This window comes from Tasmannia lanceolata, unplaced genomic scaffold (assembly GCF_043159265.1).
Source record: "Tasmannia lanceolata isolate RefF3 unplaced genomic scaffold, GAP_Taslan_0.1 ptg000025l, whole genome shotgun sequence".
Classification (NCBI taxonomy): domain Eukaryota; kingdom Viridiplantae; phylum Streptophyta; class Magnoliopsida; order Canellales; family Winteraceae; genus Tasmannia; species Tasmannia lanceolata.
In genome coordinates, this window is record NW_027518702.1 from 13,620,392 (window position 1) to 13,680,468 (window position 60,077).

Here is a 60,077-nt window from a genome sequence, read left to right on the forward strand (position 1 = left end):
TTCAATTTTACAATTTATAATGATATCCCTAAAATGGCCGATGATTTTTTCGGCCCCCCCACCCCCCACCCCCGCGGATTATGCGCCCCCCTTTTAACGTGATTTGACGTCAAAAAACGTTAAAGTCTGCCCACAATTCATGTTAAAAGGGGGGCGCATAATCCTACAGGGGGCAAAAAAATCATCTTCCCTCTAAAATTTATCATTTCCCTCTAAATTGTGGAAACAAAAAAGATTTCCTAGGCTCCGTTTCTTTCAGTATAAAATGGGCTCAAAACAAATTTTAACTTCAAAGTCAATTCTGCCCCTTGGTTCGTTTCATTTTTTGAACCAAACACTAGAATTGGGCAGAATTGGAAATCTGATCCCTATTGCATAGGGGTGCAAGTGTGCAACTCGGGTCGGGTTCAACCCGAAAGAAAGTAAGATCGGGTTCGGGTTGAGCTTTCCCAAACCGGGTTGAGTTCGGGTCGGGTTCAGGTTGAGGGTTTGGACAACCCGACCCGAGTGAAACTCGACATTTTTATCAATTTTTTTAAAGCTTAAAAACCCGGGTTGGGTTGGGTTGGGTTGAACTCGGGCCGGGTCAAGTTGACCCTCATCGGGATGGAAATCAAGTCGGGTCGGGTTCGGGTTCGAAAAAAGGGTTCCTCAGGTCGGATACGGTTGAGCGGTTGAGCCAACCCGACCTGAGTTGCACCCCTAGTATGGCAGCACCTGATTCCAAGAATCCAAAGCACCCTAAGTCTGAATTAGGATTTTCACTATTCCCCCCTGTTGCTCCTCGACTCTGACAGTATCATAACCTTTTTATGTTGAGCACTGCTTTATACAACATTATTAGAATAGAGTAACACAAAATCAAAACACTTGAAAGTAATTCATCCTTCTACACAAAATGTTTCCATTTGATCAAAGAGGGAAAGCAAAATATACAAAGGTTACAAGAGTAGCAGCTAAACAAAGAAACACCACAAGGTGGGTAAAAGGCACACATGAAGTTGAAGTCTTGAATCGGATTGGAGTCTTAGTTTCCTCCCCCCCTGCATGAAAAGAGAAGCACAACAACAATAGCAAAAGTTCACTCATTATATGTAAGCTAGATTTCTACTACAGTCACCCAAATGGGTCCAAAATGATGTATGTTGATCACAGTCGTTGATTTTCTAATCCAACGCCAATCCATACATTTGCACTCCTCTATGGGAGTGGTCATCCCTCCCTAATCTGCTTCTTGGGCGGCCTCATAAACAAGACAAGTGGGGCCCAATAAGTGTCTTTTAGGAATGAGCAAGAAAGTGACTTCCAAAAAATAATATAATCAAAATAATTGTTCAGGTATGGCCCACCCATGTGGTGCACTGGATCAAATCAACTTACACATGTGGTGAAAGAACAAAACTCCATGATTGTGTGCAAAAAGGAAAAATGGTGCAACAGAGGATTGCAAGTAAAACATTTTGAAAGAATTTTTTTTTTCTTGGAATAGTTTTTCTTTCTACAATTTAGAGGGATATTATTATAAATTGAAGGTTCCACTAAGTAAAAATTGAATTGGTTGGTTCAACTTATCTTTTTCGTGTTTAAAAAAAGTAATATTTTTTAGAAATATTTTTCTTTTGCATACTTTTCCAAAAAAATTCTTTCAATCCAAAGAGGGAAATGATATCTTCACTCTCTTACTCCTGTACCTTTTTAGTTACAACCTTACAACTCCCACGAAGTTTCCAAGTAAGGGTGTCAATTTTGGCTCGGGCTCGGAAGCTCGCTAGAGCTCGGCTCGAATCCTTAACGAGCCGAGCAACGAGCCGAGCCGAGCCGGCTGGCCAGGCTCGTTAAGCTTAACGAGCTGAGCCCGAGTTAGGCCAGGCTCGGCTCGGCTCGTTAAGGCTCGTTAAGAATTTAATATATTTAAATATATATATACTAAAAGGGTTGTCCGGGGAGTGAAAGGGGGAGGCAAAATATGTCACTTCTTTTTTGGAACCCCATTTGTTACTTGGACCACCACCCGTAGTGTAAAAAGAGTAGTAAAAAAACACTAGATAGGGCTGTCCAGGGAAGATGAGGGGTGTGAAATTAATATAATTCGAGCTCGATAAGGCTCGCAAGCCTGGCTGAGCCTGACCGAGCCTGGTTCGAGCCCGAGCCGAGCCGAGACTGGCCAAGCTCTGCTCGGCTCGGCTCTTTTACACCCCTATTTCCAAGCCCACATAAATTGACCAAAAATATGGAAATATTTTTTTGTAAAAGACCAAAAATACCCTCTAACATCTCTAACATCCCCTATAAACAAAATACAAAAAATTCAAATATATCACTTCCTTTGATAAATTTTCTTTCTAGTTTATACTAAACCCTGCTATAATAAGGCACTAAAATACCCTTGTAATTTATACTAAATTATAAAAAAAAAAAATGGAAATATTTTTTTGTAATTCGTCGGACCCTAATTGTCTTCAGACATTTATCACGGACCCTAAATATAAATCGGTCCATATAATTTGTGTACTCTATTTTCATGATATGTTGCATTAAAATTAGTGACAGAATCCATTTTTATCGAATCATCGGGACCGTCCCTTGGAAAAGAGAAGTGATCAAGGAACAGACCTTAGCATTGGCTTGGTGGGGTGAGCTTGCATTTGTAAGGGAGTTGCATGCAAAGGTCAGGGTCTATACCCAAGGCTGGCAAAAGCATGGAGTTCTTGTAGGAGCAAAGGCAAGGCAAATCCGCAGTCGAAAGAGCAGTGCAACAATCGGCCGAGGGATCGACCGGATTCGGACCGGTCACAGATGGCTTGCAAGACATAAGACCATCTTGGCTTATGTTACAAAAGGACTGTCCAATGCATTCCTCAAACTGAGTGCCCAAGATCAAAATTAGAGCCATGGCTACCGTTACAAGCCTTTGGTTCATCTCCATGGTCTACTTTTTTAGTTGTTTGGGAGTATTGAAGGTGAGGCTTTAAATAGGGGATGTATGAAGGGCTTCTTTTCCACAAGTTTAGTGCCCGTGAGTGTACATTATTGTAGGGTGTCACGGGCTTGCATTTGCACATAGGAATAAAGGGGTTGTGAGGCATGTTCTTTGGTAGGGCTTGGGTCAGCATATTGTCTTTTTTAACTTTAGGGAAACAATTATTTGAGCCCTTTTCTTCCTATGGCCAATTCTTTTGGTTAGCACTCACTAAAGTGTCTTTGGTACTCGCATTCTCGGCCCACGCTAAGCATGTGGGGGTAAAATGGTGGGCCCCCAAAAAAATGATGTAAAATGGTAGGCCCTACCATTGGGTGGAGATAGTGGGAACCACCCCATCAAAACATGCAAGTTTAATTGGTGGCCCTCATCCGATGCATGAGTTTGGTGGGACTCACCCCGTCAAAACATCATGTAAAATGGCAGGCCCCACCCAATGTATGGATTTCGAGTAATAGCATAAATATTGGAAGATGATATTTTCACTCCCCCTGAAAGGGGGGCGCATACGTAATGCAGGGGGAGTGAAAATATCATCACCCTAAATATTGTATGTGAGATCTCCTTGAAGGCTAATTTTTAGCTTGGTTATCAAGAGAATCATGGAAGCACCAACATAGGAGGACTCTATCTTCGTTCTGATAACATCGTAAGGTTGTAGGGGTCTCTTTCCCACCCGTTTTTTTAAGAATCACCGTGTTTAATAATTATTTTTAGTGGCACCTGTGATCCGTAATTTTTCATAATTAATGCCCATATTCCGTACTTTTTTTCGGGATTTTCTCTAAAAAGAAAATACTAAAATAATGAAAAGGAGAATCATGTAAGCACCAACATAAGATGACTCTATCTTCGCTATGATAATGTAAAAAGGGTATTGGGGTCTCTTTCCCTTCCGTTTTTGAAGAATCACCCGTGTTTAATAATAACTTTAATTGGCACCCGTGATCCGTAATTTCTCGTAATTAATGCCCTAATTCCATGCTTTTCTCGGATTCTCTACTACGAAAATACTAAAATAATAAAAATGAGAATAATGTAAGCACCAACATACAAGGACTCTATCTTCGTTCTGGAAATGTTATAAGGCTATTGGGGTCACTTTCGCACCCGTTTTTGAAAAATCACCCGTGTTTAATAATTACTTTAATGGGCACTTTGACCCGTGATCTCTTTACCCGAGAAAGTATTAAACCATAATTTTGAGATAATCTAGGGAGTTATTTAATAAAACATCAACAACTCTCTCATTTTAAGTGCAAAAGTGGAGAAATTTCTACCATTCGGATATCATCAAATTCTTTCCACATAAAAAACCACATCAAAAATTTCAATGGGTTGAGAGAGTTATGTCTCTTTACCCTAAACAGTATTAAACCACAATTTTGAGATAATATAGGGAGTTAATTAATAAAATATTAATAACTCTCTCATTTTAAGTGCCAAAGTGTTGAAATTTCTACCATTCGGAGGCCGTCAAATTCTCTTTCCACAGGAAAAAGCCTCATCAAAAAAATTCAATGGGTTGCGAGAATTATGGTCTCATTACCCTAAATAGTTTTAAACCGTAATTTGGAGATAATATAAGGAGTTATTTAATAAAATATCAATAACTCTCTCATTTTAAGGGCAAAAGTGTTGAAATTTCTACCATTCGGAGGACGTCAAATTCTGTTTCCAAAGAAAAAAACCTCATTAAAAAATTCAATGGGTTGAGAGAGTTATGATCTCTTTACCCTAGAAAGTATTAAATCGTAATTTTGAGATAATATAGGGAGTTATTTAATAAAACATCAATAACTCTCTCATTTTAAGTGACGAAGTGGTGAAATTTCTACAATTCGAAGGTCGTCAAATTCTCTTTCCACAGAAAAAAACCTCAACAAAAAATTCAAAAGGTTGAGAGAGTTATGAACATGTTACCCTAGAAAGTATTAAACCGTAATTTTGAGATAGTATAAGGAGTTATTTAATAAAACATCAATAACTCTCTCATTTTAAGTGCCAATGTGGTGAAATTTCTAACATTCGGAGGTCGTCAAATTCTCTTTCAAAAGAAAAAAACCTCATTAAAAAATTCAATGGGTTGAGAGAATTATGGTCTCATTACCCTAAACACAATTTAACCGCAATTTTGAGATAATATAGGGAGTTATTTAATAAAATATTAATAACTCTCATTTTAAATGCCAAGGTGGTGAAATTTCGACCTTTCGGAGGTCATCGAATTCTCTTTCCACAGGAAAAACCTCATTAAAAAATTTAGTGTTGAGAGAGTTATGATCTCTTTAACCTAAAGAGTATTAAACAATAATTTTGAGATAATAAAAAGAGTTATTTAATAAAAAATCAATATTTCTCCCATTTTGAGTGACAAAGTGGTGAAATTTCTACAATTCGGAGGTCGTCAAATTTTCTTTCCAAAGAAAAAAACCTCATCAAAAAATTCAATGGGTTGAAAGAGTTATTGTCTCTTAACCCTAGGAAGTATTAAACCTTAATTTTGAAATGATAAATATAGGCTACTGATATTTTCAATATCATGCTTTGTTAATTGCACTGACTCATCTTGTCTTTTATTATTTAAAAAGCTATCTATGGTTATTACAGTTCCCAAAATGCTCTCAGAAACCAATTAAAAAAGAAAAGACATGACGAGGTTGTACAACTATTAAAGGGAGATGATATCAGCACAACCATATTTTGATATTTCCGCTAACTCATCTTGTCTGTCGGTAAATAAAGTGGGGTCAAAAGGTTATAAAATTTCCCAAAAAGCTGGGTTTGTGCAAATATCAAATTGTGGTTGTGCTAATATCATCTCCCCTTATTATTAAAACATGATGGTGCCAATATCAGTAGCCTAAATATATCCTCATAATAGCTACTTCTGTTTTAGCGTGATATTATTGATAAATTTTAATTTAGAAAAATGCTAATAAGTGCTGTAATTAAATGAGTCGGGCCTAGAGATCACAAGTGAAAATCACTAAGTACTTATGAGGTGAACTAACCTCCTTTGCAGAGAAAGAAAATGCATTAGAACAAGTGATTACCACTTCTAAATCACCATCGATTGTTTATCAGATGGCTGTAAGCTCATGAGTAGATAAGAAATGATATTAGTCTAAATACATAGTTTGAAAAATTAATTCTGGTGGTGACAAAATGAGTAACATGTCACAATAGGATAATAAATTAGTCAGACATATGCATTGAACCAAAATCACCTCCTTGCGTAGTCGGCCGAAAAAACAAACATCCATCTGTACATAATGAGCTCAAGAGGGTAGACCTCAAAATGGCATTTTCACCTGCATTCCCACACCAATAGTCCAATCAATTTATGAAATCAACAACAAAATGCATGTCTGACAAACTAGTTCTTTGGGCCCATGCTATTCATGTCTGTAAAATGATGGGCCCCGCACCATCAAAACATGAGGTGTAAAATGGTGGGGACAGCCCTAATGCATACATTTCGATAGAGATGGCGGACCCCACATCACCAATAAGATTAGGGGTAAAATGGTGGCCCCCACCCATGCTATGCTTGGGGTATAAAGTGCAATGCTCACTCTATCAAAACAAAACATGAGGTATAAAGAAAGAGTTTTCCGGTAAAAAAATTCTTGGAAAGAAACATGCTTAGTATAGATAGATAGATAAATAGATGGATTATAGATATAGATGTGGCAAATGTTCTACGAACCCACATCTGCATTCACCTTAAATATACATGAGATCCGCATCCAGCCTGTTTTCTTACATTAGGAACAAGAACCGTAAGTCCTCTACCGTTAATTTTACCAGAGCCTGTGCAGAACCACCTACAGTCCTATAAATTCACAGGACAGCAATATCAGATTTTTACACAGTAGGTGCAGTGAAAATCTTATAAACTTGTATCAATTCAAAAGCACGCCAGTGACTAACGGATCAACGTACCCTTCAAAAACCAGTTGCTTCTTATCTTGCAACCTCAGGATCCTTTCCTCGATCGTATTTTCGATTACAAATCTCACAATTCTAAGAACCAAGGAGCAAGATAGGATTATTTTGATGGAAAAAGTTATGATAGATACATGGTGGACCAGAACAGTATTGCAAGTGCACCTGATGGGTTTGAACTGTCCGATTCGGTGAATTCGATCCTGAGCTTGTTGCTCCACAGCTGGATTCCACCAAGGATCCATCAAGAATACCTATGCTCAGCACACATACCCAAACAATTAAATAAGAACCAAGTGAGCAAAAATACCAAGAAATAGAGTGACACCAACGTGTCTATCTGAACATGGATATAATAGATTAATAGGGATCATCGAACATGTATAACAAACTGGTTAAAAGATGAAAATGGAGGGAAGTCCAGATAATGTTGGAAGATCTTGGTCTTCCAGTGTTGACAGGACTGGCTATTCATGAACAATAACCAAAATGCAACCTAAAAATCTGGGGTGCAACTTGGGTCGGGCTCAACCCAAACCCGATGGGTTCAACCCGATTTAATTTTGGGTTGTTGAGGCCTTGGGCAACCCAAACTCGACCTCTGTCCTCTAATTTTATTGTGATTTCTTAGGGTTATGCTTCTTTTTTTGGTATTTTTCTATTCGGTCTTAGTTTAACTCAAACCCAACCCGACTCAACCCGAGCCGATTTGGAAAAAACAGGTTAGGCAGGTTGCGTTAGGGTTGAGAGATTTAGAGGTGGGTTGGGTTAGGATTGACTATCCTCAACCCAAGGCTTGGGTTGGGGTCGGGTTAGGGTTGAGGGAATGTTATCTCGGGTTGGGTCAGGGTAGGCCTCAACCCGACCCGAGTTGCACCCGTACTAAAAACATGTCATTGATCGGCGAGTTGTCTTCAGAAAGAATACTGTAAAATCCGTGGAGAAGATGGAAGTTAAGTTTAGAAAGTTAAGGGTGTTTACAACAAACCAAGATCCTGCTATTATTTCATAAAAAATTGACACAAAAAATTGCTTATCATAAAAAATTGGAGTATTTCGGTAAAATCTAAGTATTTCGGTAAAATCTCAACCAAAACATTGGAAACTAACTAAAGACGGTGACTCACATGTGATGCCACTGTGAGATTGAGTGCCACGCCCCCAGCTTTCAAGCTCATCAGAAAAATCTTGCAATCTGGATCATCAATGAATGTCTTTATTGCACGATCTCTTCCAGTGATACTCATACTCCCATCCAACTGAACACATTTTACGCCTGACTGCAAAAGGTTCCACACATGAATTCAGAATACTATTTCAATGTGCCTACAAAAAAGTTCAACACTTATTTTACCTTCTGGAGGGAGTAGTTTATCAATTCCAAGAATGATGTGAATTGGCTGAATACAATTCCCTTCGCAGAACCATCATTTTCAACCATGAATCTGATTTCTTCCCTCTTTAAAGACATACAAACTCAGCTATTAGTTTGGTAAAAAGTAAAATTCAACAAATAAAGAAATGTCAGCTAATTTTGGAACAGAATCTACAAAGCGATATTTATGGAAAGGCTTGCTTTCAAATCATAAATACAAATATAGTTATATGGTACAAATAAACTGTGGTAAGGACATTATTGAAAAGCTGCAAATGGCATAGCTGTATACTTGCTAACTAGCACCCTATGCATTTCACAACACCAACCTGTACGCATTGACTGCAAATATATGAACAAACAGATATACATGTCATGCATGAATGTTACCGGAACTGCTACATGCAAAATTTCAGTCAGTGGATTACAGATTTTCAGAATGCAAGGATATAAGTTTGAAGCATTGAACCCATTTCCGATGTAAATGCACATTACAAGGGTAAAGAGAGTTAAATCATTATCTTTTGAATAAAACTAATAAAAAAAGAGTTAAAAATGCCTCGGGGGGCATTAAAGGTTTTAAATGTCAGTTTCGATTGAAATTTTTCGGTTTCGGCTGAAATCATGTAAAATTTCGGAAAACAATTTTGGTATTTTACAAGATTTCGGTGGAAATTTCAGTAATTTCAGTGGAAATCATAAAATTTCGGGGGAAATCTTGTAAATTTCAGTGAAATTTCGGATTCATGTACTTTCAGTGTCGGTTCCGGCCGAAATTTCGGATTTCGGCTGAAATTTCAAACCATACAAACAGATATGCATGTCATGCATGAATACTACAGGAACTGCTACTTGCAGAATTGCAGTCAGTGGACTACAGATTTTCAGATGCAAAGGGTGGAAGTTTGAAGGATTGAACCCATTTCTGGTGAAATGGTACATTACAAGGGTAATGAGTTAGAATTGTTCTAAGTGGCCATTACATTATTTTTTTGAGTATTTCTTAAGTTCTTATTATTTATTTGTATGGGGCTTATTATCATGGATGGACCTAGTGGCAACTTCATAAATAAGTCAATAAGTTGTTTATATAGAGGCATGTGGGCTCCTAGGGTTGGAACACAACCTCAATGAACCCCAATTTCTCTCTCTCCTCCCTTCTCTTCTTCCCTAAGAATTGGCTGATACTCCAAGTTTTGTTTCTTTTCCTCTTTCTTCAACACAGAATCATAGCCAAGATCAATCCTTGTCTTGGTCCAATTTCTTCTTTTTCTTTCTCCACCTTGAAACCCAAGATTCGCAATCCCTTCTTTTTTTGCTTTTATTCTTTATTGAATTCCTTGTGCTGAGCAAACTCTAGGGTCTTTTCTCTTTCTCGTGATAGAAAACCCATGGGGTTCTCTGTGTTCATTGTGCCCTAGTGTATTCGGTGATTGATTAAAAGTGAAGATGTGCAATAAAGCTGTTTTCATGGACTGCTGTTTTGCTTGACCTCAGCTGTTGTACCTTCATATGGAAGACTGTCATACCTTAGATTATGGTGCTGTTTTGCTTGAAGCGTTGACTGATAAGCCTTTGTAAGAAGACTGGCATGCCTTCTTATAGCAGCCCCCACCTTTCTGTGAAGGTTGTTCTACCTTCATGTGGCTTATGTCCTTTTCCATGGACTGGTGCGCATCCGTGCAACTATTGTGTCCTTTTCTGTGGATTGATGTGCATCCGTGTGGATATATGGGCGCAATTTGCAATGGGATAATACAAGTCAACAACAAGACGATGGGACCATTCATCATCTTAAAGAAGTTTGTTTTTTAATGGGCAATGTTTAAGACGGGTGGGGTGGCGGCGCATGGTCTACCTAAGGGCCCATGTGATCTTTAAGTAATCATAGGAAGTCATTTTTTATTTAAGTTCAGTTGTTCTCTTATTTAAAGGTTATTCTAGTTTGACATAAACAGGTATTGGTTTATGTTGAGGCCTTAAGGGGGCTTATGTGAGGGGTAATTGTGTATTTTTACCAAACATTCTGTAGAGGGGGTCAAGACCAAAGAATTTTAGTTCTCCCTCCCTCCCTAGGAAGACACCTTTTATTTAATAATTGTTCTCTTTTCAAACGTTATTCTAGTTTGACATAAACAGGTAGTGGTTTATGTTGAGGCCTTAAGGGGCTTATGTGAGGGATAATTGTGTATTTTTACCTAACATCATGTAAGGTTTTATAAGAGGGGGTCAAGACCAAAGAATTTTAGCTGCTCTCTCTCTCTCTAGTTTGACATAAACAGGTATTGGTTTATGTTGAGGCCTTAAGGGGCTTATGTGAGGGATAATTGTGTATTTTTACTTAACATCATGTAAGGTCTCTCTCTCAGGGGTAATTGTGTATTTTTACCTAACATAATGTAACTCTCTCTCAGGGGTAATTGTGTATTATTATTATCTTACATACTGCAAAGGCGTCAAGACCAAAGAATTTTAGCCTCCCTCCCTCCTCAGGGCTGCATTCCAAGTATTTCCCTTCAAGTAAGTAATCATCTATTCCCTCTCATCATTTTCTGACTAGGCTTTCTCCTAAATCTTGATTATTCCTCCTAGTTTCTTCCCTAGATCTGGTCACTGGGTAGTTTTGGGATTGGTTCATGTTATATTAGTCATGCAACTAGACTTTCACATCCGTAACTTCTTGGATATTGTTCCAACAGTCATCTTGGATGGATTTTAGTGTGTAAAACACTAAAACCCTTCGCAAGACTACAGCTAACACACAAACACTTCCACCCAAAAAAAAAGATTTGATTTTAAAAAAAAATGCAAAAACTACAGCTAACACACAAACATTTGCACCCAAAAAAAATATTTGATTAAAAAAAAAATGCAAAATACTGCATTCAAATAGAGTTCAAATTGTTCGATTGAATTGATTACAGTCCAAAACACATAATCTTTAGGGGTTAGTTTATAGATCTTCACTGAAATACATATCGTCCATGTATCATTAGCATCCAGTTAGATATGTTGATGTGTCCCTCTCTAGGTACTAAGTAAATAAGAAATAAAAAGTCATCAGGAGAACAGTAGTGTATAGAGACAAGTACTAATTCTTGAAGAGGTGATATACATTCGGAGAGAGAAACCGATTTAAAGATAAAAAAGATACAATTAAGTTAAGGATAGCAAAGAGGTAAAATAGTCTGTATACTAACCAAAGCTTCAATTTTTGTACTTGTCTGAAAATCTTCAAGACGAATTTGGTTTAAAATCGAACGCTTAGTAGTTCTCTGTTGCCCTTGATTCTCTGTTGGTCTTAAGTCAACAGTTAGCGGTTTTAAACAAGTTGGGCATGAAGCATGCTCAGCGCATTTAGTGTAATCCATCAAACAAGCCTTGCAGAAAACATGTGTACAAGTGGTGACCTGAAATAAGAAGAGAAGAAAGGCAATAAATAAGAATTTGGAACAAAATAGATCAGATGACTTGATAGAAGACTATTAACATATGGCCCGTCATCGAAAATTGGTAAAGACGACAATTTTCACTTCACATCCAGACAATATTCAATAATTGTTCACCTGGGGATCCTCTGCTGGATCGTGACAAATGCCACAGTCTTGTTCAACATTAACTGTTTCATTTCCTCTTGCTAGAGCGGCAGTTTTAGAATATATCACAAGGTATGGATGATCGACTGCCTGAAGTCATAAGAAATGGATTAATCAGAAGAATTTGTAGCAAACTACATAATAAAATAACAGCAACACTAATAAAATCAAGTTACCACGCATTCCTACATTTTAATCCTAGCAGAAATGCACATAACAAAGAGGAAAATCGATCTGTACTAGAAACTGTAGAAGCAAAGGCACTGCTAAATAGCTCTGTTGTAAAAAGATACCACCACGCTGTTCCTTCATTATCTTGATGTTCTATGTTCTCATTTTAGCAATGAAAATTAATTTATTAAAGGAACACGAGGTTAAGAAACAAAGCACCCTTTGCCTTTCAAAGAAAAATAGAAATAAAGCTCCCTTAAAATGGCATTGGCGGTCAGCTGAGGAGAAGGCTAGTAGTCAAATTGGAAAATATGGGGAAGGGTTATGAAGGTGATTTTTGAAATTGGCTACACAATCCATTATTTGTAGAGTGTAGTGTAATGGGTTCTTGTTTTGCTTTGTAGTTATATATATATATATATATATATATATATATATATATATATATATATATATATATATATAGTTCATCTACGATTGTAATATGTGCGAGATGAAAGAGACCACTTGAGGCCCTTTTGGAGGAGGTATTCATGATGGTAACATCTTACAGATAACTACTGTCAAATTAAACAGATCAAATTACAAGAAATGGGCTCAATCGGCTCGGAATTATATTGGGGGAAGAGAAAGTGGAGTTATATTGATGGTACTACTATGCCGCTCGAACCAATTAATCCAACGTATGGTAAATGGATGTGAATGAAATAATAAAGGAGGTGTTGAAGTCATTTTCCAACATGGTTTGAAATTTTGGCCGAAATCTGTTGGCCTAAATCCAACATAGGGTAAATGGATTTCGGCTGGGACCGACACCGAAAGTACCCTGTTTTGGTGTTGGTCCAGGATTTCGACCGAAATTCCGAAAGTTCGGATGAAATTTCGGCCAAATTATTTTTTTTCCCAGAATTTTATATATTGGCCAAAAATTTAAGCCAAAAAAATTATTTTTCTGAATTTAGGGATTTCGGCCAAGGCTGAAACCAATACCGATGAAACCAAAATTTCAAACCTTGTTTTCCAATCCAAGTGAGATCAAGGACATAAACAAAGTCGAAGGCCAATTTCTCCCCAACAGTCTTCTTATCTTTCAAAATGAACTGGTTGTAGGATTTGTGTAGAATGTGACCTGTCAAATGCAATTGCTTGGGCTTTGCGTGGCACGTGAGAGACATGCTCATATTATTTAAGATAACCTTGGTTTATGTAAGGGAATTGATATCACTTTTCCAAATGTTGTTAAAGAAACTAAAAACGTCGCTAATTTCTTTTTCTTTTTTCTTGTTTGTCGTTCGGTGATGAAGTTGCTGATTTGCTAACTAGAGAATGTATAGATAGGTCCAGTTTTAGTGTGAGGCAATCTTTGCCCCTTGTGTTAAATTATAAAAGATTAAATAACGCCTTCTCTAACAATTAAACTTTTGGAGTAATTGGTTGTTTCACATGGTATCAGAGCAAAGGTCATGGGTTCAAAACTCCTTGATATTAAAAATCCACATCTAATGGCCAACCCAAAAGAGGGGCCACATGTGCCACGTGTGGGCCAACTCTGAAAAAGTGGGGTCGCACGTGAGGGGGAGTGTTGAAGTATAAAAGATTAAATAACGCCTTCTTACAGCTTAAGCTTTTGGCGTGACTGGTTGTTTCACATTATGTAACATCTATACATTTCTTTAGCTTCAAAATCCTCATACTTGGTAAAGAGCAACTTTAAAGAGGCAAAAACGTCAGGTCACACAATGTTCATGCATCCTAAATAAGAAAAAAAAGTAGGAAAATTACAAGACTTGTCATTTGCAAGAAACCCTAGCATAATTCAACATGTCATAATAAATCAATGTTGCCTGAATTTAAAAGAAATCGGTCATGCACCTGCCGCAACCGTGTGAGGAGGTCAAAAATATGAGCATAATTGTTCATCACAGTGCCTGTATCAATGTACCTGCAAATCACAGACGACATTTTATACACCCATGTCCGGGACGTGCTTGGAAATACCTTAACCAATCTCAACTCAACTCAACTAAGCCTTTGTCCCAAACTAGTTGGGGTCGGCTAATGAATCCTTTAAATAATACCTGCTGTTTACTCTGGCTTCTAAATAATACCTCAACCAATGCTTCACTAAAATCTAAAGATACAAAAACTAATGCAGCATATGAACCATAGTAATACAAAGAGCTGGAACAAGAACAAATTTAGAAGCCAGAGTTAAAAGAAGTTCTTAAAAAAGAAAGCCAATAAGCAAGAACAAAAAGGATGGGCGTATATGAAATAATATTGCAAATCTTATATATGCTTTTAGAAAAAGTAACTTATATATCAATATGTTAACAAAAACATTCACTCTCAACAATATTTCTTGTCCAATAACAAGACATAATCAGTGGCATTGCCAGGTGATTTGATATGTTGCAGAAGAAATATTAAGTGTAAGCATGGACACAAGGATTAGGAGAGGGGGCAGATGCCAAAAGTTGGGCATGTCTCGATACTAAATTCATACTACTAAGATATGAACAATCCAGTAAGAAAGAATAAAATGAAACACACAGTTGACTTGCTTCAAGGCTCAAAGTAAAAGATAAGAAGGCCAAAGTCAATATATTACCGAGATAATCATTTTCAACAAGAATGATTGACAAAAGTACACTATATGGACACCAATCATGCAAAGACCTAAAAACCTCATTAAAAAGGTACATCTCAAATTTCTATCTATTCTCTCTATTCTCTTATTTTATCTATTCAAACCCCTATTGCCTTTTAGTGCTCACTTATACTATTGAATCTGAGGCCTTGGACTTAGTCTTCTCCGTTATTGGAGACGACAAATCCTTTACACCTTTCCACTCCAGGAGCCGTCAGATCTTTAGATCATGTGTTCATATCTTCTTACGTTGTGTTTAATATGTGAAATTATGAGTGTGAAAAAGCACAATTTCAAAGAAATTTGTCAATTCCTACATTTTATAGACTAAACAGTATATGGTGGAAATGAAACTAGGAAATCCCTGTGGAAGTGAACTAAATTTGGAGCTTTCCTTTGTTTCAAATCCATTGGAGAGGGTTCTTGTTTTTATCCCTAGGAAATCCCTGTGGAAGTGAACCCCTATTGCCTGATTTTTAGGGTTTTTCCTAGTTTTTTTTCCTTATTTTTATTCTTCCCCAAACCAGGGATTTTTTTCATTTTTTTGACATTCTTCTTCCCTATTTTTAGGGGTTTTCTATTTTATTTTATTTTTGCCATTCTTTTTACATTTGGATAGAGGCTTTTTGAACTACTACTCACATTATTAACATGCTGCCCTCATCAAAAGATGATAACAAAATTTCAGAGTACTTCCCCAGATCATGTGGTTATTTGTGATATGTACCATAGCTAGCACAAGCATAAAGAAGTTCTCTCCGATCCCAGGTTTCATGGTCTATTGGTTAGGACATTGGACTTTGAATCCAGTAACCCGAGTTAAAATCTGGGGGGAATCTTTGTGGTTGGGCCTGTAGCTCAATGGTTGAGGCTTCGAATCTCAACCTAGAGGTCGCAGGTTCAATTCCAGCTTACCTACAAAAAAAAGAGTTATCTACAAAGGCCATCATGTAAACTCTGTATGTTGGTTAGTATTTTATTTTAAAAAAAGAAAAACAAAGGCCAGCATGTGCATCTTTGTCGGTTATAACAGTGAGCACAAGAGACATCAATGTTATTCATTATCTTCTCGTAAGGTTCTCATCCATGTTAATTTTGATGAGCTTTATTTTAATGATCCTCCCTTTATAGATCGTGAAATGGGAAGTCAGATGCCACTTATATGTCTCCTTCACCTGCAATGTCTAACAGCACAGGTCTTATGCAATCCTATGACAAGCTCTATACTTTTCAGCACAACCCTTGAAGTGAATATGCAACTTAGCTCATAACCAACAGAGCCTTCTTCCCTCGTAAAATCCATGAGAGATGGAAAGTGGATCCATGTCATGCAAGAAGACATAATTGATTGACACAAAAACGTCACTTGGGAAGTGGTGGCTCTCCAAAAGATAAGAACGGTGTCGGATGCAAATGGGTGTATAAGATAAATCAAATATCTGATGGAAGAGTAGATAAGCATAAAGCTAGACTATTACAGGAATAACCAACAGGTTGGCCTGGACTATGAGGAAACGTTAAGTCCTGTAATCAAAGCTACTATAGTGAAATTAGTTTTGTCATTAGCTAACATCCTTGGATGGAAACTTGATCACATGGATGTGAAAAATGGATTCCTACATGGATATCTCAAGTAGAAATGGATAAGCTGAAAAGTGCCCCTAAAGAAATTTCAACAAGAAAAACTTTGAAGATCTTCTCTACCTTCTCGATATTAAAGTGTAAAGAACAAAGAAAGAAATGATTTTGACCCAAAAAAAGTACGCTAAGGATCTTAGCAGATCAAATGTCTAATTGCAAGACCATCGCAACACCAGCAGTCCATAATAAGAATGCCTGCTTGACCTTTACATGACTAGATATCACTTATGCAATGATCAAGTGTGTCAGTTAATGCATGATCTTAGGCAAGAACAATTATAAGCTACAAAAATAATTATGAGGCATCTAAAAGAGAAATTTGACTCATGGTTTGTTATCTAGTGGTGATTGTTGAAGTATAAATGATTAAATAAGACCGTCTTTAACCGGTTAAGCTTTTGGAGTTATTGGTTGATTCACATTTGTCAAAAAAAAAAAAATCAAATTAGCTGAATTTTCATATGCTAATTGGGCAAGTGATCCTGACCAACGTTTTAAATTTCGTTTTCGGAGGTAATTTCGGTCCTATCCGAAACCGAAATTTTAGTCAAAATCCTGAAATTTCGGCCGAAATTCGGTAAGGGGTGTTTGAAATGTCGTTTTTTGGGCCAAAATTTCGGTAATTTCGGCTGAAATTCTGTAAAGGAATAAAAAATTAATATTTTATCTTAAATTTCGCCGAAATTTCAAAATTTCGGTTTCGGACAGTTTCGGTTTTGGTGTTGACCAAAATCCGAAATTTCGGTCCGAAATTTAAAACCTTGATCCTGACAATAGAAGATCAATTATAGGTACGGTATCCTAATAAATGAATGTCTAATTTCATGTATCATGAAGCAACGCATGATTGCAAGGTCTAGTGCACAAGCGGAGTATAGAGTTATGGCTTCAGCTACCGCAAAGATGATTATTTAGGAAATGTGGATGCTTTCAAAGGAACAACCAAAGCTATACTTAGATAATAAAGGTGCAATCAAATTATCATAAATCCAGTGTTTCATTCTAGAGCCAAACGATCATCATTTGCATAAATCAAACACGTTGTACATGTTCAGAGACAAAACTCAATTTGGAAACAGCCAATTAGTCACTTGTTTTTAGCATGGCGCATACATATAATATGGAGTATTTCATTATTGGTGGCATTCCTATAAATGCTTAATTTATGAGAATTGTTGGTTTCTCTCTCTTCGCTTCTCTTCATCTATCATTCACTCTCTTTATTTACACATTAGATTGTATCATTGTAATAACTTCTACAATCACAGCTTCATAAGAATGTATTATGTATAGAGCAAACTTTGAGATGAATTTTTGAAGCTATAATAAATGACATACTCCACTCTAATAAGGTATATCATTCTAGTAAAGAGAAAAATTGAAGAATAGAAGAAGATTATAAAAACATGTAGGAAACAGTTCCTTACTATTACCAACAGAGTAACTACAATGGGAAGGGGTAAGAGAAGACTCGTACGTATTAAATTGAGCCTGGCTTTGCGTATATAATGCTTCATAGAAGTCTTCTTCTTTAGTATCCATGGTATCCCGCCTCACAGAAACCTAGAAAAACAATGACTTAAATGGGTAAAGATGATTTTCACGAGTATGCTGTTTTGTGATGCCTATAAGCAACAAACACATAATTGATCCAAACGCCACTTACAATTCTAGGTGGAAGGGAAAGATCTGCAGCCCTGCCCTTCTTAGTACGCCTCAACACTACACTTTGCAAAAGCTTGTGTTTTAGCAAGATCATGGCTCTTCTGCCCTCCTCAACATATCCACGCTCTACTATTGGATTAGCTACATACTAATATTGACAGGAAATGACAGATATTAGAGGAATAAAAACTGTTTGTGTACTATCAAAGAATAAAAATAAAAATAAAAATTGAGGTTTTACATTATCTTTATGTTGCTCCATTCCGTTTTGTTAGGTTTCCTTTTCTTTTAGTTTACAATTTTTATCATTCTTTGTATTTGTCATTATCTAAATATATCTATAAGCTTTATTGGCCAAATAAAACATCCAGGCAAGAATAATAACAAAATATAGCAACAACAGTAGTTTGTAAAACTCACTTTGTTCCACCAGCAAAAGTGTCTATTAGCAGAATGAACGCAGTGGGGGCAATCCCTTGTGGAACTGTAATATTTTCAGATATTTCCAAAAGACGGAGACAACATAAATGTCAACAAGACCACCAAAGAATTTCATACAAATGTGAAACTGTGAAAGTGAAATGTCTAATAAGATGAGCACAAAACAATTTGGCCATATCAACCATGAAAACATTTTGATAAAAAAAACATCAAAGCAACACAATATTGCAATGATTTCCTGAAGATCTCAACGTTATATGCATGAAAGATAATACAGTCCATACTGTACAAAAATATTTAGAAAATGCAAGAGTACTCCACGAGAAATCAGATATTCTACTGAAATATAAATGCAAAGCAACCAAAACATTGCACCATTGTCAACTTCAACTCAAAGAAAAACCATACTGGTTAGTTGAAGAGATTCTTACTCCAAACTAACAATTCTTCAACACCAACTTAAAACCGACATACATACATATATATATATATATATATATATATATATATATATATATATATATATATATATGGAAAAACTGTTTGTTGTGAGCTTGAGCTCATATAGCTTATAAGTTGTATGAGGTAGAGTGCCACAAAAACATGGGTCCCACATTTTTTGGGGTGATCCAAAGCATTCATTTGGAAGGACTTTACATAGATAGGGTGTGTACCAAAAATCAGGTTGATGCAATGGTTGATGCAATGGTTTTTTAGTATCATCATGAGCCGATTTCCATGCCTACATTCGTTTGGAAGATTTTTTTTAGTAGTAAAATAAGTCTTTTTTGTCAAATTTGGTTGATGCAATGGTTTCTTGTATTTTTCTAAATGTGTCCCATTTAAAAAAAGAGAAAAGTGTTGGTGCGCTCAAGTCGTTATGACGCCTCCCATTGGTTCCTGTATGTGGGACCCAAACATTTAAACCAATGGGAGGCGTCATAACGACTTGAGCGCACCAACACTTTTTTGTTAAAAAAAAATATTTTTTTTTCAAATTTGTAGTATCTAGGAATGGAACATAAAAATGACTGAAACAGTGGAAAGTTGTAAATTGGGAAAAAATGGAATTGACACCAAAACATGGTATGTGGGTATATGATGCTTTTATTTGTTTATTATTTCTTATTAAAAAATCCTAAAAATTTTAAATGTCCAAAATATATACAGCATGAAGTATGTTTCATATTGCCAAAGGTTAGGATTTGTTTAATTCTGGCAAACTTCGGACACCAGTTTTTAATAATTGCATGCCTATCTTTGTTGCTTTTGTGATGGGGACAATTCTCGATCTAAAGAGGACAAGGAGGTTATTAGGGGCACCTACAAAGTCAAGTGGGGCCCATGCCACTCCTATAATCCTCTCAAGAGGTTTCAAAAGGAACCCCAATTCAAATGTGCGGTAAAATTTGACATTTGCTGCAAGTTTGACCATGATCATTCCCCATTAATTGGGTTTTTATAAATGTGTGTGTGTGTTGGGGGGGGTGGAGGAAGGGCAGGCATGTTTGATCGAATGTTTTGAAGGGATTGAGTTTTATTTGGGAATTTCATTTTAGAGTCCATGCAAAAGATAGGCATATGGCCATATTTGGAAAGTTTATGAATGAAAAAAAGAAAATCCCTTCGCCTACGGCTGGATTGAGTGAGTCTCCAAGATTTCGACCATTGGTGTAATGCTCTTGATCAATGCCTTGGTGTGACGCCAAGGCTGGATTGAGTGAGTCTCCAAGTTTACTATATCTCATCTCTATTGGTTTTCTTGATGTGATCTTCATAATCTTTTTATTCTTCAAATACAATATCTCCCTCTCAAACTATACTTATTTTCATGGGTTTGATCTAATAGACATTTGTATTTGATCAAGATCCAAACCCTTGGGGTTGAGCCTTTAGCTCAATTGGTTACAGCGCTTTCCTCAACCATGGGGTCAGAAATTCGGCACTAGCTTACCTAACAAAAACAAGATCCAAACACTAATTTTGAATCATCGACATGCACCTTTGGATTTGACCAAGATCCAAACCCTTGTTTTGGATCATCAACTTGCTATCTCAACCCAATAGGATACCCACAATTAGATCCAACCGTTACGAGGTTTGAAACCCTTTGGTCCATTTGAATGCACCAAAAAGAGAGAAGTAGAAGGGAAATGGGGATTTTTCCGTGAAACATTGTTGATTGGGCGTTCAGTTAACACCAAAAGGTAGATTTAGATTCCTAAAATTATACTTATCAGTCTCTTGTCGGCGTATGTGACTCAAAACGGACTCTTGAATTTTCCACCTAAATTGAACAGATTTAGGCAGAAAATGACTAATATTTTGTTCACCGCTCGACTCCAGGGGAAACCATAGAAGATAACTACCGATGGGGAAACCATCGGAGACAACTCCCCGTAGCCTGGAGAGAAGAAGAGATAGAGAAGATAACCAACCAACGATGAAGAAACCATCGTCTGGTGACAAGGTCGACGGCATGAACATCGTCGCCTGAAGACAAGGAGGAAAAAGATAAACCAACCAACGATGGAGACACCATCGTCTGGAGACTAGGTCAACGGCATGAACATCGTCGCCTGAAAAGGAGCCGACCAACGATGGGGAAACCATCGCCCGAAAAAAAGAGGTCAACGGGAAAAGATCGGCGCCTGTAAGAGAGCCGAGCCGACCAATGATGGATATGGGAAGCCATCGCCCGGTAAAGGAAGGAGAACATAACCAACCAACAATGGGAAAATCATCATCTGAAGATAAGGTCGACGGTATGAAGATCATCGCCTGAAAAGGAGCCGACCAACGATGGAGACACCATCGCCTGAAAAGAGATGTCGACAAGAAAAGACCGTCGTTGGTGAGAGAGGCGACCAACGATGGATATGAAAGCCATTGCCTGGAAAAGAGGGGATAAGGCATAAAGCCAAGAAGACAAATATTGACTAGGGAGACACAACAACACTCCCCCTCGGGCGAAACTACATGAGCCCAGAGATGAAAAGACAAGGTGGGCAACATCAAGACAATCGAAGAGATAAGACATAAAACCGAACAACACGAAGAGACATGAAAACAAAACATAAAAACAAGAAAGACGATAATAATCACCAAGGGGACGAACGAATAACATAAAGAGAAGACGACAACACTCTCCATCAAGAAAAGACAACACAACAGCATAGCAACACTCCCTTAAGAAGACAACAACATAACAACACTCCATCAAGAAAAGACACAAATAACTACATGAGAACACTTCCCCTCAAGTTAATGGTCAAATACCTTGAACTTGCAATGAGAAAACAAGGCAATCAAGGCACCACACCTTTCTCAGACTTTTCATCGAACACTTGATATGGGCCTTGAAGAACAACCCAAAGGAAGAGAAAATAATGAAATTTGTAGGGAGTTAGTTTGGGTGTATTGGGAGCCATTTGGCTTCCCCAAATGGGGTGGTAGTGAGAAAGTATGGTCAAAAAAGGGATTTAAGATTGCGGGTTGAGAATGGGAGTTTTGAGTGGAGAGTCAAAGAAGCTAAAAAGTATAGAAAAGAGAAAATAAAGGGTTGGAGTGGAGATTTAGGAAGCCAAAGAGGGTTTTGGGTGGAGATTATGTTAAAGAGAAAGAAGGAAATAATCCAAAAGTGGGTTGTGAATGGAGATTTGTGAGTGGAGGAGAACCCAAAATGGGTTTACAAGAGGGATTGAAATCTTATTTTTTTCCGTGTTTGGAATATACGGCAAGGGTTTTCAAAATCGAAACCCAAAAAAAATGGATGAGAGAAACGTTTACAACAAACCAAAACGAGATAGATTTTTTTTTATTTTCTTTTTTTGGTTTGTTTGTTTGTGGGTTGACGGCAATAATAGGTGAGGGATAAGGTAGCGGGAATAGTAGGGAGAGAAAAAACAGGAGGTTTCTGTTTTGGAAAAAGAAAGGTTTTAGAATAGAGAGATTTGAGAGCTAGAGAAAATAGGAGAGAAATGAGGAGAGAAAATTTAGGGGTTATGGTTTTGCGCAAAACACAACACCGAGAAAGATTTTAGAATGGACAGAGCATTTGCGCAAACCACATAGAGATAAGAGAGAGAGAGAGAGAGAGAGAGAAAGAGATGGGTTTGGCGTGGAGGAGAGAGGGTAGACTCTTCTTCTTTCTTGAGGATCAGCCCTTTGGCTTTAATACGGAGTTAGAAATGGGGATTAGGGTTAGAGAGTGGAAGAAGAAGAGGAATGGAGAGTCTCAACAAGGGAGCTCCTCATGAATATGACTAGGGCAACAATGTACAATGAGTGCAATACCCCTAGCTACTACAAGTAATGTCTAAACTACCCCAATACATTATTCAACAGCACCAAAAGTTCTAAAAGTCAAAAGGACAACATGCACTTACTGAAAACAGGGAGTTTGAATACCAGTTTCCCAAATCATTAATCAAAAGCTTAGAAAAGCTTAGAATTTCTGGATTATTATACTAATTAATATTATTGAGTGCTACTTAACCTGGAAAATTTTAAATTATTTGAAAGTTTTGGAATAGGGAGTGTGAATACCAGTGTCCCAAATCATTAATCAAAAGCTTAGAAAAGCTTAGAATTTCTGGATTATTATACTAATTAATATTATTGAGTGCTACTTAACCTGGAAAATTTTAAATTATTTGAAAGTTTTGGATTTTGTAGTAGTTACAGTGGCGGCATAGTGTCCTACAAGCACCTATACACTGCAAGTGTCGAGCAAATGTATGCCAACCATTGTGAAGTGTTTGAGTCATAGATTTTCAATTTTCAGCAGCCCAAAGATTTACAACTGCCTGAGATAGACAGAAGACACACAGGTCCAGAATAACTTTAGTTATATGAGGCACATGCTAATAATTATAATACTTAAAAAATAGTCCATACAAAGCGATATACTAACAGTAATATATGACCAGACAAGATAAAGAAACAAAAAATTGCCAGTATCAATTCGGTGTGCAGATGTAAAATGGTTTCCAGTAAGTAAAAAACTAGAAAGTAAATATACAGAAAACAAAAAAAATGACAAAATACATGCCTGTAATCAAGTGTTTTGCAATCACAATCCTTACAGAAGTAATACGAGTATGGGGATATTTGCAGGAAACGGACCTGTAAAAGCAAATCGTAGTATCAGCTTAAAGACTGAAGGAAAATTGCCGATCAAATGAAAATACCAAGTAGACCAACCAGTGAGTAGAGTTCTCCAACACGATTTTGAAGGGGAGTGCCACTTAAACCCCATTTATACGAAGATTCTAAAGCAAAAACAGCCTTTGCAGTATTGCAACGTCTATCTTTTATATAATGAGCCTGCATCAACAAATAATCATGATTATAAGTTATTTGAAAGGAAAACGTGTAGGTAGCGACGGAAAAGCTTGCACGAAATTAAAGGTCCAGAAACTAGTAAATATGTGAATAGCCCCGCAAACAGGTAAGAAAGCACTGCCTTATAATTCAGAAGTGGCACAGCGGAAATTTAATTTATCTAAAACAGCAACAAGAATCTAAATGTTGAAAAGTAGGAAACATGGAATCTAGGAGTGTAAGTAAAACCTAAGCATAGAGCGTAGAACATAAATTGCATTCCAACGGAAAAAGATTTTACTCCACTCAGTGTTTTAGTAGAAAAAAGCGTAAAAAAGGGTGTCTGTGAAAGAACCATGTTCGGCAAAATCTGAAACATGTTAAAAGCTATACATAACTACTTCTAGTCCTAGGACTTCCATGATGCACTTTAAAACTACAATCTACTGAATCAAACTACGAAAGATGCTCAAGTCAACAAGAAAAAGAGATGGTCCCTACCCACAGATTTTGCATACGATAGAGACTGTTGTTTCTTTCCTTTCACAAGTAAAATGAGAATATAATAAAGAATGGGAAAATAATTGAAAAAAAAAATCCAATGAAACTTTCTTTGGAAGGGAAGGGAAGAGAAGACATTGTTTTAAATATCCACTGAAACCGACATGAAGTGATCGAAATGTTTTTGTTTCCATCCCCACCGAAACCGAAACCGAAACGACCGAAATGCGTAAACCAAAATTGTAAGTGTAATAGTGGTATACTATATTAGTATGTATTTCATAATTACATTTATATGAATTGTATGCAAAATGTGGTGCATGCATTATGTATAGATATTTAAATGAACAACATGTGAAATTTGGTATGTGGTAAATTATCAAACATCCATGACAGTGGGTGTTCGATATTTTTAACCCATTATGGATGGTTGTCTTGCTTATGTGATGGTTTTTAAGAGTGTGCATTTGTGGTTATTCTAGCATTTCCTAAAGTTTCATCTTTTAATTCTATCATTTCATAAGTTTCCATATATTCCCTTGATTTTACATGATTTTCACTAAAATTTCGAACCGAAACTTAAAAATTTACGTTTCTGGGGTGATTGAAACCAAAACCAAAACCGAACCTTGGGAGTAGAGCCCGTATAGAAAAGTGGTTACAGAGGTTCGATGAGGAGAAACGAGACCTTTTCAAGAAGATATGAAGATAGAGAGGAGGAGGTAAACAGGGTGTCTAGAGGTCAAGGCTCAGGAGCTTGGAGGCCAATGTGTACAATTGGGGAGGCATTCTACCCATGGTTTAGGTTTAGAGTTGGGATTGGGAATGGGTTTAGGTCATGGGAAGATGCGTGGATAGGTCAATGTTCTCTTTCCTAAGCTTTTTCGAGACTCTATAAGCTACTCAGGAATAAGTAGTTTTGGGTTTTTCCTTGTTTTGAGATAAGGGAGGTCGAGTGGGAGGAAAGGGCTGTAAGGGAAATGGTTTTCTATAAGACCTTGAATGATAATGAGTTTAGGGATGTCCCTAATCTTTTACATACTTTGAAGGGATAATTTGGGCGACGAATACAAGAAAGAATTCTCTCGATGAAATCGCTTTTGGGGGTTTGTGAAGGAAGATTAGTCCTTCAACTAGGAGAGAACTCGAAGAGCTCCAATCCCAAGTCTTCATGTGAACTGATTTGTTGAAGAAGATCAGCACTCTAGATTGGTTAAGGAGAGGTTTCCACCTTGCCAACAAGTGTTCCTTGTGCAAAGATGATAAAGGGTTAGTGGACACATTTTTATTCACTGCAATCTAGCCAGCAAAATGTGGTCTCGGATGCGTGGTTGGTTTGTGTTGGTGTCGACTATGCCAAGGAATGTCATGTGCATCTTTGAATCATGGCAATGCTTCCATCCTTGTTCTTTGGAAAGGACTTTGTGGCAAATGGCCTTTTTGCAGTCATATGAATCCTATGGTGAGAAAGAAATTAGGGCCTGTTTGGATTCAGAGAAGATTTGATTTGGATTTCTCACAGTTGCAGCCCTTTTTGCATTGTAATTTGGATCCGGATCAAATTCTTGGATTTCCAATTCAGCAACTGACAGTGAAAAAAATCAGATTTCCAAATATGTTGTGCAAGTAAGAAATTGGAAATCCACAGATCTGGCAGTTTCCTTCACCCTCTTTGCTCCTCAACCTCTCCCCTCCACTAGGAAGTACCCCTTCCCTCTCTGTCTCCCTCAACATGAGCTGCTGGATCTATTCATTTTGTATTCAAAACTCAATTCCAAATCCAAATACAATATATGAGGTATCCAAATGGGCCCTTAGAGAATTTGAGGGTAAGGAGACAACATTTCAGCTTTTGATTTGGAAGATCAAAGCAATCATCATTAGACGGGCATCATCTAGGAGGGATTTATGGGGTATTCCTTACAAGACTTTAATAGGAAGTAGAATGAAATTCTGCAGGGCCATATTCCTAAGAGAAAATCGCTAGCTAAATGCCGTAATCCACCCTTTTAATATTACCAAGATGAACTTTGATGGGTGCTCCATCGGAAACTCGAGCCAATAATTGGGCTATTTTTGGAATGGTAGGGTTTTATTAAAGAAAAGGGCAAGGCCAACGACCAAGATGGTCAAATACAAAAGGACGAAGTATTAAGGAAGAATAGATACAAAAGAAAAGGAATGCATAATCAGCGATCAGTAGCGGCAAAAATCAGTCTTCAAACGATCGTCCTCAAATAAAAGATGATCTGACAAAAGAATCGAGACTTTGGTGACCCCAGAGTGGGCAAGAGAATTAGCATCTGAATTGACTGATGAGCTAAAAGTCATGCCCCTCTAGTATTGTCTTGAATGTCCTTGACGGCATCCATCTTGATGGGTGACTAATATCATCTCTCAACCATTGAGAAAATCGACCTCAATAATAATCTGATCCAATTATGAATGGTCCAACAACCCAATTCCATGAACAAGGACATGAACCTCTGCCTCGTTGGAATCTTTTACTCAGGCCCAAAAAATCCCAAAGCATCTCTTTGTTTGCAGTACTCATAAGACCTCCAATGCTAGTCAGGCTAGGATTGGCACGACTCGAGACATAAAAATTCAGTTTCAATTTCCCGGAGGGGCAGGTTCCTACCTGGGAAATACCACCTTTGCCTGACTTCATCCCGAGACTCGTGAAAGGAAGTCATCGGGAAGGATCAAAGTCCATTGAACAACCAGAGAGAATATTTGTCTCTTCAAGCTGCTTATGCCCTCCCTTAGAGACACACCTTTGAAAACTCTCATGTTTCATTCCTTCCAAACTAGCCAAAGGGTAGCATCAAAGAAAAGACTCCAAAGAATCTTACCTCTGAGAGGCCATGGAGTATAAACTCACAACTCGATTAGGTTAGCAATGTGATCAGGGAGAACCCAGCAGACATCGAAAAGACCTACAACGAAATACCAAAGATCACAATTGTTCCTTGAATCGATCGGAAGGACGGGTTTGCATGAGGTAGAAATTAGAGCTTTTTTTTACAGGGCTAAAGATATTTAGAAAGGAGCTATATGGGTTCCTTATTCTGGAGAAAGATTCCTCAAATGTGATAATGTGGGCAATGGGAAGGATCAAGGGGTAGAGGAGATTAGATGCATAAATAAATGAAATTAGTATTATTTTTAGGGGTGCACCTTACTCACTTGATTATATTCCTAGGAGTACAAATGAGCTAGCGGACTTGCATGCTGAATCTAGTGTCTAAGAGAATCTTGGTATGTCAGGCAACTTCTGCCCCTGTTATAGCTCCTTTAGTTTCTAATAAATTGTTAATCTTTCAATATATATATATATATATATATATATATATATATATATATATATATATATATATATATATATATATATATATAAAGAGAGAGAGAGAGAGAGAGAGGGAGGGAGAGAAATTATTTATAAAGTTTTAAATAGCCTAGGGGAATGTGCTCGAGGAAACCCAAGTTTTCCCATTTATTTGATTTCCATTGGTATTAAATATTCTGCTTTGCTCATGTCAACCCCAGTTTTCTAGTTATATCTAATACAGGTAAGACTAGTTAAAGCAAATAGAAGACGAAGAAAGGGAGGAAGAAATAAAGAAGAAATAGAATTTCAAATGATAGAATCAATGCTACTCCATCAAACTTAAATAGGTAAATGGGTAGACGTCACAATATGCCTGGGTTTCAACATATTCAGCATCTATAATGACTCAGTTAGTAAAGGGAACTGATAAATTCACGCCTTTGTCTTTCCCAGGCCACCGGATTGTAGTTTAAAAGATTACACGTAAATACACTAGAGGGTGTGGCCCGGGGAAGAAAAAGGGGTGAATATATCACTTCCCTTAGTAAAATGCCACCACAGTGTGCAGATATGAGAACCCAAACTGTGAAGAGGATAAGCCTGTACATAGTTACAGTGAATTGGATGAGAAAAGTAATAGAGCACAAACGTAAGACATACATATCAACTTATCAAAGACTATAAACAGCAGCAGCAAGGAAACTTACCTCGTCCAAAATAATGCGCTCCCACTTCACCAAATGGAGAACTGATTTCCTAGTGGATGACTCCTCACCCGGAACTTTCGGATTATAAGTGGGTGACTTAATATTCACTTTCTTCTGTTGCTTGGCTTGTTTTTTAGTTTTGATAGCTCCCTTCCCTTTACTGCCCTTAATTTCAGTGGCCGAATCGTCTACAAAGGCAGAATCCTTTTCCAAGTTGGTGCCCTTTGATGTATGTCTCACCTTCTTTTTCACTTGCTTAGACTGCTTAGATGTTTTAACAGCATCAGGCCCACAGAAATATTTTAGATGGATAGCCATTTTTTTGGGATAAAACAATTTCCCACACCACTCACACCTCTCCTTGGGCGGCATCACGTTAATCCTGTAGTCTGCCTCAACAGTGGAGTATGTGGTTAAAACAAAATCATATTCAGTAAAGAGCTCAATATCCCTTGGCCTATTGGGCCCATGATAGACCAGCACCTTGGTGCTCCCTTCCGCCGTATACTTAGCAATCTCACTCACCCACTGTGATATAGCGATCATAGGGCAAATAACAAGGGTGCACTTGACTTTGGGTAAAGGCAGTGATGAAGAGCACGAGGGCTGAGTAGAATCGGAGGAAACCGTCAGACGAGTCGCACGAGCGGTGAGAACAAGTGAAATTGCCTGGATAGTTTTCCCCATCCCCATCTCATCCGCAAGGACACCGCCTCTTATCTCTGATGCCTCCTGCTTTAAAGCCCAAGCCAACCACTCCTTTTGGAACCTAAATAGAGGTAAGATCAACTCACGGGATGGCTCCGCCGTTTCCACCATGTTTGCTTTTTCATTCCCATCCAAATCAAAGTCCTTATTTTCATTGGCATCAAGCCATTTCTCATTCTCCTCTTCCCATTTCTGCCACCATAAAATCTGATCAGGATCAGTCCCTCTCTTACGCCTTCTCTTTTTCTTTTTCCTCCGTAAAGAAACTCGGGGTGCTTCCTTCTCACTATCGCTGCCAGCCTCAATCACAACCTTCCCTTTCCCTTTCACATCCTTGCAAGCCTTCTCTTTTAAATATTCTTGAGAACGAAATAAATAATAAATATATATAACTAAAATTATAGAAATGTTCAAGAACTAAGGGGCCGTTTGGATACAAGGATTTCACATTCTCGGATTGTAAAATCCAGGATTTAGCTTTTTAGTAGCGTTTGGATTTAGCTATTTAGTAGTGTTTGGATCTAGGATTTATCTCTTTTCTCCCCCTAGTGTTTGAATTTTAGCTTTTTAGTAGTTTTGATCTAGGATTTAGCTCTTTTATCCCTCTCGTGTTTGGATTTTGGCTTTTTAGTAACAATTCAATCTAGGATTTAGCTATTTTTTAGTAGTGTTTCGATCTAGGATTTAGCTAGCTTTTCAGTAGTGTTTCGATCTAGGATTTAGCTCTTTTCTCCCTCTAGTGTTTGGATTTTAAGGTTTTAGTAGTGTTTCGATCTCTGATTTAGCTAGCTTTTTAGAAGTGTTTCGATCTAGGATTTAACTCTTTTCTCCCCCCTAGTGTTTGAATTTTAGCTTTTTAGTAGTGTTTTAATCTAGGATTTAGCTCTTTTCTCCCCCAGTGTTTGGATTTTGGCTTTTTAGCTATGATTTTGCCGACACTTTGAATTTATTGCTAACACACATGTCCTGCCGTGTCCGACACGACACGCGTGACCACCCGTGTCGACACTCCTTTGGACACTTTTAAATGTATTGCTATAAGGGTGCACTTGGATTACTGGAATCAGGAATCGGTAATGATATCACTTTCCAATCCTATTCCAATTACCCCCGTAAACGGGATTGGCATTTCCAATTCTAGTGTTTGGGTAAGCCATTAGCATAGATCAAATGTGGCGGTGGATTCAACGAGAAAAGAGAGCCATCTTCTCTTTCTTTAGTTTTGAAAAATGATGGTGATAAACACCTTCTCCTTCTTTCCTTTCTAAAATCAAGCAATAAAAAATGATAAATCAGTGATTTAAAAAACCTAGAGATAAAAAAAACAATCGAAATCTGCTTTCAATTTGGGGGAACGGTTAAGTGGTCGATTTGCAAAACCTCATTAAATTGCTATTGAGATCCACATCAAATTCCTATCCGAACTGTGTTCACGGTTTATTCACTGAGTTACCATGGAAAAGGATTAGATTTGTAAATTTCTACAAATGATAAAACTCAAGATAAATTTTGAAAAAAAAACAAAAACAGAGATGAAAATCTGCTTGAAATATATTGAAAATTTTTTCTGCTTGAAATATACCTCAAACCCTAAAAATTTGTTTTAATGGTAATGTGGGGTTTTAGAGAAGGTTATGGGTGGAGTAGGTAGGAGAACGGAGACAGGGTTGCGTGAGGAAGGGCGTTTCAATGTATAAGTGAGAGAGAGAGAGAGTTTGGGGGTTTGTGGATAAGAGGGGTGGATTCTGTTGGGAGATTGAGGATTTGGGAAGAAGAACAGGCTTCTTTTTCAAAACCCAAGTTGGGTTTTGCTAATTTTTTATTCTTGTTGCAGAGGGAGAGAAAAAAAGATGAGAAAGGGTTAGATGACACTGGTTTTGTTAGAGAGAGAGAGAGAAAGAGGCGCCTGGGAATCATAATACCACACTTCTCGGTGGGTAACAGATTCCCCCAAAAATTCCACCGAAATTTCCGCCGCGCGTTTCCCATTTTGCTACAACTTGCAATGCAAACGCTGGAATAAGCAAAAAAATAATAAGATACCGTTTCTGATTCCTCATTCCCGCAATCCAAACGCGCCCTAAATGTTAGACTTAATGTGGGTGTGTAGACACATTTTTGTGCCATGTGAAGTGTGATATTCTGTTTTAATATTGTACATTGTGTTTACCTCTTTTATTATTAACTCTTCTTTTATTATAAACTTTTTTTTAGCTCTTCTTTAACTAATATTTGTTGTAGCATCATGTATACTTCCTGTTTTAGCCGTGTCCCCGTCTCTAAATTTTTGGGGTTTGCCGTGTCCGTGTCGACACGCGACACTCATGTCCACAAATCATAGCTTTTTAGTAACATTTCGATCTAGGATTTAGCTAGCTTTTTAGTTGTGTTTCGATCTTGGATTTAGCTCTTTTCTCCCCCTAGTGTTTGGATTTAAGTTTTTAGTAGCATTTAGATCTAGGATTTATCTAGCTTTTTAGTAGTGTTTCGATCTAGGATTTAGCTCTTTTCTCCCCCTAGTATTTTGATCTTAGCTTTTTAGTAGCTAAATCTAAACACTGCTAAAAAGCTAAATCCTGGATTTTATAGTCCGATAATGTGAAATCCTTGTATCCAATCGGCTCCTAAATCATAGAAATGTTCATGTTCATACTGGTGATGATTACAAATACATGAATTTGGAAACTAAGTAAAAAAAAAAATAGAGAAGAGAACAACTAAGGATAGATATACCTAGATCACTGTCACTTATTTCGGCATTATCAAGATTGCTTGTGGGGAGATAAAGATCATAATCATCATCATCTAGGTCAGATTCTTCTTCATTTTTGCGCTTCTTGCCTGTACATGAAAAGAGAGGGAGATTGGAATTAGATGGAAGAAAAAAACATAAGAAATGAGCGAAATAAAAAGGAAAAAAAAATTAGGGTTAGGGTTTTTAAAGGAAAATTAGGGCTAGGGTTTAGGACGGTATGATATATCTTGAAACCGGCTGACCTCTAGCAGATGCCTTCTTTGGAACCTTTCGTTTCGGACGCCCGCGTTTCATGGTATGGTATGGTGTGGACAGATGGAGAGATAGAGAAAGAGAAGAAGAAGAAGAAGAAGAAGGTGTTTTGTCTTCCCACATAGGGAAATGTGAAGGAAGAAGAAAAGGCGGGAAAGGGGTATTTACGAGGGGGTGGATCCCAACCGTTCATCTGACATGACACACTTTTTTATTTTTTTGGATCGGTACATAACACACTTTGTAAACCACATTATTTGACAGGGAGCTGATATTTCCGCTCTACTTTTAGACTAATCTAGTGTTGATTGGTCTAAAGGAGGAGTGGAAATATCCAAAGTATAGGGGAGTTGATATTTTCGCTCCCGTTTTAGACGAATCCACTCCAACTAAAAGGGGAGTGGAAATATCAATTCCCTATTTGATATTAGGCATTAGCACACGCATTGGTTGGATCATTTTGTGGAAATAATTTTTTGGGTCACATCCTATTTAGGTTGTGGTCCATCAAATGGATGGTTTGGATCATTTTATGGTCCCTATCAACTACAATATCTTATATTTGGTAATTTATACTCTCTTATTTCTAATACTTAATATAAAAATCCAATGATATAGTGTAAGAGAGTAGTACTTTCCTAAGGAACACTGTATAGAGTACATACTAGTGACATTTTTTGTTGTTCAAAGTAGGTGTCGTCTCTATGTACGTATTGTATGTAAGTATACATGAAGCGTTCTTCAGTCTATTCAATTGTTTACACCCATTTTGGGTTTTACCGGTCATAAATGACACGATCATCAAGCGACTGTCCAAATGGACCGGGGCAATAGAGTTATGCTAGCACTTAATGGACATATAGGGAAACGTGCATGACCTAAAATGACGAGAGTAGACGGTTATCCACAAAATCACGTTTGTCCTAAGGAAGACAAGGGTCAAAGGGGACCGAATCAGCACAATACTATCTGTTTGAATGACTTAAGGACATGGCATGTTTGTTGCCAGTCGTGGGAAGGTGAAAGATGGCCACCCGGACACTGGAGGACATGAGAATAAGGTAGCCTATCATGGGTAGTTACCAAAAAATTTCCCTCCAAGTAGAACATAGGGTGATAAGGCGCGGTTACTCGAATAAAGAGGTCCTATATAAGGAGGCATCCATCTCTAAGGAAGAGGTCCTATAACCAAATCCAAACACAATTAGCATTTTATCTTAACTTTCAGCACCCATACCTTTTATGTTTCTCTAATTGTATTTGTACTTGGATTAAGGAAGCAATGGATTCATCTTCTCCGGTGAGTCTTTCTCTTTAGTTCGTTTTGACACTCGCACTAGCGCTCGGTCTGAGTTGGACGGTCGATCGACCCTTAGGTCTCCCACGCCCTCCACAGCATGGGCAACGCCCCATTTTCTTCCTCTTCCTTTTTTAAGTTTGATCCCTTGTTTGAATAAGTAAGAAATGCAACGCTTCCCACAAAAAAAAAAATCCTTCCCATCTGTGTAAAGGCAGTTGACCCCAAGGAAGAAGTGTCTTTCCCGTCTTCCTCTCAATCACTTGAAAATCCAATCCTAGGGGACGAAAAGGTTTCGGTCTTTGAACCCCCTTTGAATTGAATTTATGACTCTTGTCGCGGAAGAGGCCGGCATGCCTACACCCACGCACACGCACACGAGTTCGTGCGCACGAGCATTCACCCTAACTCAAACACCCAAGGAACCATTTACTCAACCCGAACCCGAGTTCCAAACCAATGAGGTTCAACCCAACCTGATCCAACCCGAGGAACCCTTTTTCCCAGCCCGAACTCGACCTGACCCAACATGAGTTTTTAAGCTTACTAGAACTAAAATAAATGATAAAAAAATGCTTCACTATGGTCAAGTTGCCCAAGCCCTCAACCCGAACGTGACCCGAACTCAACTCGGGTTAGGAAAACCTAGATCCGAATCTAGAAGACACCCAACCCGACCCAACCTTTTTTCGGGTTGAACCCGACCTGAGCTGCACCCCTACCGAGTGTGAGACTGTTGGAAACGTTTTTCCATAAAGATGACCCACATTGACTTTGCCTATTAATCAGGGCAGTCTTAGACATTTTCTAAAAGTGAGTTTTTGGGAAGTCTTAGACGTTTTCTAAAAGTGAGATTTTAGGCTAACTAAAGATAACTCTCTAAATAGTCTTAATTTAGTAAGAAGATTAGTGCAAGTGAGAAACTAATACATTTCCTAGAGCTTAAGTACATGAGTTGCTTAATGGGAGCATTTTTTTCATCAAGAAATTAGGTTTATGGTTTTCTCTGAGTGGTCCCGGATGTACCAAGTACAACCGGTGATTCCATTGATTTAAGCACAAGGCTTGGATAAATCTGAAGGCTACGTCAGAACCGAGTCCGTTGAGTTATTCAACTAATCCCTTGTTTTCATCACATCAATCTTCAATTTATTAACACTTTTTCGTATTAGTTGTTGACAACATTTTTGAAGGGAAATGATTTCTGCGCTCCAGTGTTGTGATAAACATGCGCTCCACTTGTCTATCGTGCAGTATTTAGAGGGATGTCAGAGGATATTACGGTTCTCAAAAAGCTCTTAAACCCTTTTAAATTCTACACGACAAAAAGCGAGCGCATGTCAATCAAAACCATTGGAGCGCTGTAATCATTTCCCTTTTTGAATTATTACAGCCTTTTAGTTTTTACAGCTGTTAATAAAAATGTAAAATAAAGAGAGGAGTGCTATTATCAAAGCAAAGACATTGCAGAATGAAGGCATCTTCTTTACAATGGCTAAACTCATCTCGCTTCTATTTTCGCTTTCAATCTTCTTTGCCTTCTGAGGTTACACTGAAAGTCACCTTGAAGATGGTGTCACAGTTGGAAAAGTACCTAAGGAAAAAAATGGTAACGGGTCCTTTGTCTCTTCATCTTTCATTACTACAAATGTACAAAATCTCCATAAGATCTATGAAACGTGAGACCCACCACTTGTGGTGTCGCTAACAAAATAAAGGGGTGGGGCATGAAAACTCACATGCATTTGCTGAAATTCTATTGGGTTGGCTATGGACACAGAGGTAGGGGATAGGGATGGTTTGACAGATGGCTTTGATTTCTTTTGTTTAGACAAAAGGATAGTTAGGAAAGCATATATTGAATATTCACCATTAAAGCTCTATAGCTTGACTCATTAATGCCAGGGAGAGTTTTCACATTGTGTTCTTTGGAAAGTACTGCAGTCCTTCTTTTTTTGATACGGGCACTCCTCATTTCATTTTATGCTCTTCTAATTGTAGCCAGTTAAAGGAGTGTCTAATAACATTTAATTTAGGGAAATGATATCAGCACAACCATGTTTTGATATTTGAAGAGCTGTCAAAGGTTATTACAGTTCCCAAAAAGCTTTCACAAGCCAATTAAAAAAGAAAAGACAAGCTAAGTCTGTGCAATTATTAAAACATCGTTGTGTTGATATCATTTCCCTTAGAAGATTGAAATGGCTCCATTACAACAGGAATTTGTTGAGTAAAAATTTAAGACGATTCATGAGATTTTTTGTCTGTGTTGCCTGATAGTAGCGACCATATCTTGAATTCAAGTAGGAGTATTTGAATCACGTCCCCATCGAGGAGTACTTTGATTTTGGGGAGATGTGGGATCGATCAGTAGGATTCTCTTCGCGCATGTTTGCTCTAGGAATCCTTGTTTCTTGAATTCCGAGGCGTCCAAAGAAGGCAGTGTCATAAGTATTTCTGATAGGGAAGTGATATTTACGCCCCTTTTGATCACTAGGGACACCCAACGCCAGTGTATCAATGACTAAAGGGGGGCTAATGTACTTGACAAAAATCCAGTGGGTTTGATTGCCCCGTACATTGGCACTGGGTGTCCCTGGGTAGTTTTATATATGGTATTAGGATCCATTTAGCAGTGCATCCCACTAGCAGTCCCATTGTGCGTGCTAAAAAAGTGTTGGACTACCTAAAGTGTTCGAGTGGTCACTTATGTGGATTGTGTGTAGAGTGTGCGTGTGGGCATGCGAATGAGTAGAGTGGATTTCCAAAATTCAATTCAATGTCAATGCACGCAGGAATGCAAACAACATCTTATAAGTGGATAGGTATTTCATATTCGGGTAAATCACAATAGAAAAGCATAAACAAACACCAGTGCAGTTGATGCATACGAAAACTACAATGAAATGCTCACAACTATTGATGAATCCATTCATTCCGGATTTCATGTTCTTAAGTAAAATTACAACTAAGGAAGAGTAAAAGACAGTGAAAAAAGTAAAGATAATTTTGGTTTTGAGACCGGTTCTTTGGACCTCAACCATTTCCTTATTTAGATTTTGACGGTAACTCTTCGTAATTGCTCATATGTCCTTTGGGAGGAAGCCCATCAAAAATGTCAACTTCTAATTTTAAATTTTAAATTCCAATCCGTTAAAGAATCACTACTTCATTCCATATCTTAGGGACAATGACCATTTGTTGATAATTGTCATAACCCTAGGGGATAAACAAATAACAAATCATTCGGTCTAGCTAGATGGATCATAATTTCAAAACTGGCTGTAAACTGGTATCAAAGCCAGGCACGTGGTAACCCCGGTTTAGCCTCCGAGGATGGAAATAACTAGGGCTGCAACTCGGGTCGGGCGGGTCGGGTTTTGAAGAACCCAACCCTACCCGAGAAATATCTCGGGTCGGGTCGGGTCGGGTCGGGTTTTTTTCTAGAAAACCCACGATTCCCAAACCCGGCCCTACCCGTGATAAAACTCGGGTCGGGTCGGGTTTTTTCACATTGACGCGATTTTCAAAGAGAGTGAGAGTGTATTTGTGAGGGTTTGAGAGAGAAGAAAAGAAGAGGAGAAAGGAGAAAGAGGAGATTAAAGGAAGAAGAAATCAGAGAAGGCTTTCTGATTAGGGTTTCAAAAGCAAGAGAGATGATTTGTCGCCCGAATCCACAGCCACCCTCACTCAATTTAGGACGATATCGTGCTCGCCATTAACGGAGAAGAACTGGGTGATGTCGTGATAGCAGTTGCAGATCTCCTTGGTTATCCTTAAAACCCTAGTGTGAAAGGGGGAAAAGTGAAACGTGAAAACAAACAAGAGAGAGAGAGTCGTTGTTTCAGTTTTACTTTTACTCTTTTACAGTTTTACACATCTACTGTTTTACAAAGTTTTAACAAAGTTTTTGAAAAAAAAATACATCGTAAAAATTTAAGTAACTCGGGTCGGGTCGGGTCGGGCCCCTTCAAACCCGGCTCGACCCGAGATTCATGCGGGCTTTTTTATCCTGAACCCGACCCGACCCGAAACCCGAGAATCATGAACCCGGCCCAGGCTATTTTCGGGTCGGGTAAAACCCGACCCAAGTTGCAGCCCTAGAAATAACCTTGGTATGCCTTTGAGGACAGAAAAATCCTCGGGGAAGATCTCGTAGTTCCCACGTTCCTGCCGTGTGGAGGGGCAAGATTGTCCACGGTGCTTCCACGTGGAGGGGAGATTGTTGGGGGGTTCCACGTGAAAGCAAAATAGTCCCACATCGGAAAAGTGTAATGATGTGGATGGGCATATAAGGGAATGGGTTCCCTCCCTTTAACAGCTAGCTTTTGAGGGCGAGTTCTACCCGGGTCCCAACATAAACAAGGATATTAATTAGATTGTTTGAGATTTCTGAGTTATGCAAGATCTAACCTAGGGCCTATCAGATAAAAGGAATGAATCAACTATAGGGGTGCATGATTGTATTCCTAACAAATCCTAGTATTGTATGGTTTCAAAGTTTAAAGGTCTTATATATGGAGTCCCCACAAGGGGCTAGTGTTAAAAGAGGATTGGAAAGTGATATGAAACTACTTAAAGGCGATGTTTGACTCTTGCCGTGATTAATAGGGTGAGCATGATGGGTTTGGGTTGGCAAAAACAACTGGCAATAACCTGGAGGGAGTTCGATTAAAGCTTTGTTGATGGATAAAGACGTGAAGGGCAAATCGAGATGCATGCATTAATAGAGAATGCATGTTTGGACATGGTTACTTCCTTTTCCCTTTGATTAAAAAACAACAACAACATTCTCTCACGTTACTCAAAGCATCTCTCTCTCTCTCTCTCTCTCTCTAATGTGGAAATAATTTATAAAATAAAAATAATAAAAATACCCTTAGCTTAAGGAAAATGATAGGAATACCCTCCAGTGAATGAAAATGACCAAAATACTCACATCTTACGAAAGCCATCTGATAGAGCAGTTTGGTCATTTACTAAGATGGGATGGTCTTTTGGAAATTTTCTATAAGAGGTGTATGTTATTAAAAGAAAAAAGAACAAAAATGAAAAAAAAATCAGAAAAAGAGAAAAATACTAAAATAACCCTATTCTAAGGAAAATGATACAAATAGGGAAATGATATCAGCACAACCATGTTTTTATAATTGCACTAATCCATCTTTTAATCTACTATTTAGAGTTGTCAAGGGTTTTCACAGTTTCCAAAAAGCTCTTGCATAGCCAATCAAGAATAAAAAAACAAGCTGCATTTGTTCAATTATTAAAGAATAATGGTGTTAATATCACATCCCTAAAATTATCATTCAATGATTAAAATGACCAAAATATTCTTCAACAGTTGGTCCTTTTTCCTCTCCTAAGCAAAAAAAAAAAAAGAGGGAAAACTACTAGAAACCCCCTGGATTAAAACATATCTACCAGAATCCCTTCAAAATTTTCATAATTACCAATAATACAATTTTATGCCAAAAATAGTTTTCTATTATTTCTTTTACCCATTATACCCTTCATTATATTACCCTTAAAAATCCCTACAATCTCTCCATCACTCAAAGCAACACTAAATCCTTTGAAAATCTCTCTCTCTCTCTCTCTCTCTCTCTCTCATTAGGCAAGATGGAGTAAGCTCAAACAGACTATTATTATTCAAAAAGTACTGTACGGACCACACCGTAGGATGATCCAAACTGTCCATTTGATGGGCACCGTACGCCATAATATGATCCAACCGTCCATTTGATGGGCACACCGTTGTATGATCCAAACCATCCATTTGATGAGCCACAAGGCTCAAAAAACACTTCCATAGGACGATCCCAACCGTCATATCTATAGCAGTTTCCATAATATGCAGTTCCTCAATAGATCATGGGATTATCTTATGGAAATGATTTTTGGGCCACATCCTATTTATTTACATTGTGGCCCATCAAATGGATGGTTGGATCATACAACGGTGTGCCCATCAAATGAATGGTTGGATCATACTACGGTGTGCCCTTCAAATGGACGGTTTGTATCATCCCACAGTGTGGCACGTACAATACATTTTGAAAAATAATGGACTATACCGGCTTAACACCATATAAAATCCTACAAGAGAGATGTTGCCTTTGTTAGAGAGATTTTTTAGGCTGTGAAGTGAGAGATTTTAGGGATTTCTAAGTTATGTTATGAAGGTAAAATGGATAAAAGAAAAAAAATAATTAAAAGCCATTGAGGTGCTATTAGTAATTAAGAAAATTTTGAGAGAATTCTTAGAGATACGTTTTTATCTTGGGTGGTTTTAGTAGTTTTCCCCAACCAAAAAAAAAAAAAAACTTCACTCTCTCTCTCTCTCTCTCTCTCTCTCTCTGCCATGTGACATAGTGCAACAACCAGTCTACAAAGTACAAAACCGAAACCAACTCCCCAAGAAGCCACAGAGTCGTACAATCAGTAATCAAGAAGGCTCGAACACTATAAAAGTAAAAGCGAGTCCATCTCTGTCATATCTCTGCAACTAAATCCAATCTCTGTCATATCTCTGCAACTTAAATCTTTCTATTTTCAATCCTCACCTCACTTTTCTCTCACCTACAGACTCCTTAAATTGAACTGCAGCTGGCAAATGCTAAAAGAAAACCATTTTTAATCTTCATTTCTAGGCGTTTTGTTTGTCTTTTTCGTCACTTGCAGGAAAACAGAAACAAAAGGATAAGAAAAAATATCATTTCCAACAAACCCAACAGGAAAAATCTAATCTATGTAATTGTTTTTTAATTACCATTGACTCGTGTCTTTGTCTGTTGCTACAATCTTGAACAACAATATAAACACTACTATACCATAATTTTTTAGACTTAGTAGAGGCAATAACAATGGCTGAAAAACTGCTCTTCTTTTTATTCCTCTGTTTACCTTATTTTTGCTTGGCCTCCAATGTTACATATGATCATCGTTCTCTCATCATTGATGGCCAGAGAAAACTTCTCATTTCAGCTTCCATTCATTACCCTCGCAGTGTCCCTGCAGTAAGTTTACTTATTCTTTGTTTCTTCTTTCTAGGCAATATGCAATGGGAAATTCAGATTTCTCTAATTGTTTTTTTCCTTTGTTGGAATGGGTTGTGAATAGAATTGACATTCTTCTTATTCTTCTTCTGGGTTTTTTCTTCTTTTCCTTGGGGGGGGGGGGGGGCTGAATAGAATGCACATCTCTCTTAGGGTACTGATATTGGCACTAACATGTTTTGATAATTGCACAAACTCAGCTTGTCTTTTCTATTTCTCTTACTGTTCTTATGGGTTTTCTTTTTTCCTTTCCCTGGAATGGCGGTGTGAATAGATTGTGCATTTCTCTTAGGCTGCTGATATTGGCACTACCATGTTTTAATAATTGCACAAACTAAGCTTGTCTTTTCTTTTTTGATTGGCATCTGAGACCCTTTTGAGAACTGTAATAACCTTTGACAGCTGTCTAAATAATAAAAGACAAGACAAATTAGTGCAATTATAAAAAAAATGGTAGTGTCAACATCAGTAGCCTTCTCTTATTGTTCTTCTGGGTTTTTGTTAATGGGATGTGAATGGAATGCACATTTATTTTATTTTTCTTCTGAGGTTTTCTTATTTTCTTGTAATGAGATGTGAATGGAATGCTCATTCCTCTTATTGCTCTTCTGAGTTCTCCTCCTTTTCTTGTAATGGGATGTGCATGGAATGCACATTCTTCTTATTGTTCTTCTTCTTTTCTTGGAATAAGATGTGAATTGAATGCACATCTCTTATTGTTCTTATGTGTTTATTCATCGTTTGGAATCAATGTGAATAGATGTGGCCAGGCCTCGTCGCAACTGCAAAGGAAGGAGGCCTTGACGTAATCGAAACATACGTTTTCTGGAATGGACATGAACTTTCTCCTGGCAATGTGAGTTAGTTTGGATGATGAGCTTCTCTAGAAATATAGATAAAAGCATTCGCAACCTTTGCCGCTTTTTCCTTATAGAGTTTCTCTCAATTCATTTTTTTGAATGGTAAGTTTCTCTCAATTCATAATTGGGTACTGCAGTATTATTTTGAAGGGCGCTACGATCTGGTCAAATTTGTGAAGATTGTTCAACAGGCTGGGCTATATCTGATCCTGCGCATTGGTCCATTTGTGGCGGCCGAATGGAATTTCGGGTATGTTCATTTATCTCTATGCCGCAGTGTTTCTTAGTTAAAAACTATAAATTTTAAAATCTATCAAGTCCTAGATTTTACTTTCATAAGTATTTTCAAAGAATTACTCCCCTCTGTTTTAGTAGTTTGAAATCTACCATGATAACAAGTAATGGAATTTCAGCGGGCTTCCTGTTTGGCTGCATTACGTGCCTGGAACTGTCTTCAGAACGGACAATGAACCTTTCAAGGTTGGGAAAATAGGCATGGTGTTATTGATCTCTTTGAATTCTATGTACGTCAAATTCATAAAACATGATTAAGCATGAACCTTGAAAAATCCATTTTATAAATATTGCAGAAGGATGGCTATGTCCAATAGAAATATGGATTTTCCCTCACTAACCAATCTACATACTGGCATACAGAGTCACATGAAGAACTTCACAACACTTATAGTGAACTTGATGAAGCAAGAGAAGCTTTTTGCATCACAGGGAGGCCCCATCATCTTGGCTCAGGTAGTAACCAATATTATCTCAAGATTATTCCTCATTTGTTGTGCAGAAACTCCAAGTGGTTTAATAATAGAATTTTGTTTGTTCGGTCTTCTCTTCTGTAGAACTTATGGAAGTGGCTAAATGTTATAAATGTCGGGGATAATCAATTCATTTCTACCTAAATTAATCAGAGTGCTTTCTCTTATTTGAATATGTTTTTAGTATCTCTTGTATACACTGATTCTAAAAGCTACATTTGCGAAAAGGTCAACATTTTTTATTTATTTATTTTTATGATGATATACGAGACCAAATAAACTCCCTTGCTTTAAATCCATGTTCTTGTTCCCCTCTGTGAATATGATGTAAAGACACTCCTCCAGCTGACTAACATTGCAAATATCTTCCACAATATTTGTCAAGCCATCAAGGAATTGGTCTATCACTGCTTTTCCAATCCACATTGCATGAACAGTTACCTTTCAAGGCTTCATCAGTTAAACGACCAGAAAAGAAAACAGAGAATGCACATCAACTTCGCTATAGCCTTTGATCCCCAAAATACCTGAATAAGCCATATCCTCTGTCCTTGATAGATCTCTAATTCATGGCAGTTGGTTAATTGTTAAGGCCTAAATTTCAAAAATACTTTAAGATTTATGATTTCAATTTTTGCTTTTCCACACTTCAGAGAAGTGAAGTCCCATGTACACAACCTCAAAAAATGACTATGTATCCATAAATCCCTTCATGAAGAGATCTATCTGATGACATGTTCCTTATGCATATGAAGGTTGGCCTAAAGCCTAATGGCTGCCGATTTCTGCACACAAACCTTTTAGCCTACCATGGATTGCCCAATATCGTTTTGATCTTTGATATGTTTCAAAGATCCTTGTAGACAGGTCTCACATCGATACTTTTCTACCATGTTATGAGCATGGTTTTAAATTTCGGCCGAAATCAATTTCGGATTTTGGTTGGGACTGAAACCGAAATTTCATGTCAACTTTAAGCAGCACATTTCCCCCAAACACTTTTCTGTCAATGTCATTAATCATCTCATGAGCCAAAGCAATGCTTTCTTGGATTTCCCTTCCTTTAGCAAAACCTGATTGTTCTTGAGTATGATGTTGGGGAGAGGTATTGTCCTCATGTCGCCTTGATTGAGGCTCAAGTTAAACGCAATAATTGCCTCTAGTTACTTGATTGAGTAATTGGTAAAACATAAAAAATAAACATTAATGAAGTGAAATTACAAAGCCACCCATAAGGCTACTGACCAGTTGCATCATGTCACACGCATGAAATTATAGTGCTCCTCATCATAGGTAATCAATTGTGATTTTTAATCATCCTATAACAGTGTCTGATAAAGTGGATGACAAGAAAAGTTTGTTTCTATATATTTAAAGTACAAAACACCTGGACCAAGAACAAAATCGCATGCATTTTAGTAGGTGGAACTGTAAAGCCCTGTTCGTTTAAGATTATGACAAGCGATTGTAATTGCCAAACCGATAATTTAAACGTAATATTAAGTCCAATAATAGGTTTGGCACTCACAATCAATTGTCATAATCTTAAACAAAGAGGGCCTAAACTTCACGTACAATCCAACTAGTCTTACTGTATGGCCATATACTATCTAAGAAAAATAATTGTTGGATATCACACTTTTACAAAGCAGTAGTTAATCAGTCTCTTCCCCCCTAGACCCATCTGTAACACTAATAACTGTGATTGCCCTACATATAGGATTAATCTATGGGTCTACTACATTTGTGATAATTTCCCACTATTTTAAGAACAGATTACCAGTAGCTAGAAGCCAAAAAATTGGACTCATGTGTGAGCCCCACATGTGACAATTCCAATAGTTTCCCACATTGCCTCTTGGTGGCGAATTTACATTTGTCTCTAAGGTGGAACAAAACACAATCAAGTGACAAGTCTCATGTCAGCACTTGTCAACCATGTAACTACATTTCAAGTCCTACCTCTCAAAATGTGTTTGTTCAAGTGGATGTGTCGGTTATTACGACAGTGCAAATGAATTGATAGGGGCATAACACAAAGCAACATTGAAGACACAAGTAAACAATTCATTGAAGATACAACTGAATGCCAAAATAAAAGTATCTTGTTTCAGTGTCCTACATCCATTACAGCTGAAATTATGAACACAAGGAAGGATAAAAGACTTTAAATGCCACCTATTTTCAAGTTTGCCTTTCTTAATCATAATAGGAAAATCTTTTCTGAATATCATACACACTGTATGGCTCGAAGGGCCTTTCTAAATAGGCTGTTCACTTCTTAAAATGCACAAATAATAGCATTGGAACTAAAATAAAATGTTCAAATAGTACATCGAAATTTTGATGAGTAGTGATGCGACCTTAATTATATCTTGCAAAATTTCTTCTAAACGATGTCTTTCTATGTTAAGAATTGAGTATGATGGGATTTTGTTAGCATTTATGTTACTATTTGCAGGCTGTCCTCTTTTCAATGTAATAAAGCCAATAATTTTCTTTTATTTTATGTTCTAAGTGCAGAGGAGCGGAGTCATTTGTGTTGTGCATTGTTTTGTTTTTTCATAGATAGAAAATGAGTACGGATACGTGGAAAGTGATTATGGAGATGGGGGGAAGGCATATGCAATGTGGGCTGCAAACATGGCTGTTTCTCAAGATACAGGGGTACCTTGGATAATGGGCCAACAAGATGATGCTCCTGATCCTGTGGTGAGGATTTAATTTTTTATTACTCATTTTAAATTTCTTTGATAACTGATTTATTTGTGTGATAGAGATCGATGATTGATCTATTTATTCAATATTATGAATACCTTTGTAAAACCATTTTATTCCACTTGTATTAGTTGCAGCTGTCCTGTTTTTTTATCATTGGTAACATTGGCTAATGTCCATGCTCCTGAAATTTTAATATACTAGTATTTTATATGTTCTATCTCTTTTTCTATGAATCATAGAGGCATTTGCAGCATTCTTGGAATTTTAAATCCGTATGAATATCAGTTATTTTACTTTCTTAGAGTATGCTAGTCAGCCTGAGCCAGATATCATCTTATCAGCCAACGGCTCTTGTGTTCCTCAGTTTGACACCACTCACCGTTGATGATCTTTAAAGATTTTTTTCTAATTTTTTTAACTATTGGTTTGGGCCAAATTTCAACCATTTCAATCATTTTCAGATCTTTTCATTTTTTTTTCAATTGTTTCACATGTTTTGAAGTTTGACCTTCAAGTGAAATCTCCTCCCCTTTTGGACTCATCTCTTTTGACTTTATTTATATATATATGAGTTCAGCTGACATCTATGAGGGTTCACACACCCCGGTAACAACATTGACGTTTCAATTGTCTATAAAAGAGAGACCTCTCTCTTGCTTTGACATACAAGAAACACTAGAATTCCTCTTTCTCTTTCATTGCTTTCTTTGGGTTTTCAAGCTTTGAAAAGCGTTTCATCTTGGGCAAGTCATTGGCACTGCTCGTGCTTTCTAGCTCTGAGCTTGTGCATGCACATTGCATTCACATTTTTAATCATCCTATAACAGTCTGAGAAATTGGGTGACAAGAATTCTTGGTTTTTATCCTATAATAATCTGAGAAAGTGGGTCATATTTTGCCAAGACGATCCCCATTTTACTGAGTCGACCCCTCATTTTACCAAGTTGGCCCCAAATCTCACTGAGTGGGACCCCAAATCTCACAGATTCGACTCCAAATCTCACCAACTTTTCCTAGTCAACCCCAACTTTCCCTCCACTTCCCTTTTTTTTTTTTTTTTTTTTTTCCAGTGTCTTCCATTTTTTTCGTCGTCGATTCTTCTTTGTTCCTTCTTCTTCTCCTTTTTTCAGTCTTCTGCTTTTTTTCTTTTTTTTTTGAATGGTCAAAGATTTCATTATAGAAAAAGACCGAGATGGTCAAGAACAAAGACAATGAAAAATAATTACAACAGAGCTATACAAAAATAAAAAGGACAGCATAGGGAAAAGACCATGGTGGAAGGAAATCGAACTGCTCAAATGCCTCCATGCGAACCCCAACCCTAGCAAGCTTATTCACCTTGCCATTAGCAGATCTTCTAATATGGCGAAAGGAGATACAAGAGTTGCCCACAATATCTTTTATCTCATTAAATTGATCCGCAAATCTCCAAGGGGGCACATGAGAGCTGGGCACTCGATTTAGATCCCTCCCACTAGAAGCTTCATTCCCCGGTGAACCGCACTCACCTCCTACTCACTAGAGTCGGCAACACTGATAGGACCTGCAAAAGCCCACATCACCACTCCCTCTTCATCCCTAATGACACCCCCAATTCCGGTAAACTTAAGGGAGGCTCCCAATCCTGAACAATCGAAGGTCTCAACTCCGAGCTAGACTATACCTCCCTCCACCCGTTCCACAAGTCAAAAGCAGAAACAAACAAGAGCAGAGCATTTTCTGTTTGGTCAGTGGTGATGACCAAACAGAAAAAAAATTAAAGAAGAAGAAGAGGGACGAAGCTGCCTTTTCCGTCAGTCTTCTGTCATATCAGAAATAAAATGCACTGTCTGGGTCATTTGTTCCTAATTTTTTTAGACTGGACATTTCATAAAGTTGTTATTTCATGTTTTTTACTTGTTAAACTTAAGCCGTAAATGTCCTTTTGGTTCAAATTTATTATGTAATTTCTGAATCGGATAAGAAATGAGAACACCTTTTAGGCTTTCAAAGATTTTTTTTTTGTATAAATGAGTCAAACTTCCCCGGTGATTCACCATTGAATGGATGGCATCTCTTATCCTGATCTAGTCCAAGTACAGTAAATCTCAGGATGGTTATAGCATTATAGGATCAAACCATGCGTCAATCTACTAACATATTCCCTCCATTTGCAGGCTCCACTTGACATAGGGAAGACACAAGATTTTTTTTTTCAAAATTTGAGAATGATGGAGGGTTTTTAGTTTAATTGTGGAGGAAAAATATTACCCTCTCTATCCATTGTGAATTTCTGTATCATCATAGCATATCCTGCAAAATATTCTGTTTGTCTGATGCTTATGTTTTTACCAATCGGGCATTTATGTTTGCCTTTTTAAGTTTGGTATGCTTCATTTGATAACTTCACTTTATTAGATTAAATCAACTTTTATAAATTCAACATGGAAATCAGTTAATGATGTTATATATCACTGCATTTTCAGATCAATACCTGTAATTCATTTTACTGCGACCAATTCACACCCAATTCTGCGAACAAGCCAAAAATATGGACAGAGAACTGGCCTGGATGGTAATCCTCATATTTCTTTTTCTGCCACAGTTTCTGTTATTTTTTATGTTCGTATAGTATACTAAAAGCTACGTTGGTTATTAATGTTTTGATTTGATGGGGTTGTTGATTGCACAACATAGATGTATTGTATATCAGTGTTCTATTGCATTTTCAATATCATTCCTTGGGATTATTTGTGCATCAGTTATTAATAATTGTGTTGATTTTAATAATTTTACCGAGTTATAAATCTTGTACCAACAATCAAAATATCTTAGTGGTGTGAAATATATTATGTAGCTGGTTCAATGGTTAAATCGTTCCACCTTTATCTTTGTTTATGAAAGAAATGCCATGTGTTGTTTAATCTAGATAACTTATTAGTCTAAATCTGAAATGATCATATTTATTTTATTTCTTTCAGGTTTAAAACATTTGGGTCGAGAAATCCTCACAGACCACCGGAGGATGTTGCCTTCTCTGTTGCTCGTTTTTTCCAGAAAGGCGGTAGTCTTCAAAATTATTACGTGGTAGTGTGAATATTCTTTTTTTTTCTCCTCATACATGGCAAAAAATTTCGTGCATAATTCACAATTTTAAGAAATAGCATGCCATTAGTGCTTGCTCACTTGTGCTCGAATGTGGTTGTTGTGCTTTTATTTAGTATCATGGCGGAACGAATTTTGGTCGCACTGCAGGGGGACCATTCATCACAACAAGCTATGATTATGACGCACCTATTGATGAATATGGTATGCCATTTTGTTGTATTCAAATTTGGAATTGGACACTGCTATTTGTATTAATAAACTATGAAACTGTTAAGCTAAAAGGTGGAGGGATCTAATGACTTTTACCATTAAAAATGAGTTTAATTAAAATTTTCAGTTTTTCATAATATTCACTGAAATGGATTTCCAGGATTAGCAAGGCTTCCAAAATGGAGTCACCTTAAGGAACTACACAAAGCTATAAAACTATGTGAGCATGCATTGCTTAAAAGTGAGCCAACAGTTTTGTCCCTTGGTCCTCTTCAGGAGGTGAAAATCTTCCCCTTTGCAACATTTAAGCTTTTGACCTGCTGGCTGTCCATGATATATCTTGTATGAATATTTCTATGAAAATAGGAATTAATAAAAATTTGTAATTTTAGGCTCCAATCATATTTTCTAAATGTTTGTACATTCATATTGAGGTTGCTACTGCATGATACTTAGGTTGCTTCAGTATATTTTAGTTCGAATTAGGCACTTGTGATCATGGTTTAAAATTTCGACCGAAATCCGAAATTTTGGATACCGGTGGGGACCGAAACCGAAAATTTCTGAAATTCAATTTTTTGCCATAATTTCGGTCCGAAATTTCGGTTTAATGACATTATTTATTAAAAAAAAAAAGTGTTACAAAATTTCGGCCGAAATTTCGGAATTTCGGTCCGGAATTTGGAACCAAATTACCAAATTTCGGACTGAAATTTCGGTTTTTTGTTGGGTCCGAAACGGTTACCGAAACCGAAATTTTAAACCTTGCTTGTGATCACTACATTAAAATATGTAATTTCACTTGTCATTGGTTTTGGTCAGAAATAATAGTTAATTAAAGGATGAAGTGAAATACCAAATTTCTCTTCCACTATTTGGTAATTGATGCTGTTACCAGCAGAAATAATTTTCAGCATCTTTTTGACTTACATCTGTCTATAATATGTACTGTGTTTCGGCGTAGTGTTTGAGTAAATATGCACATAACCTTCATGGTTTTCGCAGGCCCATATTTATGCAGAGTCTTCAGGAGCATGTGCTGCATTCATTGCTAACATGGACGGGGAAAATGACAAAGTGGTAGATTTTCAAAATGTTTCATATCACCTTCCAGCTTGGTCAGTTAGTATTCTTCCAGACTGCAAGAATGTGGCATACAACACTGCAAAGGTGTTTTCACTTTCATATGCCAAACACGTCATTCTCTTTTACATTCATGTCAGATGGACTATAGTTTCTTGAAATTTAGTCAAACAAATAATCTGTATAGTCCAGAAGCTGGAATTTTATTTCCACATCCATAATAGGCATAGAAACTTATGAGTGTTTCACCATGTGAAATAAATTATCATGCAACAACCAGTTATAATCTCTATTAGTTCATTGAATAATTATCTGTTTAGTTATCATATTAACTTAATTGATGTATGTTGATGGATTAGTTTTCACACTTAAAAACAAAATTATCACCAGGTTGGATCCCAAACTTCTATAGTAGAAATGGTATCCGAGAATTTGCACTCATCAGATAAAAGCTCAGAAAATCTGAAGTGGGATATATACATGGAAAAAGCTGGTGTCTGGCAAGGAGCTGACTTTGTTATGGATAGTTTGGTAGATCATATAAATACTACCAAAGATTCTACTGATTATCTGTGGTACACAATAAGGTTAGTGCCATTCTATGTTGGTTTATTATCATGCTTTCAGTTGCTTAATTGCAATTCTAATTAATGGGAAATTTTGTGAAAGAAAAATGACACTTGAATTGAAAGCATGAAAATAGATAGATTTCTTTTTAATGGTGAAAATAGATAGACTGTTATGACACATTGTTCCGAGGATGATGACTAGGTAGAGACAAAACCTCATCAGATTATCCGAGAACTTCTGTTAATATGATTACCACTGCACAAATGGTCCAATGTTACTAGATTTTAATCCGTTAAGAAATAAAAATGATTGAATTTTTTTTATATTCAGTCCCATCCCTTGGTTGTGCATGGTCAAAAGGACTTGTGCTTATCATGTTGCTGGCAGTCCTTAGTTCATTTGATCAGTCACTTAGGAGTCTGGTCTTGTTCCTAACAATGTCCCCAATTATTCTTTCCTGCTTTTGTCAAGATTAAGTATTTGATCATTTTGCATGTTAGACTGTTTGACACCGAGTTTTAGCATTTGTTAAGCTTTATCTATCCAGATTCCTTTGCAGCACATCATTTTGCTTTGAAATCATCCGCCTTTTAGAAATTTTATTGTTGGTCATAAACTAAATAATATTGGATAGAAAGAATTTTCTCTGAAAAGACTCAAAATTTCTGTTTGCATCTTACAAAAATCTCTTAGTGTAAATCAATAAACTCAAATCAGACTAAATGAAGGTCTATGACTGAGTTGACCCAAGAATAATTGAGTCACTAGAGTTTTTTCAATTCTAAGAATGATTGTAAAGGCTGTTGTGTTGGCCATTCTGTTTTTCTTCTAGGGCAGAAATTTTCATTGTTTCGCCTTTCTTAATGATTTGTTTTGAAAATTTTGTGAGAAAAAATTTGAAGAGTAAAAAAATGAAACTAGAAAACCTCAACTAGCTCGTAAACATAAATTTGACTAGATCTACCAGCCACTCGTATCAAATTATCATTCACGTATAGTGCCCGCATAATGCATATAAATAGTTTTTTCTAGGATCCTCCCCTCCTCTTTGTGCTACGACACTTGGGTTGTGTTTTGTTGGCTCAATGAAAGCCTCTAGCCTTCAGAAATTTGTATCTGATGGTTAACCAAAATAACTTTGATGTTAATAAGGTTAGTGTCATTCTATGTTGATTTAGTATCATGCTTTCAGTTTCTTAACCAAAATAACTTTGATGTTAATAAGGTTAGTGTCATTCTATGTTGATTTAGTATCATGCTTTCAGTTTCTTAAATGCACTTCTGATAACCGCGAAACTTTGTGAAAGAAAAATGACATGAATTGATGCTTTGGGAATTTTTAAGATGTTGTATCTTCAAGTCCAAAATCTGAAATTTTAAGAATTTCCACCAAAATTTTGTGAATTTCCACGGAACTTTTTAAAAATACCGATTTTTTAACCGATTTTTAAATGATTTCAGCTGAAATTTCCACCAAAATCAAAATATTTCAATTTCACTGGTGGCCAAAACCGACACCAAAACAGAAATTTAAATCCTTGCTAAAGAGCTTAGTGGTGTTTGTGAGACTGATCTTCGATTCACTTGGGATGTGACCCATGTGAGCACTTATAGAGATCACCATAGCCCTTGGTGCTCTCCTCATCCCAGATAACTTAAGCATAGCTTTAGTAGTTCTAGCATAGGGTATTCGGGTCTTATTGGTTTTAGTGGAGTCCTTAGATGATAGAGTGGTGAGGTGGGCATTTTCAGGGCCGGTTGAGTGAAGAAATAATGAGGCGGAATTCCTTGCTCTCAATCGCTCTCTTGTTGTGGAGGGTGACTCATGAATGTCATCTATTGGGTCAAGGAGGGGAGGGGATTCCCAAGGAGATTCATTGATGCTTTGAGGTCGTCTTGGAGACTTGGACTACATTGGGGGGGGGCACTTGGTTCTATTTTGGCATAAGAATCACGCGGCTAATGGAGATGTTGATTTGCTAGACCATAGTGTTGGGTTCCCAAGGAGTCCTTGGTTGTTTGCGACCATTTCCCATTTGCAAATCGTTATTGATTTTGGGGCTTCGCAGATTTTTTTCCTTGCCTTTACTATCTCGCTCAAGGCATGTTCTCCTTTTTCCTTAATAAAGCTTTTGTTTTATTATTCAAAAAAAAAAATCTGAATGGAACTCCTCGAGGGGATTGTTTGAGAGGATCCTCAATTTCTAGCCACCAAAACCTTGAACTTGTTTTAACTAGTTGGTCCGTCATTTGCACTTGCAGTAGCAAGGTAAGAATGCCAACATAGAAGAATTTTAAGCAGAGTTTGTACAACATTTAATGATCTAATTTATATAAATTAGAGTCACAGTGACACTCTTAGATACTGACAACTTTTTTATTTTTCTTATGAATTGGCAGTGTACAAGTTGATCAAGGGGAAAAGTTTTTGAGCAACGGAAGAAATCCAACGCTTATGGTTGAATCAAAGGGGCATGCTCTCCTTGCTTTTGTAAATCAAGAACTTCAAGGTTCATATATGATTTTCTACTTAGTGTTTATATATGCATCTTTGTATGTTCTGTTAAATCTTTCATGAGATGTCTCCACCAAAAATAAATGTGAACCACAATCTACATTATTTTTGTGTATGCATTGTACTAGAGCACCTGAAAATTGGGGTTATGGTAATATTTCTTGTCGCAAGTGTCGGGGCCTTAATCCTAGAGGAGAATTCTTATTCCCATAGGGCTCATTAGAACCATGTGCAACGATGTTTAAGTTAGAAGATAGCTCATGCTTACCTTCTTTGATTTCCCTTCTGTTGGAAAAAATGAATAAATTAGAGGAGACAAGACTAACTCTTAAAGGGTTTCGAAGGAGAACTACAAGAAAAACCCAAGGGATGCTTTTGTCTAAGAGACTTGGGTTTGCACAAGTGCCATAGAATTTGTGAAAATTGGATGTCAAATGGGATTTAGAAATGATCTCTCTCTCTCTCTCTCTCTCTCTCTCTATATATATATATATATATATATATATATATATATATGAGAGAACGGTTCCTACACACATGTGTAGATAAGTTATCTACACACTAGCTTAAAATACAGTGGGGGCCACATTATTTGGGTGATCCAAACCATTCATTTTTAAGGCCCTCTCATAGATATGGTGTCCACAAAAAATCAGATCCATAGGATCATCCTAACCATTCGAACTGTGGAGGCAAAAAATGAACTAATTTGTGAAGGTTTAAAGACATCCATTTTACCTCCACAAATCGTAAGGTTGGGATGATCCTATGGATCTGATTTTTTGTAGACAGCCTATCTATGTGAGGGCCTTTAAAATGGATGGCTTGGATCACCCAAACAATGTGGGGCCTCACTGTATTTTAAGCTAGTGTGTAGAGAACTCTCTACACATATGTGTAGGAACCGTTTTCTATATATATATATATATATATATATATATATATATATATATATATATATATATATATATATATATATATATCTGTGCGTGTGTGTTTTGGAGCGAGTTAATGCTCATACCCGCATTAACTGTATTATTGTGGCCTGCCCAGGGAATTTGGGTATGATGCACTCCACCGAGGGAGCTTGGGGTAGTATGTTATATGCTACGAATCCTACGATCCACTCCATGTGGGAGCATAACGGTTATTAGTTACGAGAGGCAAAGAGTTTCCCCACATTTGTTTCTGTGTCTTGGTCCACTGGATGAAGCTGCAACCCTCAATGTATTGTGCTTATTCCGGGGGGAAATGAGGAACTGTCTCCATGAAGGTAATTTGCAGAACAAAAGGGAGTTAATACCAAGACATCTCTACAAAATTGGAAGGAGAAGTGCACCAACGCACCCCTCCCCCTTGATGTTGGTGAGGGAAGTGCACGCAGTTGTGGGTGTGCGTGTGCGTGTGCCTGTGCACGTGTGCATTTGTTGGAGTTTTTAGCTCACATCCTTATGGGGATGGGACTCAATATCTTACCTTTTGAGAAATTCTCTCACCATTTATATAGGAGAAAGCTAACTCTTGGTATCATTAATTCGCATTGTCTCCTTATTAATTGTCGCTCACTAATCTCCTCCAAATTTCTTGTAGAGCTTCTCATATCAAACACTCGATTTTAAGCAAGGCCATAGTTACCAACACACACACACACACACACACACACACACACACACACACACACACGTAGTGAAAACCATTGCATTTATTCATCCTTGTTATGTGAACAAAGATAAGTAGCATTTATTGCATTTATACATTCTATATTCTTGTCATCATATCTGTGTCTATCTATAAAATCCGGAATGAGCTTACAAGTCCTTTTATCTTTTTTTATAGCCAGTGCATCTGGAAGTGCCTCAGATATAAAATTCAAATTTGAAAGTCCCATTACCCTAGAGGCAGGGAAGAATGAAATTGCTCTTTTAAGCATGACTGTGGGCTTACAAGTAAGTTACTTATTTGGTCATATCTAATTATGTGTAGGGTAAACTCTCTTTTTCGTTGTTTATCTATCTCCGCTCTTAGTATTTTCTGATTCTATGAAAATAATACTTTCATTTTCTTGAGTAAAAACAGATTATTTCAAGACAAACAGTTTGATTATATTTCTAATGTACTTGTTGAATCTAGTCATAACTTTTGGGTTGGATTAGCACCACTAGTCGAATCATTCACTTTATGGACTTGGAAGATTGCAATATGTTGGATTTCATACATTGGTTTTAAAGATTAAGAGTTAGTAAGCTATAGTAATAATGTACGGGGCATCTTATTCCATCTGATTTTTATTTTATTATCTATTTCTCTTTTTTGAATCTTAGTTGTATTTGCATTAAATACACAGATGTAGGTCAGAATGTCAGATATAAGGTTGGGGACTCATGACATGGGCTCGACTCGGTTGAGCCTCATCTTTTGACTATTGTGTGTGTGTGTGGGTGGGTGGGTGGTGGGGGGTGTGACATGACAACTTGGGCTAGTTTTTACTTTTTTTTAGAAATGGAAAAATATCAAATATGAAAAAAGTAAAAATGGAAAAAAAAATCAAATATGAAAAAAGGAAAGAAACTAAGAAATATTACGGTGAATGAGATGCATTTATGAGCTATAACATTCAAAATTAATAGAAACATAATAAAATAAATTAAAAATAATAACTTCGCAATTATTATGCATAGGATATATAAATAGAAATGTAGAGAATGGGATTCTTCTAACTATTCAACTTTTGTAGTGCTAAAATATACACTTTTTAGATTTTTGGTTTAACTTTAGGATAACAACATCGTATAGTAAATTCTTTTTAAACGAAAACTGGCATATTTATATTTTTCTAAAAATAATGTCGCGCGCGCACACACACATATCTTCTGAGTGGGAGTGCTCTTGAACTCTCTCATCTCTTCTTCTCTATCTTCTTCCTTCTTCTCTTTCTTCCATGGAGACAAGGATACCACGAACTATGTGTTTTTAAATTTCATGAATTAATGTAACACTTTCTAGGTTGACAATTTCAGAGTTCCCTTATCAATGCTCTTTACTAATGGCTATGTATTGTCTTAAAGTAAGTCTAGAAGTCACAATGAATGATTTCATGATTAAGTCAAATTACTTTGTACATTAGCAGAACTTTTGAATTTTCCTCCATATATGAAGATGAGCTTGTTTATTTCTTGACTGCTGTTTTCAACTTCCATTAGAATGGAGAACCATTCTATGAATTTGTAGGAGCAGGACTAACAAGTGTCAAAATAGATGGATTCAACAATGGAACACTTGACTTGTCTTCAAGCACTTGGACCTATAAGGTAGTTTCATATCCTCGTGACATGTTAAAGAGACCGCATGTAGGTGTTACGAACTATAGGGTGCTCTGAATTCCTTTTCCTACACGAATTCATTGTATTTTATTTATTTATTTTATCAAAGAGGAGTTTTTACATGGTGTTCCCGAGTTCATGTGCATAATGGGGACACCGCCCTTAATATTTGATCCAACGACAGCAGAATTTTTCAGAGGATGTTGTTGGATCAAATATCATGGGCGGCAGATATGTTGTACTCCAATTACGCTCATGAAAGCACAAACACCATATAATTTCACTATCAAGGAGAGGGGTGATATTATTAAATATGGGAGTGCAAGTATCATTTCTCTTTTCATAAATATGGATTCAGGGAAGCCCTTTGCTAAACGAGTTGGCATGGAAATATTCAAGATGAACCTCAAAGCATTAATGCCATCACTCTTTCTCTCGTGTACAGATGAGTAATGAGCAGTTTAATGACTGCTAAGATGTGTCTCTTGTGTCTTTTACAGATCGGGTTGGAGGGAGAGCATCTAAATATATATAAGCCAGATGGTTTGAATAATGTCAAGTGGATATCAACATCAAATCCACCAAAAAATCAGCCTCTGACATGGTACAAGGTAAATATCATGAAAGAGGGTGCAAAAATGACAACATTTAAGATGGATATCAAAATAAATTATTACTGCATGTTTACAAAAAGATGAATTACCATAATTTGTTGGCTTACTGCTACATCTGAATGGACTTTCCCTATCAGGAAGCAATCCAGTTTTCATGCATATCTCAGCATCTTGTCAAGATAATTATGACTATTAAACATTCAAAACACTCAGCTATTAACCAATATTTCTTAAGTCCACTTGAATGCCCACCAGTATTCTTTAAGGGTGTGTTTGGGTGCATAAAAGTCAGGATAGTTTAGGGGTTTTGCTTTGTATTTGGGTGCCACGTCAGCAGAATCTCTTGTTTGGTTGCCAATGTAGCATCAAAATCCCTGGAGACTACTAGACAAGTTTCATAGGTAATTATTGCATGTCTTGTGATGTGGCATCCATGTCCCATCCTTGTACCTTCCAAGCCAAATTTCTCAAAAAAAAGGTGGAATTTGGCTTGGAGAATCTCTCTCTCTCCTTTCTATATTGGTAATGACACCCCCTCCCACTACTCTACGAGGTTGGCAACCAAACACTACTTATCACTATTCTACGAGGTAAATTATAGGTAAATCAAATGTTTGCCTCCTCCCTATTGACTATTTATACTACTAATCTACCTGAGCCAAACAGAGGCTGAGTAAATTTAATGATGCTAAACATTTTGCAGGCAGTTGTGGACCCTCCATCTGGTGGCGATCCCGTGGGGCTGGATATGATACACATGGGGAAAGGCCAAGCTTGGCTGAATGGAGAACCAATTGGAAGATATTGGCCTAGGACCAGTTCCATAAATGATGAATGCCCTTCCACATGCAATTACAGAGGCAAATTCAACCCAGACAAATGCGACACAGGCTGTGGAGAGCCTACTCAAAGATGGTAAAGCCAGAAGTAGAAAAGAAATAACATAAAGGAAATATGTTTACCTTTTCCGTCCTTTCCATCCCTCTTCCCCTTTGCGAGTGTCCAATGTTTGGAGTCTTATATCTTAAGAAGTTTTTAAATGGTGAAATATATGAAGTTCTTTTAAAAATGCTTAAACGGGTATCAAATCATCGCAGAATGACAAGAGGACCCTGTTGCTTAATCCTCCTTTACTCATTAGAAACATGCATTGGTTACTACGATATGTCAAATACAATAGATAGTACTGATTTCTTTTTCACAGCCATGAAGACAAGATGGTTATATTGGTCAATTTGTAGAACACTAGTCCAATTTGTTGGACCAAACCCAAATAAAATGTTGTATAAAAAACCACTTAATTTTGAAACAAAATCTAAGTGTTTTTCAACCTTTTCTCATGGTTCATTGGAAAAATCATCGTTTTATGAGAAAACTAAGATTGCTAACACTATATGTCAAATATTATAAATATTACTATATTTTTTCACAGCCATGAAAACAAGATGGTTATGTTGTTCAATTTGTAGAAGACTAGTCCAATTTGTTGGACCAAACCCAAATAAAACGTTGTATAAATAATCACTTGAGATTTGAAACAAAACCCAAGTGTTCCTTTTGAAACCTTTTCTCATAGCTTATAGGAAAAATCATCATTTCATGAGAATCTTGTCTCATTTTGAATTTTTGACTTTTTTGGTGATTCCCGACAGCCTTGTCAACCCAACTGAAACATTTGTTTCATTCTCAATCTTGACAAACCATTGCATCTATATTAACAAGACCCATTATGCTTTTGCATGAAACAAGGCCTCAATGATCTTGTAACATGAATGCTTGTATTTCTTCTGTTTGGCACAGGTATCATGTTCCACGATCATGGTTTCGGCCATCAGGAAATATTTTGGTGATATTTGAAGAGAAAGGTGGAGATCCAACTAAAATTTCATTCTCAAGGCGAGTTGTAACAGGTTTATGTGGTCTCGTTTCAGAAGATTTTCCTACTACAGATTTTGAATCATGGGATAAAAACAGCAAGTATAATAGTGAAGCCAAACCAGTTCTCCGTCTAATTTGCCCCAAGGGCACTCTCATTTCCTCTGTAAAGTTTGCAAGCTTTGGAATCCCAAGTGGAACTTGTGGGGCTTATCTCAAGGGAAGCTGCGATTATCCCAACTCCATATCTGTGGTCGAAAAGGTAATTAGAGTTGTATGTCTGTTTATCTTATTAACCAAAACACATGTTAATTTTGATTTCCTTCACATTCTATAACAAAACATCATACACTGGACCACTAGATCATGATCGCAATCACCAGTCCCACACCCACATTGGGTTGGTGACAAGATTTTTTATCCTAGTGCTGTTTCACCAATGCATAATTTTTCCATGCAAATGTGCTTGTGGGGTTGAAAGCCCCCCCACGAAATTTAGTTTACATGCACCTCATAACTTACATATCATAATAACGAATAATAATGAATGTGATGTTTTTTTTCTTAGCTAGTTTGATGGTGTTTTCGTTGATTTGATCCCGCTTTTATTGACTATTGCAGATTTGTCTAAACAAAAACAAGTGCACCGTTGCGTTGTCTGGCGAGAATTTCGGTAAAGATATATGTCCTGGCTTGACCAGAAAGCTCGCCGTTGAAGTAGCATGTAGCTAAGGATTGTTGGGAGCTGAGATTTCTATGGCTTGCCCGGCGAACACCATTAAACACAAAGTATTAATTAAGCCATTATATTGTTGATTACTGCAGAAATAGCTCATTGATTTCCACTTAATTTCCAGGGAGGCATGAAGTGATGCCTCCTTTGGGCTTTTTTAGCCAATTTGAAGGTTTGTTACTGTTAAAATAGTTCCTCAAACAAAGCTTGTTGCTTGGATATTACCATAAATCAGTGGTTGAGTGCTGAATCTTGAATTTGCATTCAGAAAACATGGAGTTTCTTCCTTATTAGTGTAATGTTATTTATCAGTTCACTGTTGAGTTGAAACTTGCAATGCTTTTGTATTTATGAATCAACCCTTCACTTTCAAGTTATTCCAGTAATGTACTACTTAAGAGAAATTTCAGAGTAAGTAAATGTCCATACCTCCCCATTGGCTGAAGCAAAGGGGGACCCATACATCAGGATTTAAAATGATAGTGCCACACATAATGGGAAAATTATGGGACCAACCTCTCTGCAGACAACCGAACCAAATGGCTACTTGAAATGCATTTTTTATCAACATTCCAAGGTCTAAAGGAGCTGGTATTTCAGACCTTGGATTAGACCAAGAAATCTGAGAATGGGTACTGAATTTCGGCCGATAAATTATTTTCAAAAGAAAATTATGGGCCCATAATTCCGCTAAGATGGCTGATAAATTGGAAATAGGAAAAACCAAGCAACCATATCCATTTTTAAAAAATGATAGCTTATAGTTACAAAGATTCAGGAATAAATCGGTAAGGAAAATATTCAGAAAGTAGGAAAAGAGTTCACGAAAAATTTGGAAAAAGTGCTAGTGTTCAATATGCAACATATGTATCTACTACATGTTTACTTAAAAAAAATGGAAATGTTTTTACATCCATTCTATGTCTAAAGAAACAGAGCCTTCCGTCTTTATTTTACAAACGAAATTCCATGTTTGAAGTGTTTTCCTTGGAGGAATTTTGTAACTGTGAATGAATCAGAGGGGTGTTTGGGGACACTGTCCTCCTCTTCTTGCTAAAAATAGCCTTCTTTCAGGGTTATAACTAACGCTAGCAACTCTCCTCCCTAGTCTCTACATGTCAACAAGAGATTTTATACAGTGAGTCCTCATATAGTACAGTATTTTTCAGTGGGCCCACTTCACAGGATGATCCAAACTGTTAATTTGTAGGGCCATGACGAGGGCTAGGATCATCCTATTGAGATGATCTGCGGGTACAGCCTATTTACCTTGTGGCCCAACAAATGAACGGTTATCATCCTGTGGTGGGTCCCACTC

At 37.2% G+C, this 60,077-nt stretch overlaps 2 protein-coding genes across 3 annotated transcripts; one reads left to right on the plus strand and one right to left on the minus strand.

Annotated features, from left to right (window-relative positions):
• Nucleotides 1–6,108: 6,108 nt before the first annotated feature.
• Nucleotides 6,109–32,295, minus strand: LOC143858038 (Helicase protein with RING/U-box domain-containing protein). 2 transcript variants are annotated; one of them, XM_077368627.1, is made up of 17 exons: nt 32,040–32,295; nt 31,776–31,883; nt 28,335–29,401; nt 23,676–23,798; nt 23,524–23,597; nt 18,450–18,513; nt 18,031–18,177; nt 17,842–17,927; nt 13,946–14,015; nt 11,873–11,992; nt 11,507–11,716; nt 8,286–8,390; nt 8,059–8,211; nt 7,097–7,185; nt 6,929–7,009; nt 6,709–6,818; nt 6,109–6,294 (listed from the first exon to the last, which is right to left on the minus strand). In XM_077368627.1, the coding sequence occupies exons 1-16, from the start codon at nt 32,170–32,172 to the stop codon at nt 6,746–6,748; spliced, it is 2,703 nt and encodes a 900-aa protein (XP_077224742.1). In that variant the 5' UTR covers nt 32,173–32,295; the 3' UTR covers nt 6,109–6,294; nt 6,709–6,745. The 2 variants fall into 2 exon arrangements, with proteins under 2 accessions (XP_077224742.1, XP_077224743.1); XM_077368628.1 differs by having other exon boundaries at nt 6,697–6,818.
• A 7,498-nt stretch (nt 32,296–39,793) lies between these two features.
• On the plus strand, nt 39,794–59,070 carry LOC143857484 (beta-galactosidase 10-like). The gene is made up of 19 exons (XM_077367900.1): nt 39,794–40,365; nt 41,165–41,260; nt 41,402–41,514; nt 41,678–41,744; nt 41,922–42,014; nt 44,600–44,743; nt 47,218–47,306; nt 47,713–47,818; nt 47,953–48,040; nt 48,210–48,328; nt 49,055–49,219; nt 49,523–49,719; nt 52,103–52,212; nt 54,054–54,163; nt 55,418–55,525; nt 56,038–56,148; nt 56,855–57,066; nt 57,952–58,288; nt 58,648–59,070. The coding sequence occupies exons 1-19, from the start codon at nt 40,213–40,215 to the stop codon at nt 58,756–58,758; spliced, it is 2,529 nt and encodes an 842-aa protein (XP_077224015.1). The 5' UTR covers nt 39,794–40,212; the 3' UTR covers nt 58,759–59,070.
• Nucleotides 59,071–60,077: the final 1,007 nt, after the last annotated feature.

Coding starts and splice junctions, on each gene's coding strand:
- LOC143858038 (XM_077368627.1), bottom strand. CDS start 32,172: ATGTGGGAAGACAAAACACCTTCTTCTTCTTCTTCTTCTTCTCTTTCT. Junction 23,799..28,334: donor AGCGCATTATTTTGGACGAG/GTAAGTTTCCTT, acceptor TTGTTGATGCAG/GCTCATTATATAAAAGATAG. Junction 23,598..23,675: donor TTGGAGAACTCTACTCACTG/GTTGGTCTACTT, acceptor TTGCTTTTACAG/GTCCGTTTCCTGCAAATATC.
- LOC143857484 (XM_077367900.1), top strand. CDS start 40,213: ATGGCTGAAAAACTGCTCTTCTTTTTATTCCTCTGTTTACCTTATTTT. Junction 56,149..56,854: donor AGCCTCTGACATGGTACAAG/GTAAATATCATG, acceptor AACATTTTGCAG/GCAGTTGTGGACCCTCCATC. Junction 57,067..57,951: donor GGAGAGCCTACTCAAAGATG/GTAAAGCCAGAA, acceptor TGTTTGGCACAG/GTATCATGTTCCACGATCAT.